Below are 71,302 nucleotides of genomic sequence, written 5' to 3' on the forward strand. Positions count from 1 at the left end.
GCCAAGCTTTCCAGCCTTCCCTTGGAAGACCCTTGTGCTGATCATCCCACCGTTGAGGTCCTCCTGATGCCCATTTCAGAACAAAACGGTCTCCCCTGAGCTTGAGTGGCCAAAACGATGAACGGACTGCAGACGAGATCTGACTGGTACCTGGTACCAGGGCAGAAATTACTCCTTTTTCCTGCAGAAATTCCTCTCCCCGGATCACATCAGCCTCGGTCGCTGCTGTGCCACATTTGTTCATGGATGTCACATGACCTACACCAAAAGCTTCCTCCTCCTTTGCCACTTCTGACGGAGGAAATCTCAGCTTAGGGCAGAAATTCCTGTTTTTCCCTAAGCAACCCGTGAGTCTTGATACACTCACACTCCTCTCGCTGCTGTTTTTCCTGTATAGCCTCCGAAAACCGATCTCTCAGAGAAGCCTTTCAATCTTAGCTTGCTCCTTCCCTTCCCTGAGGACTACTGCTACAAAGAGTTATTCACTCCCGGCCTCTGAAGGAATTCAGCTGCATTGTGCACTGACAGAGAGACCGAAACTCATGGACGGGACCACGTGCGCAAGCAGCGGTCTCGCTCAGTTACTTGCTGCCGGGGAGCGTCATCTCTCGGATGGAACAGACCGGGTCCTAGGGGACATTTCTTACCTCATGATCCAAGCGTGCCTCCTATGGAGAAAGAGGGCCCAGTTCCACGAGACACACAGTGTGCTGAACGAGAGTTGTGATCCACTGGAGGGGACACAATCTCTCAGACCGTTCGTGTAGTGAAAACAGACACTTGACTGCATCAGCTGCTAAAGCCGCCGTGGTAGCTGTTGGGTCTGTTACGCTAATGGCTCAACCAGGTTCTCACTGATTACGTTAGAGTTGCTGCCTACTAACTCAACGTGTCACCCAGAGAAGCGTTTTGATGCATGAGCAAGTGGTCCAGTTGGGGAGGCAGACTGGTTGAGTGGAGAAGACGTGTAGCATTTAAAAAAATGAGGTATGACAGCAAAGCACGGGCTCGTGACTCACCTGTTCTGATCTCAGCATGGACACCTGAGCGCTTCGTCCCCTTCAAGGTGTGTTTGGCTGGTCCCAGGGCCACAGGACAGCCCACGGGAGCCATGGCTGTCCTACACCACCACTGAGGCCCAGCTGTGATTTTGGTGCTGCCATGGCACCAAATCACTGGGGCTGTGACCCATCTCTGAAGGCCACAGGCTGTTGCATTGTGGAGTCAAACATCATGGAGACACCTTTCATACCAAAATCTTAGAGCTTCAAGCAACTGGAGGTGGAGGTGATGAGTAAGGAAGGAAGCAATAAAAGGGAGCTTTTGTCAGTTTATGGCCTAAAGAGCTTGAGACAAGCACGACCTACCTCCCTTGGCCAGAAACATGAAAGGACCCTTGAAATGAGCTACGCAAGTGAAACCCCTGGTGAAAAAACAGATAAATAGTTTTATTTGTCTTACAAAATCCAGTTACTGTAGACTGTATTTGCCATTGGTTGACATTTTCACCTCATCTATTAACTATTTATTGATGCTATTTGTGTTTAGGTAGCAGTTTGTATTTTTCACCAGGTTTTGCCTGTGTTTTGCATTCGTTCGTGATCACTGGTAATCAGTCAATAGCCATTGTGCCCACTTGTTCCATTGAGCCGTAACTCCAAGCACAAATGCCGTACGCAACGCAGGGGACTCCCATGGTTGTTCCCCTCCAGCAACCCGGCGCTTCCCTGGCCCCAGCCGAACCCGAGGAAGCCCTCAGTATTTAACCTGGGCAGAGCCAGCACCTGCTCAGGAACTTAAGTGCTGACAAATGAGCGTAAAACTAAGCATAAGATTTCCGTAGGTCAAGAGCACTCGTGCGTCAGGAAGCCACATCCTTTGCTCCATGGGATTTTTTTTTTCCGAGTGGTTCAAAATGACATGAAGAGTCTCTCCACTGAGTCCTGGAGACCCTTCTTCACCAAAGAGTGAGTGTGGGAACAAACGCTGGAGGGTTACAGGAGGTTTTTATGACTTTCCACCCAGTACTTCAGCTCAGGACGAAGTCAAGTTTGTCAAAATCTTGATAATTTTCTGGCCTTTCTTGAATTTAATACCTTTCATCTTTGAAGTTGTGGTGCTTTGGCCTTCAAGTGTGTTGACCACAGGAGACTGAGTGGAGATCAAGTGGAGCTGAGTACACAGCACGTGCTCTGAGGCCGAACAGCCCTGGCTTCGCTTTTCACAAAAATGACTGGGATGTTTCGCAAGAAAAGTGACTGGTTTCACTGGACTCTTGTTCAAGAGTTGGGGAGCTCCCACGAGCTGCGACCAATGGCCTAAAGGGGGGTCTTGGGTGACTGGGGGTGAGCAGGAATTGACCCCCAACTGAACAATTGCACAGAAAATTAATATTTGCAGCCGTTTTTCTTTTTTTTTTTTCGGTCTTTTTACCCTCAGATGTGCCCTCCAAATCTTTTCTATCCAGCAAGAAGGGAATGCCATGTTATTTCTATGAAATTTCACTGATATTTAGTGGAATTTGTCTTTCAGGGCAAGAAACCTCCTGGGAAGTCGTGGAGAGGTGTGTGGTGGGGGAGAACGGGGTTGGGAGGAAACACCAGACCCAGTCTGAGCAAATAAGTAAAATCTGTCCTGGGAGATGTGACATTTTGTGCATTTTAATTGGTGTATTTCCATCCTAAAATGCACTTGAAGAAATGTTGTAGCCATGGCGGTCTGGGGATATCCAAGAGGAAAGATATTTTGTGAGTCCGAGTGACGCAGTCGGAAAAAAAAAAAAATTAATTAAAAATAATAAAATTTAAAATGAATACAAATAAATTTCATAAAAATAAGTTAAATAAAAATAAAATAATAATTAAAAAACTAACACCTCCCCAGGCTTTCTTGCATGCAAACCTGCCTTCTGCTCTGAAGAAGCAGCCGCAAGCTTTAGACGCAGCGAAGGCAGCGCACGGGGTTTCGCTTGGTGAATCTGAGCAAAAACTTTGGCCAAAGCACGGAGCAAAAATACCTCGCGGCCACCCATCCCGGCTCCGGGGGTGATCACTGCCTTTTACCTCATTTTTGGGGGTAACACCTGCAGGTGACTGGGAGGGCCCCCGCCAGTGACAGATGTACAAAAATAAAGTAAGAAAGACAAAATAAAATTGAACAAAGTCAAACAAAATAAAGCAAACAAAAATAAAAAAAACCCCCAAGACATATAAATAAATAAATAAATACAAATATAAAAATATAACTATATAAATATAAATAAATAATAAACAAATAAATATTAAACAATAAAGAAAATAAAATAAACCAAAACAAAGTGAAATAAAACAAATTAAAACAAAACAAAATAAACCAAATAAAATGAAAATTAAACATGAAATAAAACAGGAAAAAAGTTTAATTTCTGCAGATTGCACTATCATCATCAATACTGAGATTCGCTAAAATAACGCGACTTTGTTGAATAACAAATAAACATAATGACCGGTGACCTTAACCCTCTCCACCCTCGGGCCGGTGCTGCTGACTGCGCAGCCGCGGAAGCCCCGCGGAACGGCTCCGCGCCCGCGCAAGGCTCGGCACCACCTGCCGTGATCGCTAAGGGACGGGGGGCGTGGCCGGCGGCGAGGGGGCGTGGCCGGCGGCGGCGGGGCGCGGAGCGGCGCGGCGGGGGCGCGGAGCCGGGGCGCAGGATGCGGGCGCGCCCCCCGCCGGCCGGCCCAGCGCCCCCGCGCCATGGAGGGCTTCGCCGCCCGCGGGTACGGCACGGGCGGGCCCGACAACCGCCCGCTCTTCGGGGAGACCTCGGCCAGGGTAAGGGCGGCGGGGGCGGGCGGGCGGTGCGCGGCTCTCACTCCCGGGGGGGAAGGGGAAAACGCTGCCTGGAACCCAAAGGGGGACCCCCAAAGCACCCCCCCTCCCTCAAAACAAACCCGGGCAACGGAAACGCAGCAGTAAGCCTTGCTCGCTGGCGTAAATGCCCCCCCAAGAACGAAAATCTCCCCCAAATAACGGACCCACCCCCCCCGCCGCCGTGGGCCGAGCGAGGCGGTGGTGAGCAACCCCCGGCAGCGAGCAACCTGCCCGAATCCTGCAAAGAAATACAAAATCCCGCGGGAAATAAGGAAGGAGATCCTCAGCCCCCCCCAAGCCAGCGTGAAAAATCAGTAAAGCCACAGCAAAGCTGCACCCCAGTGGAAAAATATAACAGGAGCCCCTCAAAATCAAAGAGAAAGAAACCCTTCCAATTAGGAAAATTACTTAAAAGAACAAAATAAAAGGAAAAGAAACCCCTCCTGATCAGTGCTCCGAAGCAAAATAAAAATAATCCATCAAAACTGCCCCAAAAAACCAAAAAGACCCCAGGTTTAAAAAAAAACCCAACACAAATCCCCAGAACAATCCACCAAAGTGAGAACCCCTCCCCAAATAAAAAGGATTCACCTCCCCAAGAAATAAACTTCCAAATAATCCCCCGCAAACCACCGCCCCTCCCCGAGCCCCTGGGTGCAGCGAGCCCCGGTGTTGGGGGGGGGACACCCCTCGGGCGCAGGCTGTGTGACCCTGCAGCCCCCAAACCAGGACCCAGGGCTGCAGCACCCCCTTCTGCACCTCACTAAAGTTTTTGGGTTTTTTTTTGGGGGGGTGGTCTTTGCTTTGCTGGGGATGGGGGGGCTGCTTTCGGTGCCCTCCTGGAAATTAATTTTTTTTTCCCTCGGCTGGGTGCGCGGCAGCGGCTGACGTGCGGCAGCGGCGACTCGTCAGGTGTCAATCCCCCGTAAGCCGCTCAGCCCAGCAGCTCTCAGAGCTGTTTCGGGGGGCTGCGCTGGGGAGGGGGCTCCCTGGAGTGCTGGCCGGCACCGAGATCCCTCGGGAATCGCCATACCCGGTGGTGCGTACCCGTTTCCAGCGGGGTGACGGCGGTTGGTGCTTTGGGGTTTGTCCCCTCTTAGGAGAGGTTACCCATCACCGTGCGGGTGGGTTTGGAGGGGCGCAGGCGGAAATTGCGCTGAGTTACTCACAAAAGTGCGTGAAGCGCATCATCTCCCTCCCCACAATGCTTGGAAATGCTGCTAAAATGATAATGTTCATGAAAAATCAAGTGATACCTGCCAAATTTTTTTTTTTTTTGGGAAAACCAGAATGATGTAGGATAGCAGGAGGACAGGCAGGATGTATTGAGGGGGGACTCGTCTCCCCTGCCAGTGGGTGCCGGCCCTGATGGGGAGCGCTGGAGGTGATAGGAAATCTGCTGGAGCGGTGCCTTGCGTTGGGGTTGTGCTGGCTGGTCCTTGCTTTGGGATTTTGGGAAGCTTCCAGGGCTGGGGACTTTTTTGGGGACTGGGATGTGCCGTTGGAGCCGGGCAGCCATCCCAGCAGGCAAACCCCGAACTTTCCAGCCCAGGTCAAGCCTTCGATCCCTGACCCCCCGTCTCTTTGTGGCTGTGGCTCCGCTCACAAAGGAGAGCGGTAAATAATAAACATGGGATGCTAATTCCAGTTCCTGGGGTTAAATGGGGATCCGGTGTCCTGTGTGTTACCTCCTCCCTGCCTGTCTCCTCTGGCTGTTTTTGGAACCCCTCGTATGGGAGTGGCGATGGCCGATGGCCGTTCGCTGCCTGGGAGTGGCGATGGCCGATGGCCGTTCCCTGCCGCAGCGGTGCTGGGCGGACAAGGGATCGCTGTGCTGGCCTGGAGCGGTTTCCTCTGTCGTTCACTGGGGTTGCCTGGAGACGGATGCTGGTGAAGTCCGCAGCTGGAAGTGTTCCGTCTTAGAAACGGTGAAGCTAAACTTTGCCTTAAAATGGGAGCAGGTTTGCTGGGAGGAGCGCGTGTGCCGGTGGCATGGCTCCGCTTTTGGGTCTCTGCAAGCGATACCCAGTGCCAGCAAACTGGGACCCTCTGCTTGGGCTGGGCACGAGGCCATGGGGAGGGGCAGGGGCAGTGCTTGTGCCCCAGGAAGCCCCGCACCCAGACTGGGGGTCTTGCACCCTTGCTCGCAGTTGGAGATGGATGTAGGGATGGGGATGCCCTCTTCTTGCCTTCTTACGCTCTCCTGGTCTCCAAGCTGGTGGCTTTGGAGCTAAAGCCACCCCATGGGGATGAGAGAGCTGAGCGGCAGCATCGGTCTCTTTCCCCAGCTGTGGTCCAGCTGCTCTTGCCAAGCTCGCTCTGCTGTGCCGGCTGCCGAGCAGAGGTTGGGGGCAAGCTGGGACCAAAGAGGTCTCTGGTGGGAAGAGGGGCGTGTAGCATGACGGGGCTGATGGACGCCAAGCGCTGTGGATTCAGCTGTGGTCGCTAGGGATGCAGCACTGGCAAGCGAGCGGGTATGAGACGACGCAAAGCAAAGGTGCGAGTGGGAAGGTGGCAAAGAGGAGAGCGAGCATCACGGGTGCAGGACTTCTTGGGAAAGAAGTTTAAAGTAGAAGGAGACTGAGCAGCTCAGGATGGGCATGAGGAGCCATCAAGGGGCCAGCAGCAGCGGGAGGGTGGCCAGCCCTGAGCCCAGCTCTTCTCACACGTGGCGTATACTGTCCGCTGCTCCAGGGAGTTCAGCCTGGCACTCGCTTACGGTGTCCCCTGTGGCTGCAGCGAGCTGACGTCTCGCTGCCGGTGCTGGTGACCGTCTGCACTTGCTGATGTGTGGCACCAAAATGGCTTTTCCGTCATGCCTGCAGAGATGCCAGCAGGTACCCACCCTCCAAGGGACCAGCCCATCCCCCGTCCTGGCCAAGCCTCTGCCGGGAGGTCGTTCCCCGTGGGCTCAGCCCGTAAGCCGTTAACTTGGAGGATGTGAGGTGCTGAGCTGGAACAGGGAGAAGAACAAAGCTGTGGCTCTGTCAAAGCCCATGCTGCGGGCGCAATGGTCTGGACACACTGTCAGTCCTGCCTCGCTTTCCCTCTTGCTCAAAGTAACCCTGACTCATATCCCGAAAGATCTTGGATTGTGCCCTCCTGCTTTGTCAGGACTTGATGCTTCCTGACCTCGTCTCCCTTTTGCCCAGAGGCAGATGGAGGGATCCCCATCAACACATCGCGCGCTGCCGGGCTGTATCCGTAGTTGGTGTCCGTGTGAGCACCCTGGACCCGTGCACGTGACCTCCAGCAGCCCACGTGCTCGCTGTTCTGGTTTGCACGCTGCTGTTCTTTTTTTTTTTTTTTTTGTCTTTTTACTCTAGCAGCTATCACAATACCTAGTGATGCTGGAGAAAAATCCTCCCTGAATCAGCTGTGCTGGTTGCAGGAGCTGGCTGTGCCAGCCGGGTGAGGCGGCTTGTAGGACACATGGCTCCTCACAGCCCGTTCCTGCGTGCCTGGGATCTGTGAGCGTCTGCCCAGCCTCGGACGCGGCGCGGAGGTGAAAGGCTCCGTCATCCCCAATCCCTTTAGCCGTCTCGGCCTCTGCTTGTGTATTTTTAACCTTTTTGCTGTGCTAAGCTGCCCGGGGCTGAAGTGTCAGCGGGCACCGGGGAATACAGCCTCTCGCCGCTTTGCCAAGCCTGGGATTTCAGGATCAGTGGTTGTAATCCCCAGCTCCTGAAATACCTTCTTCTGCCTGCGGCGCATTTGGAAAATTTTAGCGACTGCAGGGAAGGGGATGTCCGGACCTGCAGGGACTGGCTGCCACACGGCAAAGCCGCTGCACTGCTGGCATCCGTACCCGATCCAGCGGTCACCGCGGTGCCCATCACTGGGCGGTGTGAGGCGAGAGATCCCTGCACCACGTAAAACTGGCAGAGAGAAACGCTCTGCAGTCTCCGCTGAGTCCGACTCCGTTGTTTTCTCCTGGCAGATCAGTCTCTTGGCCTGGCAAAATGGGTGAATTCTCCCTGTCGTAAAATTGCCACCAAGTCTCCAGTTAATTAGGAGAAACCTAATCACGGCTGAGTTTCTGGATGGTGCATCCTGTCCGCAGCCATGACCGTGTGTCCATCCCGGCTGGGCTGTCGGTGCGGAGCAGGCTGTGTCCCAGCTCACTGGGTTCACTCTACGGGATGGCTCAGCTTTCCCTCCCCTTCCTCTGCTGTTCAAACCCCTTCTCCCCACGGCACAAAGGGAGAAGGCATCCAGCTGCTCACCTCCTGCTACCCCCTTCGTCCCTGGGGAGCTGAGCCCAAATGCAAACTCCGGTCTCCCTCTGTAAAACCGCCTCGGTGGGCTCAGATGGGTCTGCAGGGCAAGGCAGAGCAAAACCGCCGTCCTCTCCTGGGAGGGCCCGATAGTGGAGTTGCTTTTGGGGCAGGGACCCCTCCACATATGGTCTGGTTTAAATAAACTGAAGAACTCAAAGCTAACTTTATTTTAGCTTAAGTGGAGGCGCCCAGAGCTCTCATGGAGGTAGTGCGCTTGCATTTCACCCAGTTGCTTCTGTTACTTGCCTGGGTTTATTTCTCTTAGCTCATTTTTGGGGTGGGTGGTGGGTACCTCGTGGATGGCTCCCAGAGGCTTCTGTTGTATCGCTGACACCGCGTGCGGAAACGGCGGTGAGGAGAAGGGGTTCGTGCCTGCCTGCCATGGAGTTGGGTCCCTTCCCACTGCTGCAGCCACTGCCGTGCCCCCACGGCTTGGGGCCTCTGAGCTGTAGGAGCATGAATGGCCTGGTTTTACGCAGAGGAGCTGGGGGCTAATAGAAGAAGTTTTTAAAACTCAGCTTGCTGTGGCCATTACCCTCGGGGCTTGGAGGGATTGAACAGCCACCGAGCAGGGCACAGCTGTTACTGGGCCGCAAGCTCGGGGACCTGAGCTCCACCGAGCCTCAGGCCAGGGCTGGTGGGCTCCTGAGAGCAAGAGCACGCTTGGCGCTCTGCCTCCTCCTCTTTGCTCTCTGCTTTCTCCTCCTGCCCCACTGCTGCCACACTTTACTTCTTCACTTTACTTCATTCAGCTTCCTGAATGTAATGCCAGGAGGGGAAGAAGGGCATGCGACCAGGTGCAGGGAAGCCTGGGTTGCCCTGCCCGCTGGCTAGGATGTCTTTGGACATCTTCCGAGCAGCAGCATGAAGAAAGCGGAGAGGCAGGGGTGGGAATGCTCCCCTTTCACATCAAGTCGTTTCTTGCTCCAGTGAGTGCGTTAGTACGGGGTCCTGCCCTGCATGCTGCTCCGAGCCTGCGGTCACGCAGTCCGGTGTCACTGCTGGTCCCTGCCCTGATGCTATCTGAGGTGGGATTGCGATGGTGACACCAAGGGATGTCTCTTCCCAGGTGCAAAAAGGTTGTCTCCTCCTGGCCAGATGTTTTATACTGCTGGGAAGCAGCAGAAAGAAGTGGGTGGAGTTATCTGTGCGTCCAAGCAGGGCCACTCTGAGACGTGTTTGGGTCTGCTGGTGTTAGAAAAGAACATTTGAGCTGTGGGGAACACTTTGCCTCCTTACCAGCAGCCCACAAATTCCCACCTAAGACACCATCAAGCTATTCCTTCTCAGGCACTGAGGCTAAAATAAGCTTTTTGTGATAACCTCCGTCTACGACTCCCACTTTAAAAATATTTTTTTAAAAGGATTTGCACAACTGCATTCAATTTGGATGCAGTGAAGAAGCCAATTGCAAATGACCAAACCTGCTGCACAAGGACTTGTCCAGTACAACCTTCCTGAGGTCCACAGAGTCAAGGGAAACCTTCCTGAGTGCCAGAGCTGACCAGGGCGCCTCAATGATGTTACCGGGGATAACGTGGGTCCTGGCTGATGCGATGCTCTCGGCATTGTCCGTTACTGTTCTGTGTGGTGGTTTTTTTTTGTTTTTTTTTTTTTGTTTGTTTGTTTTATTGGCAAGGCATGCATGTAACTGTCCTTTCTCTTCTTCAGGACAGAGTCATCAATCTAGTTGTTGGCGGCTTAACATCCTTGCTGCTTGTAGTAAGTATCTCCCATGTTTTGTGCCTCCCTTAGGAAACGGGGTGAAAACCAGAGCTCCTCCCCAAAACAGGCAGCGAAACTTCACTGAGCGAACAGGCTGTAGTTTGGGGCCCAGGTAGTTACTTTGGGGTGCATCTGTGTTTTGAAACTCTTTGACAGCAGGGGAAGGAGAATATCTTTCTTCAGGCCATGTTTTAAGATCTGGCTGTGCCGTAAAAAGCCCCAAGTCTGTGGGCAGATTGTCCATCCCGGCTGAATGTGAAGCTGGGTGAGATGGCAAAGTGCTTATGACACAGGAGAACTGGTTTGCTTCTCTTGATTTCTCTCTATTTATGGCTTATTTCCCTCTATTTACGGATTATAGGAGTTTTTCCAAAGTTTGTCACTTTGTCTCGAGCTATGCTTTCCCCAGGCTTTAAAGACAAACCCAATGCCGTTGTGACTGGAGAACATCAGTTGTGTGGTCCATGACGGCAGCGTTGTCTGTGAGCCGAGGTGCAGAGAGGCGTTAGGAAGAGCCAGGGTGCCAGCTGGTAGAAAGCTTGGCTGAAGGGATGCTCCTTCATGGGCATCATGCACCCCCGTGCCTGCTGGCTCACTGGGTATTTGGAGGACAGTGTCCAGCAACGAGCCAGAGTAGCAAAGTTTTCTTTTTTTTTTTTTTTTTTCTGCACCCCCTAAGTCTGCAGTTGTGTCAAAGCAATTTTCCTCCAGAATTTTAAATTTCCCTCCAGCTCTTCACATGGTGGGAGTTAAAGAGCAGGGAGGAGTGTGCCATGCTGGATGTGAGCACTGCGGTACGTCAGCCGTCGCAGTGAGCCTCTTCCCGTAGCAGCTGTGAAGAGAGCTAAATCTTCATTTTTTGTTTTCTTCCATACAGGTCACTCTGATCAGTGCTTTTGTCTTCCCGCAACTACCTCCAAAACCCGTGAATGTATTTTTCGCTTTCTGCATCTCCTTGTGTTGCATTTCTGCTGGCATACTTGTAAGTACCGCCGTGTTTGCTGTGCAGGCTTTTGAGTGTGAGTGAGGATGAAAGCTGAATAGAATCTGCTTTACGTGGTGCCACCTTCTTTTTCACACTCTCCTAGAAACTTTCCTGCCTCCGTAAAACAAGTTGATAATGAAAGAGGGGTGAGCAGTTTCCTATTTACTGCAGAGTAAGCGTGTGAACTAACCTGACTTCTGCAGACCATCTGTGGTGCAAGGCTTGTCACCTCTGTGACAGTGCCACCCGTAGCTTGCAGTGGAGATACAAAGTAGGAAACTGGGGAGCAGAGCAGTGAGATGGGAATGCAGAGATGGATTGCACTGCAGAAGACAAGGAGTGGAGCAAAACACTGGAAGTGGTGGGGGCAGCCAGGCACTTGCAGATGTCACTAACCTTGCAGAGGCACAGGGGATGAGTTACAGTGGCAGGAAGCTACAGAAGGTGGCCTTTCATCTAGGTAGTAGCAGGGGTTCTTCTACTCAGCAGTTGTGACATCCTAGAAGAGTTGGTCCCAAGCATTAGCAAAGGGAACTGGCAGGTCAGAGTTCATAGAATGGTTTGGGTTGACAGGGGCCTTCAAAGACCATCTGTAGTCCAACCCCCCTGCTGTGGGCAGGGACATGAGTGGCTCCTTCCTCTGCTGTAGCTTTTCATACATGGAACATTCTCCCTCCTCCAGCTGTGACCTGGAACAGTTGTGGCCCTGAGCTCATGCCCCGCACTGCTGGGTAAGCTGGGAAGTCACTCTGCATTGCCTCGTCAGTACCAGTTTCTGGTTCTACAGCTGGTAGCCATGACTCTGCCCAAGACAGATTGTGCAGTGCAAAACCTGACATTTGTCCTCATCAACCAGTGTGTAGCCGGTTTTGAATGTTTAAAAAACAAAACCAACCAACTCATCTATCCTTTACAACAAAACTGACAAGGTAACCCATGTCTTTGTAGCTAACCTGGCACCCTGGTTTCACAGCCAGCCTTGTTTTGGGGAGAAACACCATGCGGAATTCTCGTTTGTGTATTCCACAAGCATGCTAAGAAAGCAGAGGTGGTATTTCTTAATTGTTAAGAAAATGAGCTGGACTCCACACCTTGTCTTCTTTAGTCAGATGAAGCTGGGCTGTTTTACAGGAGAAAAAAAAAAAAAAAAAACCAACAACAAAACAACCCAAACCAACAAATGAACTTCTAGAAGTTGTCAGTTCAGTTACTATAGAAAGTCTACTCAGAAAAAGTACCTGGCCTTTTAATACAAACTCCTCCTCTCTTCTAGATCTATTGGTATCGACAAGGAGACCTGGAACCTAAATTTAGGAACTTAATTTACTATATACTATTTTCTATTGTCATGTTATGTATATGTGCCAACCTGTACTTCCATGAAGTGGGTAAATGATGGACACGGAATACCCAGCGATGATGCTGCTGTGTCAGACGGCTTTCAGCTCGGCTCTCAGCTCTACTCGAGACATTTAAGTGAGGACAGTCAGCCTGAGAGGAAAGAAGTGGGTTGTGCAAGGATAAATCAGTACATGATTTTCATGTAAATGTATATGTAATGTCCCTCTTGTTGGGGAGAATTATTGCCATAAGATGTGACATTCTGCTTTTTTTTGAAGAGCTACTGTTGCACTCAATGAACATTCCAGTTGTACTGATGTTTCAGAATGGCACAAGCTTTTTCATTTTGGAAAAAACTGCATTTTTTTATTACTGTACAAATAAACTGCAACATTGCAAGGATCTGTAGCAGTATAAATAAATGGCATCTTACAGTTACGTAAGACAAATACTCTTTATTTCGTTTAAACTGAATATACAATTATTTCTGTTCCCTAGGCAACCATTTGAAACTACAAGTTATTTTTCACATTAACAAAACCACAGACTGAAAAAGACCAACTCTTGATTATGAAGAGCTAATTACAGAAATAAATAAAATAATTTATACATGAGTCTTTAGTTTCTATAGCTTTTTCTCTCAACCCCTAGCTAACAGGCTGCTGCTCAGCCTAGTGTCTGTTTCAACCCTTGAATGTAGGAATTAATTGGCTTCCTTTGCCTCCACGCCCTATTCTCATAGAGCCGTTTCTCCAAGACTTTGCCACCTCCATACCACCTCCCATCTCCTCACTTGCTGCATAAATCACCTCCGGAGAGGTGGCTGGTAGTGTTGTGTAAACAGCGAGAGAGATAAGTGTTCCAGCCTACTCACAACAATCTTCAAAGAAGTTACAAGCTTGTGGGGGGGAGGCTGGTGGATCCCAGTAGCTTCCCTTTCTCATAGCCCTTCCCTTTTTATTCAGCTTGCTGTAGTGACGAAAGAAAAGAAAATAAAAAATAAAATAAAAAAAACCGAATTCCACAAGTGATCTTTCTGAGCTCTACCCGTTGCCAGCAACGGACTCCTCAGGAACAAGCAGACCAGGCAAGTCCCATAAGCATCTGTGTCTTCTTCCTATGCCGTAGACGTACTCCCAAGCCAGATAAGATGGGAATACAGACCATTTCTTCCCGATGCTGCCCATGCTCCCTGAAGTCTTTGATGGAATATATTTCTTCCTGAAATGTAACAGTCTCTTACTCCATGTATTACAAGAGTCAGTAAGTGCAGAAATCCTCACCCATTCATCATGAAACATGTGCAAACTAATTCTTGCTGTGGCACAAGAGGCTACGGTCCACAATCCTTGGCTTCTGTCCAGTTTTTCCGATGTGCTGTTCAGCACACCGGTAACAAGTCAGATCAGAATTGACCACGTGGATCCTAGCAGTGAGTACTGCCACAGATTCTTTAAAACACTGAAAACACCCTGGCTGAGACGTAGCACATCAGGCTCCGGGTGGCTGCTCTGTAACCCTTTACAAATGAGGTAAATAGCCTGAGCAGAGAAAGTGCACTGTAGTCATTTCAAACTGGAAGTCTCTTTTCAAAGACGCGGACTGACTACTTTCTTTGGAAATGTGGCACAGGGTTGTAACTAATGTCACAATGCAAACACGGTCAGTAGAAAATGGACACGATTGCTGCTTCTCAGTGACAGCTCACTAGATCTTCAACATCCTTTGAATCTTCTGAGTCAGGACTGCCCAAGGCTGAGCCGATGATGTGTGACCCATGTTCGTGATGCTGTAGGATAGGATCTGTCAGGAGACATAGTGCAGCAGAACTGTTATTTACCGTGCCATTACAACAGGATAGAAAATACACACTTAGGAGACAGAAAATGCAGTCTGGAATTTTAATCAATTTTAAGTAATGTTGCTCAAACTAGTCCTCAATTTCTAGTTTCAACGTAAGCTACAACTAATATGGATGCAACCAGTATGACTCACATTTGGATCCATGAGGTATTACTGTGCTGACCCTCTGACGGCTCTGCAAGGAGAACCCTTCCTCTGGAAGGTGCAGCAGTGGGAGAATACATCTGTGCTGCTTCCAAGTCCGAGATGGCTCTTGGCATTGGGAAGCATGGCACAAGCTAGCGAGCCCTTCCAAGCGAGTGCTGTGCAAACACACCCCCACACAGCCCAGCCCCTCACGGTGAGAGGCATCAAGTGCATTTCTGATGCCTCTGGTCTTCTCAGACAAATTTAATTCAAGCACCAGGCATGACGAAATGCGCACTAAAGAAAGAGTTACTCATTACCCTGTGTGTACTAATTCAAGGCTCAAGGGCAACGGAAACAGCTCAGCAGTGATGAAGCAGCTGCTGTTCTAATGCTTTTCCCACAAGGTTATGTGGGACTTTCTTCCACTTCTACTGATGTAAGTGGGGGTAACCAATTTGCTTAAAGTTTCATAGCAACGACATGGAAAATTATTTAAGAGCAAAGCATTGCTTACAGGAACTCAGAAGTGCCATACTGCTTTAATATATCCTAGCTGCTGCATCAACCACGTGAAGGACTAGCGTACCTGTTAGAGTTGTCAGGGGCAAGACTGATTCGCTGTCTATATCATCTGTTGTCTGGATAAAACCATGAGAAGAAGGAACAATAAGCACAGTCTCATCATCTATTGTAGGCTGATCAACTTGTTCTTCTATCGTTGGAGAACCTAGGTCCTGCACAACACAGAACAACAGGAGATGAGAGTGTATTCTTGGTAGCACAAACAGAAAAACCTTTGGTCAGCCATGCTCCATAATAAGCAATAGACTCCCTGGATGAATTTTATCTCATTAAATGGAAATGTCAGCATCTGAGCTCGTTTGCTTCAGCATTTATAGGGCATGTTTCATCCTAGTGCAGGCATCTAAAAACAAGATGAGAAGAGTTCTACTCTGTGAGCAGTGTGAGGGCAGGGGGACAGGAAAAGAGAGACGGCAAGGCAGTGATGAAGTGTTCCCTTGTACGCCAAACGTTTTGTCTATAAAAAGGAATAATTAAGCTTTTCCACTACTTGGTGTCTAGATGTTCTGAGATACTGAACCAGTACTTTTATAGTACTTACCAGCTCCACAAACACAATAGCTTTACCTGAACTTAATACTTGGTTGCACAATCCCTGCTTCTGTGTCGAATTTTAAATACTGGCACACAGCTCAAAAGACCCATTTTAATTGCTGTGCCTTGCCTGCCCTGTAACTTGCTGACTTAAGGTGGCTACAAACTTTATTAGCTGAGCCTCATGATATCAAGAAATTGGCAACACACTGATTCCTTCCAGGTACAAATTGTCAATACCTCGACCCTCTTTCAGTTCCATAATAGCTGCTGGCTCTGGCGGTGCTAACGCTGAAATGGCAGTACTACATCTGGCTTACTCAGTGTCACAGCCCACTCTGGCAGACTGGGTGTTCTGCAAATGCACTGAAAAGACATCCAGATAGTACTGCTAGAATAAGCAGAGATATTTGGATTCCAGTTTTTGTGGGTACCATGCGTAAGGTTCATTCAAGCTTCAGGAATCACTGATGCAGAATGCTAGCAAATGTTGCTGGCAGAATGGAAGGTACTTGGATTTATCCCTGTTTTCAGAGGGAACGGGAAATGTTTGGGAAAAATTACAGTGCGCTCTGTTAAAAAAATCCTGAAGTTCCCCCACCTAGTTTTTTTAGGAAAACTTGTTTCCTTACATAGTTTCACAATGTTTTTGCAAAGGCAACTGCCTGAAAACCCCTTCCCTGGTGCTGCTGAAGAGGAGTTGACTACCTGTGCTGCAGCTCAGCGAATGAGACTTGGTCGCATCATGCAATTCATGCAAGGCACAATAAGCCTGACAAAGGCATGCTGCAAAAGCAGCTTTCTGCAGAGAGCACAGCTGAACCTGCCCACGATAAGCAGTATGTCACAAGGCCTGAAACTGGGAAAAGGAGGCGTGAAAAACTAAAGATGCCATTGTGGCAAATGGGCACCTTTCCCAGCCAGAAATAATAAAAACTCTGTAGCATGACTGCCTGCTTCCCACTACCCACACCCACAGTGACAATACAGTACTGGCAAGTGCATAAAAGTAACACTGACTTAAAGAAAACAAAATTTAGTCATGTTTTTCTAGAGTAACTTTTCACTTATCATCACTCACAGACTGTTCACTATTTCCCAGAATTTAAATACACATGTCAAACTTGAATCTGCCTAGCAGCGTAAGGCAAATTAGAATTACAAACTGGGTTTGTTTTTCTGTATAGAAAAAAAAGCTTAGCCCCTCTTTATATCCTGCTAGCTGTAAAGTGATTTCTACAAAGTTTAGTTAGGAACTAGATTTGTAGGAAAGGTTTACTAATTCTACCATGAGAAGCTGAAATTTTAAACTGAGAGTAGAAAGCTCAAGGGCTGCCTAAGCTGTTGAGAATCTTATCACAGCTATGTTAACCACGAGACAAGCAAGAAGAAAATGGAAGAATAAACCCCAGCTTCAGATGTGTTCAGGATCCAAATACTTAAGATGTACAAAGATCCTTCTCTTTGTAAGAGCATAATGGATATGCAGTGTCTATTAACTTTTCAGAGACACAGCCTAACAAAGTCCAAGCATATCAACACTGGATTTTAAGACTAATTGATAAAGCAGAATTACAGCAACTGTAGAGTACAGTGTTTTAGAGAACAGGATGGGGTATCTGAATCTAACTCGCATCTTTCCACTGTCTAACCTAATGAAGCTTCTCAAGAAACAGGTATTTTCTACCCACTGAAGAGAATTACCTTTTTTTTTAGTATCTCTGTTTTCTTTGACTTACTCATTCTGATAGTTCCAGCAACGGAAAGATGGATGAACTTATAAAAACAATCCAAATGCCTGAAAATAGTTTGGATAAACTCATTTCTGTATCTAAGGTGTCGGAGCTGAATAAAACTGAGGCCAGAGAGATGGCGTAAATGCTTCAAATTCCAATTTAACAGATACTTAACTGGAGTACTATGTTTAAGAGAAGTCCTAATAAACTGAAATTGTGGTGCACCTAGAAATATGCTATTAGATTCATAGAGCAAAAGCTGAATACTCTACCTCACCTCCCTTACTCAGCATGTATGTGTGAGTTGGACAACTGACAACCTAGTTTAAAGCAACAACATCAAATAGTAACGAGACGGCAACTGTTTGGTGCCTCTAATATTCCTGCTTTACGCAGTCATTACACAAAAGTACTCTGAGTAGTGAAGCACTACTTCAGCTAGTACCCCAGCTAGTGAGGTATTCAATGCTCCAAAGTCAAATATAAACCTTAGTTCCAAGTTAAATCCTATCACTTTCACACCCATAACCTCATGGATAGAGGATCTGAACAAAATGCTCTTAGAACTATGATATATATGCGATCACTGGCATGTTCATACGAGTAGCTTAACCTAAAGCTCAAAGACGCAATGAAATCATTCTCCTTGCAGCAATGGGGAAAATATCAAGTATCAGGCACTCACTTACCTCAGTAACATAAGCGCTGGGTAAATCAGAGTGAGAATCCTCTTCCTGTTTCAGGTCGGCATCTGAAATCTCCCCCACAGTTCTTACAATAATTCCATCTATCAGTTCACTACTACTCCTGCTGCTGAATTTGGAGGCATCATCTTCACTGTAGGCTGACTGCTCTTCCTCACTCAGCTTGGTCTGATGGATATGATCTGGGAAAGTATTTGTTTCTAGGGTATCGTGAGGATCGGTTAGGTGAGCCGACTGAATGTCTGAATCAACAGTAAGTTCTGCCTGAGTGACAGTGGAGGAGATATCTTCAGTAGCAACGGTGCGGATTATGACACTTGGCGTGTGGCACTGCACTGTGACATTGTCACTTGTATTTAACAAGTGCTCTGGCTGTAAGCAGTATTTGGAAAAAGACACAAACAAAAAACATCAGAGACTTTCCTCCAAGTATCTTCAAATCTTTCAGCAAAGAAAAGCAAAAGGACTCAAAGAACTCATTAGTAAGTGTAATTTAGAGTTTTACGTATATAGTACGTCAGCCCAGATCATCTGTTGACCTTTACTGGCCTTAAATAATGAATTCGTAGACTGAATTTGGTGGCAATAGTTCTCTAATTCACAAGTAAATATGTACTATGAAACAGAAGCAACTGTTCAGGTGAGGATCTCTGTAGGTTCCAAAGATCAGAGCTTTTTTTCCTGAATTTTGCACTTCCGTTATTCAGTCTCAAGTTTGCTTCCCCTTCCCTCTCTCTAATAAAAAGTGATACCGTCACTACTACACAAGTTCTGTGAACTTTGGTTTGTGAAAGTAACATCAGGAAACCCAGTGTTTTGTTCTGGTAGGACAAGCCACTAGATGGAGACATCATGTTCAGCCACATTAAGAATGAAGTTGCTTACTAAGATGTTTTCAACCACCTTGAAGTTGCTTTTTAAAAACAGTACAGAAAACTAAATTCTTGCTCTCAGTATTGTAAGCAAAGTAACACTGTTATAACTTAAGAACTGCTTTACAAATTTAACATGTACATATAGGGGTCTGCATTATTATGTTCCTCTCCTCCCACTGCCCAAACTCCAGTCTTTCACTGCTCAAAATACATACCGATAAGGCATGAACTATGATCTGCTCTGGGGAGGCTGGAGCAGCAGCAGCTGTCAGGGTCATGGTAGGACTAGTTGTCAGTGTTAAAGGAAGGCCTTGGCTTGAGCTTGTCTGTAGTAAGTACGTCCCTGGTGTTCCAGTTGGCTGGAGATGGAAAGACTACAAAAGACAACACAAGTTTAATACCCAAACGCACTGCCTGCCTGGGACACAGCAAGCACTCAGAGCATGCTTATTTACATGTAACCTGTAACTCCCCTGGAAAACAAACAAACAAATCCAATCTCTGCTGCGTTGATTGCTGTACTACACTCAGGAAGTAGAAAGAAACTCATCGATAGCCTTAGGCTACCAAGACAAGTGTTCAGGCTGAGTCAAGCAGGACTGTATTATGCTGTACAACAGTAGGTAAGAAAAAAAAATTCAACTCAGTCTTACACTGAGATGAAAGAGAAATTGTGCTATAAATTACAGCAGAATGGAACTGAGAAAATCTTTACTTGCTGGCAGCTTCCTCTGGCTCTGTTATGTCAGATTTCAACCAAAAAACTACACATACAGGAAAACTTCATAGCACTAACACATTAAGACAGATTTAAAGCATTTAACTGTAATTCACCTTTTACTCCACAGCCCTTTAATTACACCTTTAGAAATACATTTTGCTTTGAACTTTCAAGTTTTAGATCTCAACTTCCTCTTTCCACTTGAGAACTGTTTTTCTGGGAAATTCACAAATCCCTAATCTAAGAAGTAGCTGTGCTTAGAAAAAACACAGTAACAAATATCAGTTCTCTGTTACTTACTGGAAGAATCTCAAAAGTCTGTAGTGTTCCACTGTTTAGTGTTATTGTCTCAGAGTCAACAGTAGCAGCAGGGGAATCAGCTGAGGCTGCAAAAGGAAGAAAAAAAAGAAAAATAAAGTATGTAAACCCAAATGTTTCAGCCCTGCAGAGAGTATAACATACTGTAATTACTACATAGCAGGGTACTGTTAATTCCAGTAATAAGAAAACTGGCTGCAATCCTAATGACAAGGTTCTCTAATTGGTACCCAAGATACCATACTATTTAAAGAGGGCATTCTACAGCCCAAAAGAACAAAAGAAAGAAAGTATGGTTTTAGTGCACAGGGATAAAAGCAAAAAACAAAGTTATGTGACGTGCTCTAATTACTTTTTGTAATGAGATCTGTAAGAGGTTCTAGTGTAACAATATCCATTGGATAATGTATTACTTGCTTTCAACTCGTGTCACATTTAATATTGCTATATTTCTCATGGAAAAAAATATATTTTTAACCTTTTCTGCCCTCCACACTATGTCCACCACGGATGAAACATCAGAAGCTCCCCAAGATATTTGCCTACCCTGTGTGTTATGATTGCAGTCTATAAAAGCTGTAAGTATTCTTACAAGTGTGTAATTATTTATGCAATTACCTCCATTAATTCTAAAAGTCAATAAGAAAAGCACTGAAAACAGTTTAGGTATCAGACACTTCAAGATCACCACATCTGAACAGCTCATACCCAAAACTTTGTAAGACTTCAAAAAACCTAGTCATAAGCATAATTATGATTTTTACTTATTCTTAAAAAACTCACAAGTTCCAGGAAGCTGGAGGCAAATTAATACTTTGCCTGGGGTTAGCCAGTAATTCCAGAAATATCGAAAAGGCAAAAGACCTACATGACAACAGCAGTGCTCGGAGCACTGGAAACGTGGCCATCTCAGACTCTGGCTTCAAAGTAGATTAATTTTGGTCTCTTGAGAAGATACAAGTTCTGATTTTCAAAGCTTTTATTACGATAGTGGCATGTTCAGGGTTTCCTGGTGCAGATTTCCTGGTATCCAGTAGCAGGCAGCTGTAAAGCGTGGCCTCTCTGTTACCTAGCCAGTTACGTTCATAAAGCTTACAGGGATTACCCCTTTGAAACCTTGAGGCTTCTACCAAATGCACCTGGAAGTGGCTAACAGCTTCAGCTCTCATGGGACCGGGAAACAGAGAGAAAAGATGTAATACAAAACTCACTTGGATTACACAAACAGAAATTCTTCAGGAAAGCAGACTAAAATGGGGGACAAGGCTTGTTAGGCAAACAGGGGCAAGCGGCATCACAAAATAACCGTTACAGGATTCAATTCAGAAAAGAGTAATGGTTACAGGACAGGAGCACATCTCGCCTGCTCATCAAAACCCAGTAGCTTTGACCAGGCTTGGTTCAAAGTATGAGACCACTGATGTGTTACTACAGATAAAAAAGTTCTTGGCTTGGTGTTGTGTGACATTTTAATTAAGAAATAAACCAAATAAAGTGAAGATGGCACTTAAGTAGATTAACATGGGCTAATATAATGAAATTACAAACAAAAAACTGTCTACCAAACACCTATCTAGTCATAGTCTGAATAATCAGTTCTTAGCCTAATTACCTAGTTTTGTAATCGGCAAGACTGAAGCTCTACATCTTCCTAATAAAATTCACAAATGACAAACACTGCAAAAGAGTAGACAATGGAGATGAAAAGCTGCATATGAGGTGGCTGGATTGGAGTGACTGGAGTTACTTAGTAAGATTAGTTACAAAACCAAACAGCCCTACCATCAAAGTAGACCTGGTAATAAATTTTTGATAATAAGCAAAGTTCATCCCTAAGAGAATGGGAAGCACCAACTTAAAAAAAAACAAATACAGTGGGTTAGAGCAGATCATCAGCTGAACATCAGGGTGACTCAGCAACTAATACTTTCCAGAGTGTTTGTGCTTAGAAATAACTGCATAATACAGAGCAGGACTAGAAAAAACTTTATATACCTTCCAGCTTCAGTGTCCTTCATCAGAACGTAGGCACAGCAGTGTATATATTATACAAAAGGAGATCTTGTACATAATGTCAATTGCTCTAGACAAGAGCGACCAGAAGAAATTTAAGGAATAAACACACATTCTATATCGCCATTGAGAAGCCTGTGCATTGAAGCCTCTTCAAGGAACACATTGTACGACAAACTCTTGTGTGCATGCACAAAGACAGACACCTCATGCTGGTTTTGGCTGGGATACTTAATTTTATCCATAGAGGCTAGTATGAGGCTATGTTTTGCATTTGTGCTGTGTTGATAATGCAGTGATGTTTTAGTTACTGCTGAGCAGTGCTTACAGAGTCAAGGCCTTTTCTGCCTCCCACACCACCCCACCAGCGAGTGGGCTGGGGGTCTGAAGAAGTTGGGAGGGGACACAGCTGGGACAGCTGACCCCAACTGACCAAAGGGACATTCCACACCATATGGCATCACACTCAGCATATAAAGCTGCAGGAAGACGAAGGATGGGGGCGAGGGGCATTCAGAGTTACGGCGTTTGTCTTCCCAAGTAACCATTACGTGTGATGGAGCCCTGCTTTACTGGAGATGACTGAACACCTGCCTGCTGATGGGAAGCAGTGAATGAATTCCTTGCTTTGCTTTGCTTACACGCATGGCTTTTGCTTTACCTGTTAAACCGTCTTTATCCCAACCCATGAGTTTTCTCACTTACACTTTTCCAATCCTCTCCCTGATCCTAGCAGTAGAAGACTGAGCGAGCGGCTGTGTGGTGCTTGGTTGCTGGCTGGGGTTAAACCACAACACACCTACAACCCCTACGTTCAGGTGCTCCAATTGCAGCTTCTTGGTATTATTGTCACAGTAGTATCTACATTTTCCTAACCAAGTCAGAAACGGGCAAATGGAATCCAGAAATCCTTAATCTGAAGTTACGGCAAGACCAAAGCAGAAGTAATAAAATTCTTTAAGATGTGCCCACTCCTTCATCATCATAACATAAGAAAGCTTTAGGTTTTGTTAGAGGATAGAGAGTTGTTCATTTCAGCTACTTACAGACATGCGTAATCTGGACTGGAATCTGCAAAGCTGCCACAGGGCTTGGTGTGTTGCTTGCGCTCTCCTCTAAGCGAGCCACTCGAATCTGCACGTGCTGAACTCCTGAACTGGAATTAGTGTTTGATAATCCACTTCCAGATTTGTCCTCCAAAAGCTGGTGCCCTGGATTGTTTTTTTGGTTCTCATGGAGTTGTTTAAGACCCTTTATCAGCACTGAGAGAAAGAATAATCATGCTGAAGCATGTTGAAGAAGCACATTTGAAATGCTGCACTTGAGATTTATCCAAGATGAAAAAAGTAATCAAAATCCTTCTGAATCTGGAACCTAAACAATTTATAGAGATATATCAACTAGAAATTTAGCACATACATAAAACACATTTATAGTCAACTACTGGAGTGCACTTCATTTTCTAAAGGAACCTAGACATTTTAGGATGCTCGGAGAGGGAAAAAACGCAAAAGCTCATAAAATTTTGGATCTCTGTAAAAACATGTACAGTATACCCCCAAGCTACGATCAAGTGCCAGTATCGCTAGTTGTGTAATGCAGTTATCAGAAACAAATCCTCCAATCTTACAAAACGTGGAAGCGGATTTGTTCAAGAGGCTGACAGAAGTGTCACAGGAAATAGGGAGCAAGAGAGAATTAATCCCGCAGTGGCTTTACTGCAATTCTTTGTCTGTGCACGAAGTGGCCCACTGCTACAATAAAACTGCCCACCTTTCTTGCCTATGATCACTTTGGTTCCACTGAGGGAGTGGCTGACACATGAGGTTACAAAAGCTGAGGCCTCTGCTTTTCTAGCATTCAATACAGTGAACTGCTTAAACATCTCCCACTCGTGACAGCATGGCATTTTGTTTGGGGAAAGAGAGTCGATCTTGTTGATTCAGTGATGTATTTATATTATGAATTATTTGATGCAATAATTGTCTATTAACATATGATTTATACCATATTAAAGATAACAGGGCTACCCTCTCAATTGCAGCCTCCAGGCATGACTAATTTATAAATACAGTGACGACTACAGAAAAAGCGTCCATTAAATTACACCCTTCCTTATGATGTGACTAATCTCTCTGATTTTTTTTTTTCCTCTCCTCAAGACAGAGAAAAAGAGGACTGAATGAAAGGTCAGAGAGACTGAAAAACCCTTTGGCTGAGGTGCTGGTTTCTCCGATCAAGAATGAGAGCTATGAGAGACATACTTGAGGAGTTTTATACTCCCGATTCCTTCCCTCCTCCTCACTGCGTAGCTAGTAGTAGATCTACCTTCTTTCTACAGCTAAGGTTCAGCACCTCACACAGATTACATTTTAACATTTTAAAGGGAACAGATCTAACCTGAAGGAATACTGTTAGGCTGCAGATGCAGATCCTCTTCCACCTGAAGAGGTCACTGCCCTCCACACCAAAGATCATCATCAGCTGAGATCTGCCAGCTGAGCTGCTTATACACATGCTCTCAGTTTAGCCAAAGCGAGGGGAGTTGGCAAAATCTACTGTTTAGTTGTACACATCAGCTTGGCTTGTTTTGACTGAAACACTTTAGGATGGCTTGTAGGAGCAATTCAGCCAGCAGATCCAAAAGGCCAGTAACTTCCAGCAAAGGAGCAATGTGCTCTTTGGGCAGCAATGCTGTAAGCAGACAACAAAATGCAGCCTTATTCCTTTGACATTTGTGAAAGGAGCTTTTAGAAGAGAAGTGTGCAAGCAGTACATTACCAGGGAATGAAACATCTTTGTGGTTTGCAATCTGCCTTTTAATGGTCCACCATTTACTCCGAAGCCACTGTGGTGAGCGGACACTACTCCATCCTTCAGCTAGTAAATCCCAATTGATGTCATTTTCATCAGAAACTTCAAGTTCCGCTATCCTGGCAGGATACAGAAAATATTTACCTGTTAGAAACTACCTCCAGACTCGAAGGGGTGTTGCACATCTCTGGTCTTGTCACATGTAACAGCGGCAAAATGGCATGCTAGTGAATAGTCCATCAGAGCTCATGAATTGACACAGGCTTCCAAGGCTCCACACTGCCAGAGGTCAAGCAGAATCATAAACAGAAGATGGACTAGACCTGTTAGATGATCCAGTCCATCTCCTTGCCATGCAGGATTATTCTCCTTATTTACATATACATTAAGAGTTTGATCAGATTATTGTGAAGCATTCCAAATGATGGCACTTGCATCTTTTCTCTTTGGAAAAACATTCCCCAAACACATCTCCAAGGCAGGAAGTATTTCCTGAAATTCACTCTGAACTTTCACTTAATTAATTTCATGTTATGATATTTACTTCTGTTTTCTCTGAAATAACACTCATCCATCCTTAACACAGATTTTTGCCTCCTCTCAGATGCTTCTTAGCCAAAGCAGATGAAGTTAACTACAGTATTAAACAGTTCCTCATAAATCAATCCCATCAGGCTCTCCAGGTAAGAGACAGTTTTCGCTGTCTTCATCTTTGTCAGATGTTACGCACACACTAAATTCTACCAGAATCTGTTTGAATACTGTAAATATATCTGAATTGCTACTAGCTCATCTGTACCTGGAGCATATGAAAGAAAGGTGAACAGTGAGAGAGAAAATATTTTTGTGAAAGTTAAGAAAAGTTCTCTTCACAAAGCAAGGAACAGCAATGAATACTCTTGCTAGCTAAAAAAAGAAAAACCCCAAAAACAAAAACAAAAAAAACCCTCCAAAAAAAAAAAAAACAAACAGAAAGGGAAAAAGCTACCAAAACCAACCAAAGGACCCTGTAGGATGAGTTAGGGATATCTGGACAGATCAAAACAGATACCACCTCTACAGAAATATTAAGAATTATAACCAGATAACCAGCACATTCTGAAATGTGGAATCGGGTTCCTCATTTTAAGTTCAAGTCAAACAGTTTCAGCAAATTAGTGAATATTGCTCTTGTAAATAATGTTTAGATTCCATTTCTGTCTTCGCTTTTTATTCCCACCCAGAACTATCAACCCATAAAAATCCACTGGCTAAAAAGCCTGAGTTAAAGGCATTCAAAATGGGAGGAGGACTGGAGAGATCAAAAAACTTCCAAAGTTACTACCACTACAAAGGCTGACAGTTCAAATGTAGTCAAAGATGCTGATAACCAATCAGTTTGGTGGCCTACATGAAATTAATTGGCAGTCTCGGTTTAGTGCTTTGTAGACAAGACGTCCACATCACAGAAACCACCACCACACTTGACCCTTGTTGGTCATCTCAGCAGAGAGGTCAAGGACTGAAGGGGCAGGGAGACTGAACTACCCTCCAGTTAAGGGTTAAAGCGCATTGGTGGGGCAACGTGTGGGAAGCTTGCACGGTCGCTGCCTGTGCTGTACCTTTTCTGTGGAATAAAGAAGACTTCAATCCCCAGGGTTTTCAATCTGACACCTTTTCACGAACACTAACATTCACTAAAAAAACAAAAAACAAAAAGTATGTTCAATAATAAATCTCTGGGAACTGTAAACACAGCAGTGATTTCTGGAGGGTTCTAGAGTTTTTAGTGTCTAAGAAACTAGCAAAAGGGACCCCAATGGAATCCTGCTAATGTCATGTATTATGAACTGTTAAAAGTAACTAAAATAACAAACCTCAAGATTAGATTTATCTCATCTTCCTTGGTCCACTCAGTGCCCCCACTTTGTTTCCAGTTGAGATAGTTGAGCCATTTAGAGCGGCATTGCTTTTCAGAGCGTGTCCCGACCCGTTCTGCTACGGCAGCCCACGATACACCTTGTGTGACAATGACACCTGGTTCTGTGCTAGTTAGTTCATGCACTACTTCTGCTAGTCTTCTTTCCTCCTTCTCTGTCCACTTTCCTGAAAGAGAGAAAAGCCCTCCAACTTAACTAAGAGCAGATGCCCTCTGTTCTGATCTGTAATATGTCAACAGACATTTATCTTCAGTGCCTAACACCTTATTCCAGATGTAGATATTGACTCGTGAAGAAGATAGAACTGTTCTTACTTAGTAACAATTTATATTATAGCCATGCTTAATTAACAAATGCGTAATTCCATTGTTTTGCTTGCCAGGTTTCTTTCTCTTCTCTTCCTCTCATCGATAAATGAAGCCACACAGAACTTAATCAAAATACTGACCCAAAGCAAATTGGTCCAAGCTATCCGAATGGTATTAGTTGAAGTAAATTAACCATGCAACAATTCACTATACAGTAATTACATGAGGTTTAACTAAATTTTCCTTCAATTTGAATATATACATTACAAAATAAAAAATACTTTACTCCTAAAGTGCATCTGTCTGTTAACTGGCACCAAATATACAGTGCATGTTTATAAACACTAAACACGTACATACACATACAAAAGTACTCTTAAATCCACCTCAATAAAATCTGCTCCAGTGGCATAAATGTATGATGGATAATGGACTGCAAAAACAAACTCAGTGTGTTCTGATCTTTAAGAAGTGAAACTGGAGAAACCTATACCAAATATATTCTAAAAATGTCCCCAGATTTCACATCGTAAGTTCCTCAGTTCAGAATCACACATCTCTGAAAATTTCATCGACAAAGGCAAAGTTTTAACTAGAATATCCATTACTGGCACCACCATTTACCTCACCTGTGTTGCAGGTATCCTTCATCAACCTACATCGATCTTTTACAGACGAAGCACTTCTCCCCAGTGCAGCTCCTATTGTGGCCCAATCATTACCATGCTTTGTTCTTAACCTAAAGAGAAACATGCTCATTAGCGCTGTATCTTAACGCTACATTAGCATTAAGAGATTATTGAATATCAAATATGCTCTAACAAAACCAGGCTTAAAGACAGAACAGGGAGTCACTTTGATACTCCAGCATTAACATATTTTCTGTTATCACTGCTAGTTTTCCTGTGTGTTTCTACAAGCCTTTTGGGCCAGCTAAACTACAGGATACTCACTTATAAAATACTTAATATCTAACTGTCTTGCAGGAATGCTGTGAGGGTTAATTACAGTGTTAAATACAATATGAATGTTTAGATAAAGAACCAACATCCATTCTATACAAGTTTGTCCAAGATTTTCAGGTTGTATAGAGATCACTTGAGAAATCTAAATAATGCTCGATGAAAATCCAGGCGTCCTACAATTTAAATGAGGCAAACCACTGCACAATCATGTTCATAATTTTTACTCTTATTTTCTTCCTACACATGACAACAGGTTGCTTAACATGTTGAGCCATGACTACTTTCGACATATCTGGAATCACAAGCACCTTGTGAATGACACAAACCAGCTAAATTGATCCAAACATATCCATCAACACAACAAAATCCACTCCCTTCCTTCAGCCAATATGGTTTCTTCAAATTGCTCAAGCTTGGAAAGCTGCAAGAGGAGATAAAGTCTGTAGCCCCTCCTCCTTGATATATCAGGTTCATAATCAAAACCAAAGAGCCTTACTGACAATTCACGTATCTCTCTAACACTTCATAGAGGAGATCCTACCCTTGACCTGCTACTTTCTTTAGAAATAACCTTTGCTCAGGTTTCCTAAAGAAAGGGAATTTCTCTTTTTCACAAACATAACTGCAAATGTTGACCGTGCTTATAAAAATCTGAAACATTACTAGTTTCAACAGAAGGCTTGCTTTAGAATTTTGTTGCATATTGCTTATGTCCTGAATACACATTAAAAAAAAATTTAACAAAAAGTAGTTTCATTTCTCTTCAGATTAATTTAGTGACCGCTATTTTCTGATAGAGTCAGAGCAGTCAAACTTACAGTGATTTCCTATAACAAAATCCATAAAAACTACTCAAGATACTAAATATAAACAAAGTACCGTGATGTTGTTAATAGAAAGACTTACTCTTTAAGCTTTTCAATTTCCTCAGGAGTATACCTAAGTAAGAGGTAAATAAAAATGTATTATTTTAATCAGAAAGCATATAGCACAGATGTTTTTGTTTTACTAACCACACAGTACACATACAATTAAAACAAGAGATTAAGGAATTTCAGCTGTAAGAAACAATCTGACTGAACACTTTGAAAGAATGGGAAGAACAAATGCCATTTTCCACATTAGTACATTTCTAAGGTTATCTCGTCTCTCTCATTTGCCACTAAAATTCCTCATTCTTGGCGATCTTACTACTAAGAACAGAATTAGAATTTTGTGTATTACATAAACAGCAAACAAACAGCTATTTTTTGCTTCCTGTCTCAGTTCACAAACACCATAAGACTGACTTTCCATTAAAAAAAAGGAAATTATCATTGAGATGGTATTTTTGATTTTCAACTGCCTTTAAAAACTAAAATCTAACATCCTTTTCAGCACTTCTGGATGGTGCCACATCCGCTGCTCTACAGATGGGCAAACTAAGGGCCCAGGGATGAAGATCAATTAGCTCAAAGTCACCGTTCTAGAAAGAAAGTACATCTCAGCAGTGCTGAGACACAAGCAGTGCTTGTGTCAAAGTCTTCTAGTCATATCAGAATCCTGTCCGCACCATCATTTTGATTTGTTTCGTTTTTTTTTTAAAGTTGTGGACACCATCAATTTAGCACAACTACTGTCAAGGCTGATCTACCAGAATTCAGCGGAAGTGACTTATGATCAGGAAGAGCTAGGTCTGTTTGACTAGAATCTCCTGTTTCACATCTAAAATGTCAAACATTAAACACATGACCCTACTCATACCAATAAAACCATGCAGCATTAGAGGTTTTCATACTTTCCAACATGGTTTCTGTCATCATACATGCGCAGAACTCTTCTATAGACAGCAAAGAGAGGCCGATTCAGACCCCAAGCTATTGTTCTGTAGAAATCTTTTCTTTCATCTTTTGACATTTCAAATATAATTTCAGTGGCATCTTTTATTCCACGGGCCTAGAAGAAAGCATTTAAAAAAAAAACAAAACAAAACAAAACCACAAACAAAACACCTTAGATAAAGTCCCCTAAAAATCAAGAAGTAGAACACTTAAGAACTGAAGCCGAGTATACTGTTATGCAACTTTCTATGTATCTCAAATTGTACAGTCCAGAAGTTAAACTGTGCATTTATGAATTAGCTACCTCAAGTAGAAACCCCTGAACACTAGTTTTTGGTTTGTTTTTTTTTTTTCTTCACACTGGAATCCACATAGACACAGAAGTTTTAACTTTCATCTACATTTTCAAAACTCTGTCCAATGTATATTTAAGATCAAAAATTGAAGCATCATTTAGAACATAATGGAAAATATACTATGGTGGAATTATCCTAGAGTTATAATCTGGAAGGTTGTAAAAAAGTGCTATATCAATTTATTACATAATTTTAGATACTCTTTATCTGAAAGCAATTTTTTTCAATTAAACTACTCTTCTTGTTCTGATGGAAACCAAAAGCAAATTTGATACAAAAACACTGGACTTAAGTATAAGAAGAAAGCTTCAGTTTAACTTCAGCTTAAACTAAAAATCACTGCATTGCAATTATTTGAAGCACTATGAGAAAGCAGATAAACTGGAAAACAATGAATCAAATTAATTTTTAGTAACTCAAAAAAAGTTATTTAGCTAGCTTCTCTAGATTTAAACTAATAATATCCATGAACAATTTTATGGCATGAATTCTAATACACGCGTGTGGGCAGGCACACTTTCTACAAGTAATACTGAGGATTTTTATACCAATGAAGACTAAATTCAGGGCTTTTTTTTTCATTCACAAATGAAGGCTAGTGAACCTGTCATATCCAGGTTATACATTCTCAGCTGTAAGCGCTCAGCTCAAACATTCTCAGCTGTAAGCCTACCACAAATATGACTTACAGGCAATTATCACTGTCAGCGTGTTAACTGCGTGCCTATTTTTACACTGAACTCTGACAACAATATATTAAGGGGAAGAAAGCCAATACAGGCATCCTGTTAGAGTAGTAAACAAATACAGATACGGCATCAAAGAAGTCTGGAAATTATACTGAATGCTTTGTAAGCAAAATTAGCTCTACTCCTAGTGCAATTTTTTCCCTGTCTTCACCAAAGATTTCATGAGTGATGTGTATTCAGAGAAAGAGATTAAGCCACTTGAACATGTTCAGTACACAAATTAAAAGCAATGTTACATTCAGTAGTCATAAATCCTGTGTATGGATAAAATCATCTTACGTATTTCAAATGGGTAATGACCATTTTGACTATGAACTGATCAGAATCACTTCTTGCACATTCTGGGAAGTACTAGAGAAAGCTGGTTTCTAGCAGGGGCTGCATCACCATGTCAACTAGCAGATAACCTACTCTAACACGTACCTTTAAATAACGCTCAATGTTACTCATCAAAATGTCAATTTCTTCCTTTGACCACATCCCTTGCTTCCACTTATGGCCTGAAAACACAAATGACAAACTAATTATTGAAGTGAAAGTCAGCAAAACAACAACAAAAATATCAGAAAAACATGACCCTCAGTATTGCAATAAACAAAGGAAAGAAAGTAGTAATTTTAGCTACTCAAAGTAACTAGAATTAATTTTAAACAGATGTTATTTCAGAACTGATAAACAATCCTTAGTAAATGTCAACTAATGTTTAAATAATGAGCAGGACTCCTCCTCAAAAACATCATTTTTTTTTTTCAAAAACAGAACATGCATGCCTCTACGTGCTGTCAAGTCACATTTTCAGGCGTTTTCTTCAGCCCCAACTAAAAAATTTCTGTCTTTAAACTGACAGATGAAATTTCCATGCACTCAAATGATTCCAGAAGCTGAGATTTAAAACGTGACGCAGAATATTAATTGACGAATTGCCAACAACGTGGGGTTCTCTTATATGCCTTATCACTTCCCAACATGTGAGTAGTGCTACCTACTGTGAGGGCTTTTCACAGACATAAATGCTCTACCTAGTCAGCTCTGACAAGCTGGTCCCTATCTCTCTCTTTTTTTTTGCATTGGGAATAACACCCAGTGGTCACAGTAAAGATAAAGACTCACGCTGAGTGTTTTATTTCCCAAATAAAATGTCAAACCAGTAGAAACAAACATTATGTTTCCTCTCTGTCTAGCCCTTAGTAACTACAATGCCAGCTACGCTTTAAAAGCAAAACCAAGAAGCTTTATTCAGAGAGAAAATTTCAAGCCTGAGGTCTATCAATAAAACATCACAACATTCGTACTCTGAATTTATATACATATTCTTCTTTTTTCCCCTCATGTTCATACCATACTTAATATTAACGATCACTTATAATTAAGATTATGCTGGTGACCCAGTTTACCTACTGGTGTGTGCTGGCTACCTGCCCATCTCTGCTTAGGAAAATCAGGGTACTTCCTTCTCAGCCTGCTAATTACCAGAGCTGAAAGGCAGAACACACCAAAGAGACTGTTTACTTAAATCCAATTATAATGAAAAGTATAGGCATTACTATTAATTCCATTGATACTAATGAGAGAAAAACTCTCCCCTTGTGCCTGATGGCATCAGTCTTCTTCCAAAGCTAGAGAGAGAACATTTACCTACTACTGCAGCTGTGATTCACACCTCTCTCCAAGCATCTGAATCGACTTAAATGGACACTCCTACTCTTTACGTAGAATAACCTTTAATACCCAACTATTTTAGGAAAGGAATTATATTCTGGACTTCTCATGTTTGCATACTCAGTGCCAAGATTACTATAACCTGCCCACAGGTCTTGAAAGAAAGCATTATCAGGTGGAGCCTGCTATAAAATGATAAGCTCAGGCAACACATCTCAAACTCCTGGCTACTGTTAAAGGAGACGCACAGTGGGATTCTTTTACAGCTGATCTCTGTCACAGCACATAGAGACTTCAAAAAAGGTTCTGCCCCAGTCCTTGGACTGAACACTGAATATTTTGAAGGCCTATAAATCTAATAAATAAGAAGGATAGACAAAAAGAGGAGAAATTACTGGCTGTTAGAAGCAAATGTTAAGAGCACACTTGGGATCAGTGACTGAAACAGTCATCGACCGAGTCGCTCAGCTCCCTTCCTTAGAACTTTCCTGATCCAACACCCAGGTTCTCCGTGCCTCACCCACATTTCTTCACTGACTCAGCAGTACACTCGGGTCTCTGGAGTACAACTCACTGGGTAAGAGATTGTTTGCTTCTCTGATCATGAGAGAAAAACATTACTTTTTTCCCCCCCTAAAGTTTGATAATAAAGAAGAGAGTTGCTTTGCACTGATTGAAAAAGATGTAAATTTTTTTTTCCCCTAAAAAGAGGTAAAGTCAGGGTAAAAAAAATAGTAAAGAGACTGAGGAAACTGGAGAGATAACATCTTCATTTGCCACTAAGTTGTTTCTCTAAATTTAGAAAGGCACTTTCCCCAGAGGAGAGGAGGGGAAAAAAGCTCTAAAGTTCAGCAACTGCTACATGATTGCGTAGACACATTTTTAAAGGGAGGAATGCCAATGGGGTGGCAGTTTAAGGAGGAGTGATTATTTCAGTAGATCCTGGTCTGCATAATCTCTCTTATTCTAAAGCAACTCCATTACAGAAACTGTTTAATATGAATCACGACACAGTAGCCAGACTAATAAGCCCTATTTGGAGGAAGATGTATTAACCTGAGCACAGATTAATTTTTTTTCCAGGTGTTTCTTCCCCTCTGACTGCAGCTTCCCATCTCCCAGCCAGGTAGAAATGCAAATGGAGGAAACACAACAGTCTGCCCCATCTGTGCCGACACATATTATCTACAGCAGTTCTCTACCATGGCCACAAGAATCACTGTCACCTCCGCAAGCATGGCCCCTCTTCCTCTCCAAGTGTATCTGGAGGTCCAACTTTCTTGAGGCACATAAAGTCTAAGAGGGATGATGAAGACTTAATGCATTAGATGTCTCAGCTTTTTGACAATCAGTCTTCTCAAATATCTTCACTGAAAAAGCCAGACCAGAGATTACTTTATGCAACCTGCAAAAAGGTTCTGAGACGTCTGGAAGAGCTTACCTTTTTACAGCTTAGGAGAACTGCATTTGAAATATCCTACCTTTATTTGTTAGAGAATCCTTATCCTCTTTGGTTGTGAACCAGGCTTGACTAACAGCTGACACTTCCTCATTGCCCATTGGGGAGATCTCATCCAGCTGTTCATTCTGAAGAATCTTGAAAAGACCAATATGAAATAATCTGGTAAGATCTTCAGTTCTTTCTATCACCTTGCATTTAACATGGAGGCATAACTTGAAAGAAAATGAAACCAGCACATCCAGTTACCTTGCTGACTGCTCAGAAAGTGCCACCTTTTAGATATGGCATTAAAAGTATATTCACCCTTCTTGAAACATGAGTAAGATTTAGTATCTTAACATATAGATGTTGTGAGAATTAATTAGATAACATTCTTCATCCTGTTTAATGTATAGGGAATAGGAAGAGTGTCACTGGCTCTGGTGCAAAGAGGACCATGTCCAGCACCTCCACTTTTAAACACGGTACACACACAAGAAGTACTGTGTGTAGCTGTTAGGACAAGACCAACCATATTTAGGCCTGTTATAAAGCCTAATTTATAATGAAAGAAACACAGAAGTAACAGATAAACTCATCTGCTATGCAGATCACCACACAGCAAGTAATTACCAGTGGAGGGTTACATCTATTACTGTTGACTGTACTGCTCTTTGGGGAGTTAAGTTACACTACAAATGGCCTCTTTCATATATAAAATTATTCAATCGCATTTTTATAAAACAACATTTACAAACAGATCCATGCTCAAATACCTCAGTTTCACACTAAAAATAATATTATTAATCTAATAAGCCCTTTCTGCTATTTGTTTCTCCTTTCATCTAAATTTAAATAAAAACGTGCATCAAATACGTAAATTTTGAAGTTTTACTGTACCTGAATCTGAGTAACAGTTCCTTCATTAATCTCATCTTCAGCTACCTCAGTAGTGGCAGTCATGGTCACCTCAAAGCTCTGATCATTTTCTGAAACTTCAGAATGGATAAGTTAGTGTATACCTTACTCCTGTAACATTTTTTTAATGCACGCTATATAGGTTTTATAAATCGCTACTTTTGCATTGAAGATTTTAAAGAGGCCTTATTCAGGATTTATTTGTGGACACAGTAAAATCATCAAGATAATTATCAACTGTTCCTCTTCTTAAAATCTGAGTTTTGAAACCTTCAGTTTAACACTTGACTATAACAAGACTTAATGTGAAACATACAAATAAGAGAGTTCGATTTGGTGCAAACATTTTGGTACTGTATTAATGCTTCCTTTCCAGCTTTATTTTCTGTATTTTCCAATTACTAAAGGACAATCTTCAAGTTTTTCAGCTGCATTCTTTTCCCCCAGTTTTCCAACTTCAACATGATAATGCCTTTACTTCTAAGGAGTTTTTACTAAAAAAAAAACCAAAAAAAAACCTAATCATCCTTTGCAGGAGGAGAACATCTAGTTTGTTGATCATTCATTTATCCCTCAATTTATTCAATGCACCTGTGCCTGCAGTCCTCCATCTGTAAGGCAGGTTTATTTTGCCAGTACTGTATAGGTAACAATTGCTGTAAAACCAGCCAAGGTTTAAATTTTCCACAAGAGTATGTAAGTTTAAAAAACTTACTTGGAACTGCAACAACAGAAATGCAGGGAGTGGAATCATCAAGGCTTTGATCATCCTCTGATAAGCAAAGCCTCTTGTGTGGAGGTTCAGTGCTGTCTTCAGAATCTACTTCATCAGTTTCTAACAACAAAAACATAGGCAAGATACTTTCTGTTAACAAAGTGAAGCTCTGGACCGAGTTCTGTTAACAAAGTGGACTGAAACAATTAAGATAGAAGCAAACGTGATAGGTTGGTTTGGTGCCCAAACTTGGTTTGAGTTATGGCCACAACAGTTCACACGGTTTCATCAACACACATTTTCTGTGATATTTTCTTTGTAATTCCCTCCACAGTCCACTACATCCTTAAGCCTACAGAAATCTGGGTACGTGCTTGGTTCTAAGAACCTATTTCCACTGAAATAAATTAGAACAGCTATATCCTTGTTGGGCACATACATACATACATAATTTTGCGATTTACACATAATTTGACACCTTACCCTTCTTTAAATTGAAGCAGAACAAATTGCAGCACAGTAAGTAGAATCCAAGTAGCTCACACAATTTGAGGGCAGGGAAGTATGAGGGTTGGATCAATGAAAAAATAAGAAAAAAATACTATGCAATACAATTCTATACCATTTTGAGGGCAGTGAAGTATGAGGTTCCCTTCAGTGTCCTGAGTCAACGTCACAGAGTTCACGGTTTCTATTGTCACTGTGTCAGACTCTTCTTTAACTGTGCTCATACTCAAACCTGAAAGAGCAACACACAGATTACTTTTCTGCAGACTGCCTCTTTGACCATAATGCTGCTCGCTTCATCTCAAAAACCAGTGTAAACTCCTGTAGAGAAGGACGAATGTCTGTCTATTCTTTCCCATAAACAATTCCACAGTTCAAGACATTCACCTGCCTTTATTTTTCTTACATACTTAGACATTGCACAGGGTAACAGCAGATAGTTTCAAAGGTACTTTTCAAATTAAAAATAGTACGTAACTCCCCATTCAGGAGCATTTGCAATCTACTACTATTTTTTTTTTTTTTAAACACAAACCTAGGTATTACTTTTCCACATCTGAGATTTTGTGTCTGGCTAATATTTGTTCCACTGCTCCTTTAATAATTTTACTATTACGTAACCTAAAGCTAGACAGGACTGAGAAATATTTTTGTAGTGTCATACTACTCACAGCGGTGCTATTTACAGATTGCTAAACTGCAAAGTTTTATTCCCCCTCTATGCATATAAATAACTTGTGAAGACAGTATTTTTCTTTACCATTGAAACAACAAGAGCAACAGAAAAATTTGGTCCAAGGAATCACTAGTATAAAAAATTACTCAGAAAAGAAGTTATCAACAATAAGCAGTACACACAAAAGCCAGTGAACTAGGGCGATACAAAGTGCTTCTGATAATCTCATTTCCACTGTAAAAGTACTAAGAAGAAACCCAAAGCTTGTAAGAATTTCAGTGTAAACTAGGACTGTTTCTAATTTTGAAATAAAATAAAACCCCACAAAAAAGTTCTAAACCATCAAATACAAAGTAACGTGACCTTTTCAGATGCAGAAGCTAAATGAAATCACATCTAAAACATCCAGAAACTTTGCAATGACCTCATCAGTTCTGAGCACCTGGGTTTGGTGACTGTTTTGGGCAGAGCTTTGTAAAAAGAAAATATCATCTATTTCTCCAGGAAATGCTCCATCCTTTTAATCTGTTTTCTTACAGGAAAAAAAAATTACTCGTAACTTTTATTTTCAAGCCAAAATACCATTATCAACAATTTTAACTTGAGTTGTTAAAAAATCATTGACTATAGCTTTAAAAAAAAAATAAATCACAATTACATTACAAAGCTTCCACGTACCAGGCAGGGATACCTATATACCCGCATATAAGCGGAATTTACAATTTGGATTTTACGTCCCTTGTATAATGTTAACAATATTGCTTCAGCAGGAAATCATTTAACTTTTAATCAGAAAATACCTTCTCCAGTATTGAAGATTCCCAAAAGCAGTGTCTTCTTGGAAGAATAAGACTACTGCCAATCTTTCAATAAAATTACTTATCACCTCTCAAGCTCGATGAGGATTTGGCACATCTTTAAGCGTATGTAGTGACTGATTCCTAGAATGAAGTGATATTACCCTTCTGAACACGTCAAAAATTTCAGATACCGTTGACATTTTAAATCAGAGGGTTCTCAAATTTACTTTCCTATCTACCATCACCAATAGCTCCTTGCCACATGCAAGTGTAGGAGGCAAGAACTTCCTTGGGATTCATTTCCTTCTGAGTCTTACAGCTTCTGCCCTATCCTTTACTAGAAGTGACGTTTGCTGCACAGCTATAGTACTGATTTTTATGAACCAAAAGAGGCATACTTCACTCTAAAACACGAAGAAAGAAATTCAAAGTGTCATAACTGAATTAGCATACCATAACTTCTTCAATCGAGTTCTGAGTTACTCATTTAGCTTTTTGAGGGTGAGTAAACTGGATAATTCTGGAGGGCCAAAAGAAACAGATTCTCTTTTTCATGTTTATATGTACTTTCTGAATAACTTTTACTACAAGGAATGCTGTAGTAAAAATTCCCAAAGTTACCGGAAACGCCATAGAGCATCCTTCTTTAATTGTACATTAACAGACTGTGAAAACGTTTATTTTTCTAATATCAGCTGAAAGCACCTATTTTTCTTCTCACCACTATAAAGGCTTGAAAGACATGAGATTTATTTTTATAGAGCATGTTATGTGAATCACATACTTCACCTAAAGCTGATCTAGAAGCAGTGGAAACTATAGCATCATTCAGAGCAGAAGATGCAGAAGACCATTCCTTCTTTTTATTAGAAGAATTCTGAAAACCAAGTACAGAGATAGCAAAGCTAGGCCACTCTTTTCTCAGTTACTACGGACTTGTTGAGAATCAAAGAATATGTTTATAGGATTAGGCTCCTAAGTCAAAAGCAGAGTAATTAGGGCTGTCCATTCGCATTTTCTCCCTCGCTGGTTTGCCATGTTGAAGAGAAAACGATACAGCATAAAGGAGTCCATCCAAATCTGGCACTTCCAGAGGAAGATACACCACGATCAATCGCTGCTACCCTGACACTTCCATACAGAGCTATAACACGACTAAATAGACCACAACTGAGGCACCACGTCTAACAGCAGCACCGATTCTTCTGAGCAAGTTCGACATCTACAGTTGTCTGCCTGAGCTCCCAGGTACTCTTTACAAAGCACCAAAAGCTGCGCATAGCACATCGTTCAAGGAACTGTCGTTTCCTCAGAAGCACTCCTGAATGTAATTCCTGGACGGAGCAGGGTTTTCTAACTTTTTGTCAGTCTCCCAAGAATGGTTTATCCTAACAGTAAGTGCAGGTTCTCCAGAAAAAAAACCAATAATATTCTGTGTCAGATACCTAAGATTTAGCATATCTCAACTTTTCTGAGTAAAAGTACTAATCATAACCAAGCTTTGATAAAAACTTAGGAAGAGCCAAATCCTTCATTTGATTGAAAAAAAATCCCGTCAACTTTAATAGATATGACCTTGGATCTCAACTGAAAACTGACCAAAAAGAACATGAGGAGTCAAGTCAAAGTCAAATCAGTATTTTGACATTACTTTTTATTCATCAGACTACACAAATACAAGAAAACCAAAGGAAACAAACAAACTTGGTCTTTCAAGGTACATTTACAGGACAGGAACACTAATCTATAAAGACATGAATTAGTTACTGAAAGGTGAGAAAAAAAAATCTCAAGTAACTGTGGTGGTTCTTCTGTGTGAACAGGAAACAATCTCCAGATTTTATAACAATCACTGCCTTGTACTTAAATAACAACAGAACCACCATGTATGCTGACGATACATCAAACATGACATAGGACAGGACCACTTGGAGTTTACGGTGAGCTCAGTGGAAAAAGCACAGTGCTGCTGCAGGAGCCAACGCCCTCTGATGCAGGATGCTTTGATAGTGGCTGCAGGGACACTGTACTCACCCAATGTCCTTGATTTATCACGGGATGACAGCCGAAGCCATTCTAAACAATGCCGTACCACCACAGAGGTCTTTTAGGATATACCATGCAAATTCTGTTTAGTACAGACACCTGCAAATCCACTACATGCCCACCCTCGAAAAAGTTAAATACAAAGTTAATGGCAGCCAGTGTTTCTTAATTACTGAGAATTACAACATGAGTAGTCTCGTCACCTTCAAAATACCACCTTATTTTCATAACTTTATCAAGTATGCTTTTGAAAATGCATTTCTTTCTATTTAAAACAAAAAGCTTGCTTCAATTTTAAATGTGTGTCCCAAGACTTTTAAATCCTTGATTCAAACACCGTCTTTATAGAGATACCAATCCACCACTAATACTTTATGTTCTAGATTTTTGGGTGTATTTACCCAACTCAACATTTTTAAGAGCTGCATTACAGTTTTAAACAACTTTCAACATGCAACCAAACAGGTAGGAAAATACTTTGCCTACAAGAACAATTTTATATAGAATTTCAAGATACATTTTCCAATAAAGCTACATAATACAGCAGTTCTTATTTATTTGGAAAATGTGGAGCAGATTTAGGCAGAAAAAAATGCACAAAGCTGATTTTATACCAAGTTACAAAAGAATTTAACATTTTTACACAAAATTCCTGTAATTCTAAATCACTTTCATCAGGCAGATGGGCTCAATTATTCTGTGGGCTGTAAAAATTAAGCACTTCTAAGAAACAGTATTTTTACCCTTGCAGACAGAATTCTGTCATGATGCCTAGTCACTAACTGAATGTTATGCCTAGTCTTCTGTGGACTGCTGTAAATCTTTTAAAATTTCTACAGGAAATTGTATTAAAGGCTGTGTTCTGTGCACTGGGCAAAAAGGAAAAGTGTATTTCATTAAATCCTGTAAGAAGCAAAAACTGGAGTTTATTAAGGGAGGCTTCCAGCTATTGAGGCATTTAACTGGAACAATCACATGGGACGCACTGGGATTTCAAGGCATTCATTCAAGAATCACAAAAAGGAAACAAAGTCATTACAGGACCCCATATACCTCAGATTCAAGGAAGCCTGAATGTTTGGAGTATTCAACACCGTGGCTCTTACACAGTCAATACCTACAATACATAAGCAGGAGTTTTTACTATTCAACTAGGGCCACTCTTACACCATTATTCAACAATAAAAAAAATCTTCTCTCCACACCAAATGGGTTCCACTCAAATCTAAAAATCCACCACACAGAAGTTGTCTTTCACAGCTGCAACAATGGACATAAGAGGGGACCAAACCAGTCAGGTATCAAACAGAAGGATCCAAAGACCTGAGCTCAAGACACACAAAGATTTATTAAACTGTATCAGCATGAGATTATAGTTACATTCTACTCATCAGTGGTATTTAGAGAAGTGTGCCATCACAGAAATGGATTATACGGGAGACACAATGGGACAAACTGTTCTCATTTGCATCGATCCAGATTTGGCAGAACTCCATGAGTTCTAGCCTATCCATTGATATTTTAATGAAAAACACTGAGCATGCTTTAAGTGTCACACAGGGAAAAAAAAAAAAAAGCCAAGTTGTAGCTCTTTCAAAAGAAAAAACACAAAGTTCTAAGTTTTCCTTTTCAGTAATAGAAAATGGCTCCCGATCATAAGGTTATGACTATGGATAAAAATCTTGATAAGACTGATACGTACTAAAATAAATATTACTTTCCTTTCATGTAAACCCAGTTTCATTCTAAGCATGCCAGTAACTTCCTCACCTTTAGAAACAACAGGCAGAAATTTCACATGCAATAAAATATGAAAAGTTGATTGTTATCCGAATTGTACAAGGCGTAAGACTGATAAAGTCACAGCTCTGCTGCTTTCTGATGGACAGACGAGCACAGAAGTAACGCCTATAAATAAGGGACTATTAGAAAATATAAAATACAGTACGGACACGTCGGTTTTTGTCTCTCATGCACCCATCTTTAGAATTTTGAGTGGTTAAGGCAAAATCAGTATTTTTAGGTATTCAATTTAAGGAGCTTTAATTAGTGTTCACTCTTTTCAGTAAGTCATCAAACACCATCCAGAAAGGTTCAGTAACTGTCCAGAAACCAAGCACGAAGTTGCTCCCATTATTATATTCATGCAGATTGATGGAAATCAGGTGGACACATCTCATTCAAATTCTAATTGCAAAGTCTACAACCTACACCTCCTGGTTTTGCGAAGGCATTTTAACTATGCCGTCAAGAATGCAACTTACATCTATGGCCACAGCAGCGCTGGCAAACAAAAAGCATTTTCTAGAGTACTTCAGCACATAACTTACAATGGCCAGGTGGGGCTGAACAATAGTAACTCTTTGTGAATAAATACATATAAATATTATCTGTCAGCTAAAGAGGAAGCTAGAAGTGTAATATGCTTCACCGTGCCCAAGTTTAAAACCTCAAAAAGAAAAAAAAAAAAAAAAAAAAGAGGAAGGAAAAAAAGGCTTGTCCGACTGGAATCCTTTATTTTGACAGAAGGTGTAACTAGTGCAGAAAAGCTCAGTACTGCTTTTAGACGACACCCCGATCTTGGCAGTTACGCATTTCAGACTCTGTTTAAAAATAAAGCTTCAAGCAACGTCAAATCACAACTCTTGCTGAAAAAAAAAAAAAAAAAAGAAATAAAACAGATAAAAGCCGCAAGCTTAGGATACCCCTGCCGCAGACACAGCGAGGACATATCGGGATATTTAAACATAATGGTGCAGGTGGCCTTTTATTACAAACATCAAGGTGAAGTGAAGGAAGTTTTAAACAGAAATAACAAACAGAGGGAAAAAAAAAAAACCCAACAACCCCGCACACCGCCCTCCCCTTCCCCTGTCCTCCGAAGAGAACCGCGGTTTGGTAATTTCCAGCTTTTCCCCTGTTTTGCCGTCGCTCCCCGTTCCCAAATTTCTCGCTGCGCAGCGCTCCCGACGCCCGGCAGCGCCCCGGGAAGGCAGGGAACCACGGCCCAGGGGAGAAAACCGGCGGGAGGCGGCGGCCCTGCCCCGGGGCGGGGGCAGCGCCCCGCAGACGGCGGCTCCTCGCCTCCGGGCCCGCCTCAGCCCCCCGCTGCCCCCCGGCCGCCAGCGCCGCCATTTGGTCCCGGGCCGCCGCCGCCGCCATTTTCCCGTCTTCTCGGCGGGTGGCGGCGCTGGCCGAGACCGCTGCCAGCTCCGCCACCAGACCGACCCGACCCGGCCCGGCCCAGCTCGGCCCAGCCCAGTCCGGCCGCGGCTGAGGCGTGGGGCCGGACATGGCCGCCTCCCTATGCCGATCCCGATCCCCTCAGCCTGCCCCGCTCCGCCGCTGCCCGGCCGCTCCCGGCCCTGTCAGCCCGCAGGCCCCCGCGCACTTACTTCCTGTTTTGGGTCCGGGCACTTGAGAAACCAGGATGGAGACTCCCAAGTACCAGGATGGAGGCGCCGAGCGGCAGCGAGCGGCGAGGGGGGGGGAGGCGGAGGCGGCGGCGGGGCGAGGCGCGGCGCAGGCAGCCCGCGAGCCCGCCGGAAGGGCCCGCCGCCCGCCCCACCGCCGCTTCCGCCCTGCCGGGGCGCCAGAAAGCGCACGGCGCGGGGTCCGCTGCTGCGGTGGTGCCAGAAAGCGCACGGCGCCTTCACCCCCTCCTCTCTGGCGCGGAGGCGGGAAAGGCCCGCGGTGGCCGGCCCTGAGGAAAAGCCCCTGTTTGCATCCACGCTTCCTTCATGGCTCGCTCTTCCTTTCCCTGCTGCCTCATGAAAAAAAAAAAAAAAAGTGTGTTATCAAAAATGAGCCTTAAAATGAGAATAAACAAGTGTCTAGCGGTGTGTGGCTGGTGGTGCTCGCTGCTTCATGGAGTGGGTGCCTGTGGGCCCCCTGACCCTTGGCAGAAAAAATGTCACCTGCTCGCAGGCAAACCGGGTAGATGGAGGCAAGAGGGTAAGCAGAATCCCCTGCCTGCATTTTTATGTATAAAAACCTCATTATGCTTCTACCACAAAGCCCCTTTTTGGCACCTTCCCTTATGTGGTGGACTTCCAGCTGCGTCCTCCCCTGAACCTCTCAGTAGCTTTAAAATGGGCCCTTCTCCCCTGTAACAGATTTTCTGCAAACCTTCCTCACAGGCCATTGGGAGAGGCTGGCAGAGTCTGTTGGCCAGGCAAGATTCCGTTATCCTAAACATCTGTTGCCTTTTAATACCTTAAAACCCCAAAAGCGTTGAAGATGCCTGCAGGGCACTGGTCAGCATGACCAGGGGAGCTCCTGAAGCAGCAACTGGAGGGAGGCAAGGCAGGAGAGATGCCCTGTCTAGTCTAGGGTATCTCAGATGGGGTTAGATGACTCATCTTACCCCTAAGGTTTCGGGTCACTCTGTTTGCCCCGAGCATGCTACAGCTTTGAGATCCTGGGGCGAACAGGGTCCTTCTTGTATGGCTCTTCTCAGGGCGCTTCTATGGGTGCGGCAAAGCTTGGTTTCACTGTCTCTCACTCTAGATTAAAACTGAGTCGTGAAGAAAAGGTGGGGATTTGGACCTGTAAAACAAGGGCTTGTAGCTGGGAGAAGGAAAGAGAGGAGCTAAGACTCAGAATTGTAATGGGGAGACAGGACAGGGTAGGGAGGAGACATTGCACATAAAATTAGGGTGGTGAAAGAGTGGAGATGAAATGCATGGCTGGGACAAGAAGGTAGCTGGGATAAGAGCTGAAAGCAGGACTTATGGCATTTGTTTTGTTCAAAGCACACTTAAATTAACTCTAGTGTCTATATACCTAGTATTTCTGGACATCCAACTTCAGGGTTCTCAAATTCCACGTCCAGTAGCTGACTTCCAGGGAAAAGTTTGATTTAAGTGCCCAGTGCCCTTAGGCGCTCCTTGGCCAAAGCAGAGGTACAGTTCACTTTTCCAGGGTTACATACAGCTGTTGGACTCACCAGCACATGATCTCTTGTAGGTCCCTGATTTTTTTTTCCCGATTTTTGCAGCAAATGAAACAAATGCCTTTTTTTTGAGGTACATTTCTGTTTTGCCCCCCCCTTTTTTTTTTTCATGGTGGCTGTGGTCTTTCTTTAAAAATAACAGGATACCATTTAGTTGAACTGTATCAAAACGCATAAGCAGGAGGCTGAGTTCAGACTGTAGGGTGAGCAATAATTTTGACATTTCATGTATGTCTTCAGCATGTGAAAGTTTCTAGAAAGACCTCTCATGTAGCAAGCAGCAAACATGAAGAGTACTCCTTCCACACCATGCTTATTTTCCCCATATGTTATCCTCTCAGTTATGAGCATTTTTTCGTGCTGGATGTAAAGTCTTTCTCCTTATTCTATTTTTATTTTATTTATCTGGATGTACTTTGTAGAAAACAGTGTTTTAACAGCAAAATCTGTACCTAGTGTTGTTCTAGGATGTGTTGTAGTGAGATAGGATGATGATAAACCACTGCTGTCAGGTCACACGGCAGCACTTTGTGGACTGGAGCACCGGGAACTCTATGCCACCATCCTGTGTCTTGGTCATAGATCTGCAAGACTTTTTGCATAATTTTGGGTTTATGACCCCTGTATGTGCCCCGTTCCCTGTTTGTGCAATGGAAATAATATAACTTTCCTCACAGTTACGCAATATAACCACACTCAGGAACATTTACTTTATATCAAGTTCAAGTTATACATAGAAAATGTGGTGACTGGGGTTCTCTAGTGTTTCAAGAACGGGATAAAATCTTACTCTGTAACGGACTCTTGTTCTGTGGAGCAAATGAGATTTATTCATCCTGAGTTGTCTCACTTTAAGGGAAAAAATACATGCGTATGTATGTACTTAAATTGATGAAAGAATCAAACATAGAGTTTGCTATGGACCTGACTATCCCTTTTTTAAGGTAGCAGTTAGTTTTTTAGCCATCCAGCCAGTTGTTTTCCAGAGGACCTATGTTCCTGGTAGCCACCAGGTGTCTCTGCTGCAATGTGCTCTGGACCCACCAGCTTTGGATGGAATTTTTCTCCACTTGCTTTGATGAAGTTAAAGCTAAATTACTATTGCACTGTGGGTACAGTATGCTCACTCCTCATCAAGCATTAGGCGAAAAGTGACACTGTGGCACTGCTTGATAAGAAGAAGATGTGAGATGGAGGATCATCAACATGCTGATGACTGACCGTAAATCCTGAAGGCAAAGCATAAATTTTATAATCCTAAATCTGATTATATGGATAGTAACAGAAAGTATCAAAGACTGAAAGCTTGGTATAGATCATTTTTCTTAATAAAAGAAAAAAAAATTATGCAAGATTCAAGAGAAGTGCAAAAAGTAGAAGTTAGAGAAGGCCTTGAATAACATGTATTAAGTACTGGGAGGTGGGCAGAGTAAATGGTGTACAAGATGACAAGGAGCGTGGCTGGCCTTAGCAGCTTGCTTGTGAACTGAGCCGTAAGAGTGTGTATGGTGTAAATAAGAAGTAGGTGACAGAGGGGAGTAGTAATCAATATAGGAAGCCCCGGAGCAGATTTTGATGTAGCTGGAAGTGACAATTGTAAATCTGGATTATATTTTCAAATCCATGGGTTGGGGTATGAGCACATTGCTTACTGCCTTCTGTCTCTCAGGTCAGGGACTCTGGCATCCCAGGTGACATGCAGCTAAGGGCCTGGGGGTAGGAAAGGTTGGGGGAGCAGTTGCAGGGATGGGTGGGTAGCACGGATGAACTGACACAGGGATCTCCCTGGGGTCAAGAGAGAGCAATTAGCAGAGGTGCAGGAGATATTCTGTACAACTTTTTATTCCTGTCTTTCTCTCTCATGTTAACTGGCTGGGATCAGCATGCCTAAAGCCTTTGTAAATTGTTTTAAACATTGAAGAGCTGCAGATCCTAGCAGGCAGTCCAAGCTGCTAATGCTTCACATCAACCTCACCACTTAGGGCACCCTGTCTGGGAAGTCCTTTCGGCTCCTGACTTCAGTTTCCCAGGGTTATGTGAAGTGTTTTTGTTCTGAGATGAGCAGCTGCCTCCCATCCTCAACTCCACTGAGATGCACTTTCAGACCAACATCTGGGGTGAAGCTGCTCCTTTCCTCTGGTGTAGAGAACACCCACATCCCAATGGGTGAGCCATCTCCTGGAGGAGACAGGTACAGGACCACCCCCTGGATCTTCAGAGGACCTAGTTGTTGTGGGAAAAAAGTCTCAAATTTGGAGGAGTTTTTACTTTATTTAATTTAATACCAGATTCTAAAATTTGGAGGAGTATTTATTACCAGTTAGCACCAACTTCTGATCACTGATTTGGGTATCAAAAAAGAACATAAACAGTCAAACAAACAATTAAATAAACATATTTTCTCCTTCTGCAGGCTGAACTTAGGTGCCCTATGGGTTATGTCCAGGTCACCGCAGTACCTTTGGTAAGGTGAAAATGCTTCTGAAGCAAGATGGCTTTCCACTCCCTGTGCTGCAGGAAGGATGGGGATCTCAAGGGTTTTGGCTTCTGGAAGTTCACATTATACATGCAATGATTAAATGCAGAAAGAACTACTAATTTCAGTGGACTGGATCTCACCGGGGAGGTCTTTAGTTGTGTATCTCTGCACTGGTGCACTGGTCCCTGTTCAGACGCTGGCCTGGTTTACTATTCTTGTCTGTGGTCTCACAGAAGGATGCTGTCAAAAATCGTGCCTTTTTTTTCCCCAGCTCCTTACAATCCACAGCTCCAGAGGTTCTATGCTTTCTCTGTTGCTTTGGGCTGGCAGAGCTGAACCACTAATTTGACTTGACTCACCAAATGTCTCTAACTCCATCCATTCCCAATTGCACTGACAGACGTCGAGGTACTGAGCAGCGGTTTGGGATTCACATTCCAAAAATGCATCTTCATGTCAGTCATAAAAATTTTACTCCAAGCAAAAGGCAAGTCCACAGAGGAGAGCTGGACTATCTCTTGCAGATTATCCCCTCACTAAGCCTTTGTACGTGGGTTTTTCTATCCTTTCCCAGGGATCTATATCTAGCTGTTGCAGACATGGAGATGTTACTCTTTAGAGCAGGGAGTTTCTGAGTGGAGGTAGTAGTTGGCACAAGCTGGAGGGAACAAACGCGGAGGGAAAGACATCTCTCCTCACTGCACCATCCTGCAGTCTGATTCCTGTTTCTTTATGAGATTATTCATATTTACACAGATTTCTATCTGTATATATATGTATCTAATTAAATATGAGTATAGCAAATATATTAATTACTTATTTTTAGAAAGAAAAACATTTTTCTATCTGAACAATCTAGTGTTTATATAACACATGTTTATTTCTGTGCTCACAGTGTGGTTGGCTATGGAGGATTGCTCAGGCTCTGAAGAGCTGCCATAAAAGACAGAGCTGCCAGAGAAAGAGTAACAAAGCGTGGTGTGAGCTTGTGTGGCTGCAGAGTGAATCTCCTGTAAGAAAAGTTACGACCTTGGGACCCGGCCTAGAAAGAATCCTGTAGAGAGCCATCACTCATTTTGAGACCTTGTCTTTGGTGATGGTCTTGGGTATTTCCTCACTTGCACCTTAGTGAGGTTGTAATGGACTGACCCACCTTGAAAGCCCCTGGTGATACGCTTTGAATGCCTGCTATGTCCCTTACCCTCTGTCAGAATCTCCCAAAATATTAGAGAATGTTAATGTATAATATACACAATCTGTGGAGCTGGGAAGAAGGGTATTTTCCTTTCTTTTTTTTTTTTACCTGAAACCCCTACTATGGCACCTAAATTAGGGTCACAGTCAGCTTAGGCTGCATGGGTAAGCACGGTTACCACCTGGATGCCCAGCTCCGCCCACAGACTGGGGCCATAGCAATAGCGATTCCATTGAACCTAATCTGAGACTAGCAATGTTTGTGTTCTCTAGCTAAATATGAAGAAGAAAAAGGAACAGAGTCCCAGAGACAGTGAGAAGAGGGCAAGCTGCCATTAAGGTCTGCATGGGTCTGAGCTGCCAGTGGCATCGGGATGATGCTAGTGAGTATAGCAGAAAGGGAGCTGTGCAATTCACAGTGTCCATAAAGGATTTAGTGGCTGGAGAGGATATCTAGGAGAACAGGATGGAGGAACTGGTTTCTGTAGGATGGGTGTATGGGCAGTGGAAGAGAAGGAACAAGGCTTCACAGAATCACAGGCGGAAGTGAAGGGAGAGAAAAGGACAGAGCAGATGGGAGGAGCAGATGGATCCCAGTTGGGAAGCGACTTACTGCGTGCCACCGAAATCAAAGGCGCTGATGGCAGGGGGAGGCATGAGGAGAGGTTGGCGAAATTTAGTTCTTGCTGTAGGAGGGACAGACAAAAGTGGACAGGTGCCTTCTGCATGGCATCACACACAGGTTGTGTGCTGGGGCTATGGGTGGGCAGGGGACTGGAAGCTGTGTAGGGAGGGAGGGAGAACATGAGGGACAAGAGTTGGTTCCTTGGCCTATGTCACCCATAAATTTCCAGTAATTGGGGCTGTATGGTCATGGTCTTGAACTCACCGAGGATTTGTGGGAAGACAGTGATGTATTCCACACTGGAAAGATGTCTCCTGTTTTGGAGCTGCAGGTTGATTTCACTTTCATGTAGGTTCAGCTTTTTGGCAGTGTTTGCCAAATGCTAGTTACCGTGAAAGCAATGACGGAGCTCCCAAGCATTGGAAGGAGATTTTGCATTCCAGCAGGATGTACCACTGATGATGTAATTCTGCTCTCTGCTGGCAGATGGTGCTGCGATACAGCCAGGAGCTGGGAACCAGCTGCTCCAACTCAGAGGGGATGTGAGCAAGCGGCACATTGTATTTTCATTTGGGTTTGTTCCTAAATTTGTTTTACTATGAAATTAAATTCTTCTCCTCTTTGTTGTTCTGCTTCCAACTGTGACTATTGAAGCTGGTCGGCAGTTTTATTTTTGTCTCTCTGGATTAGCATAGAGCTGGCAGGCAGAACTCAACTCCAACCCCAAATCTTTCAGTTGGAAGAAAAGCTATTTGTGGCATTATTCCTCTCAATGTAGGATTTTCTTGTGTTTACAAAACCTACCTTTTGAGCCCCTGATAGTCTTGCAACCTCCCTTTAATAGAAGTCTGGAGTTTCTTTCAGGAGATACACCAGAAACACAACCTAAACAACCTGAGGGTCGCTTCTGCCCCAGTTTTTCATGTTTCTTCTTATCTCGCTTGCTTGATACTGTGGCCCATTGCTGATTGTTGTTCTTGTAACACACAGTGTAGTAAAAGGTTTCTCTCCGTGGTGTCGTTCTGGGAAACAACAACCCCCCTGGCCACCCCAAACCGTTTTCTATTGAAAAAAAAAAATATTTGGAGGAATTTGTGAAGAGTGGGATCAGCCTATTTAATCTCTAAATTTAAAGGTCTAAAAAGCTGCTGAAGAATCATTGATAGACCTCATCTGCTTTCTAGAACTACTGTCGAAGAGGTGCTTAAACTCTTCACATGTCTCCTTGCTTTGCTTGAGTGGTCCCTGGAGCCCTGCACCCACATTCTTGGAGAGCAACTGAAAATAGTAGAGCTGAAGACCAGAAGCACCAAGAAAATAAAAGATCCTATTCTGGCAGCCAGCACACTTGGAGCCAAACAGGGATTTCTGTCACTAGCCTTAGATTTCTCCACTGAGGGTGTAATGTAAAGCCTTACACACTCTAGGGAGCTGGATCTGAGACCCCTGTTTTGTCCTGCCCATCAAGCTTTCTACCCTGGCTTCATCACCTGGCTCCATGTCAGGACCGAGGGAGCAGCCTCCACTACCTTCACTGTCCCTGCCAGAATGCAACATGATTGAAATGGTCTGTGTTAAGGAAAATGTCCAAAATTGTTTTTTTTTTTTTGTTTGTTTTTCTGCTTTGCCCTGGATCTTTTCAGTCACCCAGTTTTCAGCACAAACCCACAAAGCTGTTACAAAGCCACAGAAGAGTGCTGCAGGACATGTCAGCAGAAGTGGTTGCAGGAGGAGTGCCTTAGAAACCTCTTTAGATGTCTTCACTGTTGAGGAGAACATACTCAAGGACCCATGCCCCATGTTGAGGAGGAGCCTGGACGCAAGCTTGTCAGCTTCTGGGACAGGGATTGTGCCAGCAGCTCTCATGCAAAAACAAGTGAGCACTGGTGCTCCTCTCATGTTCTTCCCTTTTAATAAGAAACCAGTCCATTAGAGACCTGTTCTGAGGTGATGGCCAGGTGGATGGGTCCTCTTAGGTGCCTAACACTTCCTGTCGATGCCTCACACTCAAGAAGAAGAGACGGAAGCTAATTTAGGCAGACAAGATCATCTTCCAGAAGTGTCCAGAGGCACTTTCTTCTCTTTTCTGACATCTCGAGAAACATCTGCATTTACATCAGAAGGACCAAGGAGAGGCCTCTGAAGTATAAGCATATCTGGGCCTCAGGCAGTAGTATTCAAAGTCAACAGTTCATAAATAACATCAATAACATCAGTCCAATCCTACATGGCCAAGTTCTTCAGATACATTTCTCTTGCTGATTGCAATTCCACCTGAAGTCACAAAGAATGGAAGATTCTGAGTGCAAGAGTGTACCCAGTGCCAGTGTCCAATTTCAGTCGTGACTCAAAGTGCCGGTGTCCCTCGTCTTGGGTTCTCTCATATGTTCAGAGCAAGGCTCAGACATGCCGAGTGCTCTATAGAGTGGACTTCTGTGCCCGTATGCTGAGGCGCTGATGTTGGGGAGGTTGAGTACGAGTGCAAGAAGTTCGTCTCTTGGAAAATTCATCGCAGGCTAGGGCTTGAAACCCAAGCCACAATCAATCTATTTTTTTCCTATCAGAGATGTGCAAAAGTTGGTGAGAATCATCTTCAGAAGCGACCAAAACAGTAAATCAAATTTGGCAATTTGCTGGGCAGTGGCCAGGATAACACTATCCATTTCCAGAAGTGACAGAGTGATTTGTTTCTAGGCCTTAAACAGGCCTGTACTTCCATGCAATTTAGCAGAAATATATTTCACGTTCTAATCTGATTTCCTAGGCCTGAGAAAAAGGTGACTAAATGAGCTGATAATACTACCTGGCAGCTGTCAAATGACTTTTTACCATCTAGAGAGAAAACGGAAGAACATATGTTCTGAACTCCTGCTACTTAAGAGGATGAAAGAAATGGAAAGGGTTTAAGTTGGAAATGAGATCATGCGTCATGCCCTTTGGACAACGTGTCATCTGGCTAATGACATCAAGGAGCTATATAAATAACTTCATTAAAATGAACTTGTTTCAAATGAGCTAAATAAATCAGACTCATTTGTCAAAGAGCTGGGATGAAATAATCAAGTTAATTTAAAGCTGCTTGCTAGGGGCACGTTTCCTGAATTTGTCCCACCAGTGAAACTGCCACCAATAGCTTCGGTCAGCAGTGGGAGCCCTCAGCTCAACAGGAAAGTGCAGACTGGGCTTCCACATCTGCATTTTCAGGAGCCGCTCTCTTGAGTCTAGCACAGTCTCCAGAATCCCACAGCTGAAAGTCTGCGTTCCAGGGCATTTAAAGGGATGGTTCAAGACCCACCTTCAAGATCTAAATCTGGTGGTTGTGAGCTGTTCAACCCCTTAGTCTGCACTCTGCTGTCTGCTCTCTGAGTTAATGGTGAAATGAATTTTCTGGAAAACTAACTGCTTTTGGTCCCTATCCCTACCTTGGTGGGAGGGACTACATGATGCAACAGGTCTTTTCCCCACACTTGCTTCAATGCTTTTTGTCTGTATTTTCCCTTTTTTTTTTTTTCATTAAGCTCTTTGCTTTAGCAGTTTCTGCAGAAGTCAGAAAGATAAATTCAGTTCTTCAGGATACAGATGGACTTGCTCCTCCATGGTCCCAACAACCCTTACCTTTCTAGAGATGAATAATTACCTGCTGTAAGCCCACTCCACTGCAGTGGAGTCATTTGAGCTGTGCAGATTTAGACCAGCTCAGGATGTGACTCTGTAGAGAGCAAATGAGTAGGAAGATTGTCTCGTCCAGATGCAGGCTATCTCTCTGTCTGTCTTTTCTGGTTTACTGCAAACCTAAGTTCCAAGTTGCTAGGATTGTGCTCCAATGGAGCAGGAACTGCCCATATTGGGCATTGTACGTCCTGTACCGTATAACCAGTTTTCCCCACTGTTGCATTTTGGATACCTTTCTTCTACATAGTGGAGGGAAAGGATGAGGACATGGATCTTATGGAAAATGAGATTACAATCAGCATTTACATACAGCCACATTTCAAACAAAGGAGCGAGAAATTGATTTTTCACATTTATATCTGCCAAGATCAGAGTTGAGGGTATGGCACGTTGTGCTGTTATGCAACACATCTGCCCTGAAGTGTCTGTAGCTGACAGCTATGGATTTATCAAATGAGAAACTGGACCGTGAATGCAGCTCTCAGCAACACAAAGCCTTTCAGCTCTTTAATACATCTCGGTCCTGCCCTTTTGTTGAGCTCCAGCAATGATCCCCCAGCTCAGGTAAAAGGTTGTGTGAATGGCTTCAGGCTGCAGAAGTTCCTTGTTCCCGGAGTGCTGATTTGTCCAGCTTCGCTGCTGGACACTGTGGGGGTGTTCAAGGAGCGTGTAGACGTGGCACTTGAGGATATGGTTTAGTAGGCATGGTGATGTTGAGTTGATGGTTGGACTTGATGATCTTGAAGGTCTTTTCCAACCTTAAAGATTCTATAATTCTATGTTAGCAACCTCTGGATTACTCTCGCCCTGCGAGATGAACAACTTCAGGAATGTCCTGGTTTCGGCTGTTCACCGAAAGGATGGTGGATTCTCCAACCTCACTCCTGCCCACTCTCTTGCTCAGTTGGTGGCATACTGCCAGAGGACTGTCCTAATCATGGCTTTTCCTCTAGTTCCCAGCCTGGTCTGTACCTGTAGATACATAGCTGTGCTTCCCTGTGGAACACTCTGACCCCATAGGGTTTGGAATCTTGTTTTTTAAGCTCAATGATGTATGTTTTCAGCAATTTGGGAACTCGTGTGGTTACAGTGAAAGGTGTGCAGTCACCACCAACCTCTCAGTGGGACCAGCTCAGGAGTAAGTAAGGTTACAGTGAAAGGTGTGCAGTCACCACCTACCTCTCAGTGGGACCAGCTCAGGAGTAAGCACTGGGCAGAAGCTAAAATGTCTTCCCAGAGTCCGGGATACAGGGGAGGATGGCAAAGAGATCTCCCACTAAGAGCTGCAGGACTTAGCTCACAACCAGCTCAAAAAGAGACCGAACTAATAAATCCCAGACTTTATTATCAGGATTTTTCCATTGGCTGAGATTCCCTTCCCCTCCAACCTCAAGTCCGAGTTACAGGGCAGCTTTCTCCTCTGGCAGGCGTTAACAAATGTGTCAGCTCACCAAGGGCTGACACAGCCGCAGCGTTCACGCTCGTCACTTTGGTATCAAATAGCAGCCATGTGTGCGGGGCCAGAGGTTATACTGCTGCAGTAGATCTGATGTGATGCAGAATGATGTGCTAATCCGTTAGTAAATGTCAACATACCATCTCTGGTGGAAACTGAATCACATCCAAGGAGAAAACTTTGCTTCAAGTATGAAAATGATTTGTGTTATTATGAATTTGTTCATTATGATAATTTTGATAGTGGCAGTTTCTCTCTATAGGACTGAAACACATTCTTCTTGTACTTTCATGAGCGGAAAGGAGTGATCCTCTTAGGAATTTGAATGCATCTGGAAGATCTTTTCATTATGTGCTTTTTTTTTTTTCATGCCAAGTGGGTCATATCCTCCTGATTTATACAGCTGTAAATCGGGATTTATCCCACCTGGCTGACTCTTGTCAGAATCTGTCCAGTGTTTTTCAACAGATTTTCTGTTTAAACTGATGGACTTAGCCAGAAGGAGCACTCATACTAGTGAAGTGAGCAGGACTTATGTTTCAGATATTGGACTCATTCCTTCAACACATTTGTAAAAGCTTTATAACCATCTTGAACCAAATAGAATTGAAATAAAGCACAAAATACTACACTCGTGAACATATGGCTCGTTTCCTGTGTTGTAGTCATGACTGCTATACTGCAACCTGCATCCTGGTTCCCATTATAATTTCTCTTTTCATCTACTCACTTGTTTTTTGAGATGAATTTGTTCTCAAATTAGATAAGCACAAAACTTCATGGTGTGTGGTTGCTGGCAGGGCAACTTTCAGTGCAACTTGTCATCTAGAAGGAGTGGGAGACAGGAGAAGAGGTCACTTGGTGACACCAAGAAATTTAGAAGGGACATTTCGGCTAGAAGCAGAATTGGTATTTCCATCTCCTTCTCTCACTAAATTCAGAATGTTTCTGAAACTCAGAAACACAGCCTTTTCAAACAGTGGTGACAAGGCAGAGCTAGTGGCAGAAAATGAGGCTTTATATCATTGGAAAAACAGTTTTAGCCATCAATGTAGTAACCAGTGAGAGGACACCTGGCCTGCCTCTGACAGGTGATTCTGAGTTATCTGTGTAGTAAATTCATTTTTATCTCTGCAGCTAATGAGACATGTCACTGGAGATCAGAAAAATCTATGTTCAGTAAAAAAAGGGCATCTTTACTTACAGGACTGGCAAGAAGAAAAAGGAACTACAAAATCATTTTTTTCCCCCCTCAAATGAACAATATGCCAATTAAAATATTCTGTCATCAATCAGCTGGTTTGGAAAGAACGTCAAAAGTCATCTACGTTAAGATCATAGTCTTGAGATCCACTTCTTGCATGCTCTTCCATTTAAGACCATGTGAGCATCCTGCATGTGGGTTGGGGTAATCTCAGACATGGATACAGGCTGGGCAATGAGTGGGTTGAGAGCAGCGCTGCGGAGAAGGACTTGGGGTTATTGGTGGATGAAAAACTGAATTTGAGCCAGCAATTTGCGCTTGGAGCACAGAAAGCCAACCGCATCCTGGGCTGCATCAAAAGAAGCGTGGCTAGCAGGTCGAGGGAGGTGATTCTGCCCCTCTACTCCACTCTGGTGAGACCCCACCTGCAGTACTGCATCCAGCTCTGGAGCTCCCAACATAAGAAGGACGTGGACCAGTTGGAGAGAGTCCAGAGGAGGGCCACAAAGGTGATCAGAGGGCTGGAGCACCTCTCCTTTGAAAAGGGGCTGAGAGAGTTGGGGCTGTTCAGCCTGGAGAATAGAAGGCTCCAGGGAGATCTTATAATGGCCTTCCAGTACCTCAAGGGGGCCTACAGGAAAGACGAGGAGAAACTCTTTAGCAGGGCCTGTTGTGAAAGGATGAGGGATAATGGTTCTAAACTCATAGAGAGTAGATTTAGATTAGATATTAGGAAGAAGTTTTTTATGATGAGGGTGGCGAGATACTGGGACAGGTTGCCCAGAGAAGCTGTGGATGCCCCATCCCTGAAAGCGTTCAAGGCCAGATTGGATGGGGCTTTGAGTAACCTGGTCTGGTGGAAGATGTCCCTGCCCAGGGCAGGGGGGTTGGAACTAGATGGTCTTTAAGGTCCTTTCCAACCCAAACCAGTCTAAGATACTGTGATTCTGTGGTTTTATGAGCAGGAGGAAATGTGCATTCAGCATCTGCAGGATCTTCACCTTTTCCAGAGCAGTTCTACTGAGGAAAATATCAGCCTTCAGGATTCCTGGTGTGTAAATACTTCAATATATTCTCAACTTCTGTCATGACTGGTTCTGTGAATTTACATCAGGAACATACATATTGGGAGCCAATGCTATACTTTTTTTTTTTTTAACAGATATATGGGTATTTAGGACCCTTTTCAGAGTGGCTGAAATCCGTAAGTATTACAAACCAGTTTTAGAATTTTCTTTGCGAATTCCTGTAGAGACATATTGTCTCTTGTGTCTCAGACACCTATGGCAAACAGCCCTGTGATTATAAAGCCTAGCAACTCTTAATTCTTTCAGAAAAATTCAGTTCCGGTTACATATATGAAAACATCTAGAAAAAATCCCAGACTGAATGTCTGGTTGAAAGAATGTCAGTTGTAACATTGTCCTTTTCAGGTATTTCATAGCACCTCAACCCTCCTGAAAAAAGCTTTTAATAATTCACATATCCCTGTAGTGCCTATTAGACGTCACACGCAGTTGTGAAGAGTAAATGGAAAAATACGGAGATGAAGCAGAGAGAAATACATTTCAATTGACAGTAAATATTGAAGTTTTTAATTCAATAGAAGAACAAATACATATTGTTGATCTATATGCAATGATGTGGCTGAAATCAGTGATCTAATTGTTTTTTTGGTTGTTTTTTTTTCGGTTTTCTGTACTGTGCCTTTAATCTCAGAGCTGTTTGCTGTCTGCCGCGGCGGCAGCTGTGAGTCAGGCCAGTTAGTCTTTTAGGTCTGATGCAGGATGCTGCACACTGCATCCTGGCTTTTTCCTCTGTCTTTCCGTTTCTAATGCTGATTTGGCCATAGAAGCCCTTCTAATTGACATTAGAGAGGATCTAGCCTCTTATATCCTGCTCTTTCAGGCTGATGGCATTGCCTTAGCTCTGTAACACCGTCCCTTGGTAGCAAGAAAGTCAGACTCCAGCATTAGAAAGTAGATTTCAGGTGCAGATTTCTGATGTGTTCCAAACTTGGTTCTGAACATTTCCTAAATTTGAAGCTGCTCGTACTTGAAATCAAGGCTGAGAGGCAGCAAAGGCCACTTGTAGAGAGTATATCTGCATCCAGCCTTCTCCCAGTTTTGGTAGCATTCAGATGAAGGGATTTGGATATGAACCTCTGTCAAAATTCAGGAGGATAAGATGTTTGCCCTGAGTACTGTGTGAAATTCTGTGAAGTCCCTCTGGCTCGGTGACCTTCATGGAGTCTGCCAGTCAAGTTCAGTTTGTTCTATGCAGCTATTTTTTAACCTCACAGTGTGTAATAGCTCCATTATGTGCCTGAAGAGCTGAGAGAGATGTGAATATAGCACTGAAGAGGTGACAAAAACATGATGTATTTTCCCAGAAATTATTTCTATGCAACTTCCTTACATTGGTTTGTCTCAAAAAAAAATAGCAAAGAGAATTAACTTCTTAATAAATTAACGAAAAAAAAAATTGTTTTTACTTTGACAATAGGAAAAAGGTGAGTCAAGTGTATCACAAGGAGAAAAAAACCCAGAAAAAACATTTCACCAGTAGCCCAGCATCATCTCTGAGAGACAGACAGATTTATTTAGAAATTTCTCTGTTTTCTATTTGCTCATTGCAGGTAATCATTATGTTTTGATTTTGTAAATTCATTTTGTCCTGCATCTATATATAGGAAATCCCTGACTACTGTGAATATCTGGAAAGAAGCGTGGTGGAGTGATAGGGCCACACACACAGCAGGGACCCAGGAGTTCTGTCTCCTCACTTCACTTCTGCGTTGGTGCTTAACCTTGCATGGAGTACTTATGCCTTGTCCTGACTGACAATCAGAACTATTCAGTTTTCAATTCACCTTTTTTAAAAAAAATGAGGCCTTTCTCCAAAAAAAGTTGTTGATAAAACTGTTATTGGTAACAATATTTGGATTTGATCACCAAAAAAACCAAAAGAGTTTTAAGGTCTATTTTCAGTAACAAAACCCTAAACAAAAATATGCTTTTCTGTAAGAAGGCAAAGTCTGAGCTGTCCTTTTAAAACACATTAACCTCTGGGGCATCACCTGTAACACAGCTCTTCTCATGGTGTGACGTATCCCTGCCTGGGCTCCTGTAGAGGTTTTCACAGTTTCATGACATGGTTGTAGCTCAGTTTAGTTCCACTCCAAGGTGCAAGACCAATTTTAGATGCCAGTCCAAGCATGTCATATTCTAGTGTGTTTTAGCACCTCTTTCCCTCTCTCTCATCATTGTGAACCTGGCAGGTTTTCCATTTTTGAGATAAGGAGAGCATTATTTACTGTCCATAAATGCCACCAAGTTTGATTAACATTGATGCAATATCCCGGAACCACATAATTAGCAAACAGTTTTATTGATTTCTTTACTGAATTTGAAATTGCCTCTTTAATTTTGCCATCTAACATGGACAACGAGATAGCCATTACCAGTTTGAAATAATTTTTGGGGCTGAATGACGTGGTTTACTGTGCAGAGGTTGTATTGCTGTTCAGCCGTTCATCCATCACAATTTGGGAACCACAATCCTCAGTAGAGCCCAGGAAGCTGGAGAAGAGCTTATTTACCTCTGGCTATCTTTGCCTCTGAGTTTCAAAAGTAAAATTTCCCTGTGGCAGAGACAAGACAAAAACAATAGATGAAGGAGTAGGTGTATGCGACAACACTCGGCTTGAATCCTGACCCAGGGCGGTGACCCGGACCTCAGCCTACATCCCGAATACCCCTGGCACCGCTGCTGTTGGCTCCCTGGCGTGATTCTTGGTTTGTCCTGTGAGATCTTTTACAACTTGTTTAATCAATTCAATAATCCTTGGGTGAGTCAGAGATTTCTCTGCCTTGGAAGTAGCCAGTTTCAAGATGGTTTGGACTCAGAGGTACATTCCCCCAGCCCAAGTGAATGCATTTAATACGACATTCTTTGGTTCTTTGCCATCTATAGTCAGGTTACTGCACTGGCAAAGAAAGAAATAAATAATGGGATAAATTGTTTATGGAGCTATTAGGACAATTATGGGAATTTTCTCGTGATAAGCATGAAATCTGATTATTATTACTTACAGGTGTCTGAGGGCTAGTGCTTCTCATAAGAGCTGAGAGTCTGAATCAGTATCGACATTGGTGTGGCTCAGCATCCTGCCCCCGGCATGTCTGCACAGCTGCATCCGAAATCTCACACGAGCAGATGGGGAAGAAGCCAGCTCCAGCAATGACCTCACCAGGACTGACCTGCCCCGCGTTTTGACCTACTATGAATTAATATCCTCGGTATCTGTGTAACTGCTGAATCCTTTCCCTGAACATCAGTGTTTGGATACCAGTGTGAGTTCTGTTTATTTCCGGGGGCTCTGCACACGTTAATGATTAAGGATGAAATATTTTCTGTCACTGTTACAACTGCTTCCATAGATCCAAAGTGTCAAAGTCAAGACCAGAACCCCCTTGTGTGACCCACAACACAAAGAAAGAATAAAAAGATGGTTTTGCTCCAAACAGTTTACAATCTGTTTATCAGAGAAGAGATGGCAGGTGGATGTGAATCAACAGATTGAGGGACGCTACGAAACAGGGAATTTGATCAGCAGGATCGGCAGCAGCAATTTCGGTCTCCTAGGTGCCTTTTCATTGCTAGTTTGTTTGGAGGCACCACTCCTGTATATGGGTTATTTGTGGACCAAGCTTTCATTTTATTTGTTATTTTGAACCAAACCATGCTGTTAAAAAGCAAGATTTGACCTTTGCTCTCACTTTATTAGCATCCACGGTTCCAGCCTGTTGTTTATGACCGTTACCTGAAATTCAGACTTGTTGAGCCAGCTGCTGTTTGCTTTGGCTCTTGGTTGCTCTTTTTCTGTCATAGTTGCAATGGAGGTTTTATCAACTTCCCCTTTCCACAGACAGACAGAGAGAAAGGATTTCTCAGCTTACAAAGTGGATATAGGCAAACAGTCACCATAACATACAGGATCCAGTGTGCTGAAAACAATCTTTGTTGGCAGGTTTCTTGTTCTCCCTGTCAAGCCTTTTGCTCCTGGAGGGGTGAATGCTGTGCTGTGTATCATCTTCTGCTCGATTAGTAATTTCTGCATGGACTGAGAAATTCTGTTTCAGCTGTAGCAGACCTTTCAGAATAATATATGGCCATGATTTAAAGATTTCTGGCAACGTACAACCCACACAACCCTACACATGTTGTTCCATGACTCACCTTTCCTGTCACCTTTTTATGTGTTATCTCATTTTTAATGTGAAATTATTTAGCATCAGCTTCCAGCTGGAGCTGATTCTTATTATGTCTTTTTTTTTTTTTTTGTGGGAAGGAACCACCTAGAATCCAAAATACGTTTCTCCTACAGGCTGTGGACAAGGCACCTATGAGGAAATCACCTTTTAACCTTCTTTGAATTAACAGAGGAAAAAGGATATATTTTCCCTCTTGTTGTGAGACATGCTTTCCAAATTTATTTACATTAATTACGTGTCTAATTTTTTTTCAGTTGCAGATAGGATTGAAGTTCTTAGGTGCCTGCACTTGATTCCACCATTTCACAACCTCAGAAAATATCTGTCTATGGCTGAGCTGACAGCCTCACCCTATAAATATTCTGTGGAAAGGTACAAACCGTTACACATACATCTTTTATAGCCATGAAGAATTGGGGACACCTAGCACTTCAGCTCCTATGCACTGAATGAAACAGTTATCATCTTGGTTAAAGAAGTAATCTCCATGCTGAACCAGAATCAACTTGAAGAGCTGTGATTTCAGGAGCTGTAGAAAGCCACTTCTTTTTTATTAGAGTTCTGTTAATTGTATATGGAGAAATCAACCTCATAAGGAGTATCCTTGCTAGAATGCAATTGCACATTTCCATTTTTTTTTTTGACAGATTTGAAGAGACCCACAGGATCTTTTTTTTGCTCCAAGCAGCCCATGGTTTGACTTAGAACCATAAAAGAGCTTCCACCAAAATGTAGATTTTCTAGAACATGTTAAGTTCATCAATTTGTCAAGTGAATAAATAGCTGAACGGTTCAATGTGCTGCAAAATTAGGCTTTCAGAAAACATTAAATAGTCAAGAAAAAGAAATAGAAAACAAGGAGTTGCAAAGCCTCTTTAGTGCTTTGTCTATACCCTGATAATTTCTGCCCTGACAATCTTTCTTGCACGGTTGCCTCTGTTTCCTTTACCAGTCACAGGCAATGCTGACCCAGTCCTACTTGCTGGCTGAAGGACAGAGATTTGGTTTCCATTTCCAGGGACTTGACTCGACTCGACTCCTCTCTGCTCCGCTCCTCTTTTTTCTCATCAGTAATGCTGAAGCAATGTGATGTGGCCTGCGCTTACTTTGGCTGAGCCGTGCTGTGGCTGCAGGCTGGGTTGAGCAAAGCTGTGAGAGCAGCAGAGTTGGGTTCAGAGGGAGGAAGACGGGGTCAGTCCATAGGAGCAGTACAAATTTTTGCAAAAAATGGCTGTATTGTCACTCTATTGCCAGGAGACAGAATAGATTAGTTCTCTGGCAAATCCTGGAGTGAACACTCACTATAGTCCAGACGTTTATATCCTATTTAGAGTATTAGTGATTTAGAAGGAAATAAAGAGACGAAGGATGGGGAGGGAATGAATGGGAAAGAAAAAGGAGTGTGTTTGAACCTGACCTTTGAGTAGGAGCCATCTGAATCCTGCAAGAGCCCTGACATACCCAAAGGGACCATACTGGATAAAAACAAACAAACTCACTGACTACTTGTGTTTAAATTTCATGGGTGTATTAATTCAATTGGGATGTTTTACAGGCTCAAAATAGTAATAAAACCTCGATATCTAGCCTTCAGAAAGTTGTAGAGAACCTGAGCTGACATGAAAAGCCCTGTGATACTTCAGCTCTGCAAAGGGAGATCTGAGATTTAAAAATCAGCCCCAAATAAAAGCACATGTGCTTGTTTTACCATTGCATTATTTTAATTTTTAATGAGGAAATTTCCCATATAATAAATGTAATTGCATTTAAATAAGACTATGTAAGAACAAGATGGGAACAGGTGAGGTTCTTCAGGACAGTTGCACCAGAGGGTCACTTTCAGCGTTGTGCATCTCCACTAACTTCAGTAGGATCGCAGCAGAACTGGCCTTGAGGAGCGGTAGGTTGTGTGTAGAGCCAGCACCCCACCGCACACCTCATCTGCAAAGGACTGAGTCACCCACCTCACATCGTCAGTACTCCAATGAGCAGAGGTGGGCACAATCGCTTTTTGAACAGATGCTCCCTCGACACAAATTAGCTTTCATACCAAAGAGAAATTTCATGCCTGGTCTGCAGCTATTTCAAGCCTGGTGTTCAGCTTTGTGCTTTATTCCCAGAGGAGAAAATGGCTCAGGCTTTGTTTTGCCAAATGGGGGAAAGCTTGCGCAGCCGGGAGTGCCAGAATGACACACGAAAAGGCCAGAGATGACAATGCAGCTCTGCCTGCTTCCACACTTCGTTTGTGTTGATTTTTGTGGACATCCAAAAGGAAAGATGAAAAGAAATGAGGACCTGAAGAGGGAGTTCCCCTTTAACTTTTCTCTCTCTCCTATCAAAGCTTTCATCTGTGTCTTTCTCAGCAATACGCTCTGCATACTTTGGGTTTCGGTACTTGACAGTACTCTTCTGAACTCCCGTAGGCCGTTTCAGCAAGTGTGATAATTGAAATTAAAAAGGAACTGGTTATTTCTGTGCAAATTTTTCCAGAAATTTAGCATCCTACAAATCATAATTGCAAAGCATCACCATGAATATTCATCTTTTTTTTTTTTTAAAAAAAAAAAGGTGATGTGAATGATTTATTAGATTCTAGGCAGATTTGAAAGGAATTCTGCAGCTGGCGCAAATGAAAATAGTGAGTTTGTCTTCATGAGGCTGCAGTCTTTTACAGACTGAAATAACCTCAGCTTTTGCTGTTTGTTCCCTGAGGCTTTTTTAGGAAGGCATTCGGTGTATTGGGAAACTCAAAGGTATATTTCACAGGAATTAAAGATGACATTCTTAAAACTTTCCTCGTGATTACATCTGATCAGCTTATTTATCTTGGCAAGGGTACCAGGTGCCTCTGTTCGCTGATATGCACACCTCATGTAATTTTTCCTGTACAAACTACCTGCAAAGTGGGCAATACTGGGAGAGTGCCAAATGTACAAACTAAATGGGAAAGACAGAAATAATTGGAATAAGCCTAGTCTGGTCTGATCTGCAATATTTTGATATCCGAGTACTAAATGCTGTAGCAGCTGATGGTTCAGAGAAGGGTTTTTTTTTTGGCTTTTGCAAGCTTATAAGCATCACTTTAATGACTATGACTGAAAATTCCTGTATTTGGGGTGGAAATGGTACTGGAGATGAGATTTGAAGGCTGGACATCTCATTTCTGTTGTAATCTAAAAAATCAGCCTTTTCTTCCTCGTCATGCACATCATGCACAGGCAAAGGGGCAGGATTGCTGGTATCTTCCAAGATTTAAAATGTACTCGTATCCACATGCTTTTAAAATAACATAGCCTGAATAATCTAAAAGTCATCTGATTTCAATTACCACTTAATATAGGTTAACAAATCCTAGGGAAAACCATATGGCATTTGCTCTTCTCTGTAAGTCATCTCCAAAATGAATTTAATTTAGCTTTTCCTTAACTGGGTAAAGGGAATAAATTGTATTAAGTGCTCTTTTCCTTTAAAAGGTTTATTCATCCCAGAGTTGGATAGGGCACAAATGTTTGATTTTAACCCCTTATTCTCCAGACAACTACAGAAAAATATATGAAATCTGAATATTAGCTTTTAGGGAACCTGGGATTTTAGTAATTCAGAGTATATTTTCTGAAGTATTTTTGAATCAAATAATAAAGACTGATACAACCAGAATTTACATAGCTTACTGAAGAAAAAAGTGTTTTCAACAATAATAGAGAGGAAGTAATTGTTTTTACCAAGAGGTACAAGGATGTTGCCAGCTTCTACAGTTTTGGGCATGTTAGTATATATACAGGGAGACACATGAACACACACAAACCTTGCACTTTTCAGTCGGTGTTTTTAAGGGCACATACGTGTCTCACCAGTAGATTTGAGATAAACAGGGTCACCAGGAATGTGTGCCATGGCTTGCTCTGGAATACTTTTTGATATTTTGTGATTTTGTTAGCTTTTTGGTCCATTGCTCTCTTTTTTTTGGGGTACAAGTAATGGATTTTGTCACTGTTCTATCTTTCATTTCCTTATAAATCCTAAGGAACAGAAAACATTTCTTCCATAATGCAGACCCTAAGTCAAATCCATCCATATTATCAGGAAAAAGCTAGTGAAACCAACAGTCCCAGATGCAGTGGGCTCTCCAGGATCCCCCACGCTCTCAGAGTTTTTGATGCTCTCTCCTGGATTCCTCACCATCCCTGCCCAGGTAAGAACAGCCATTGACTGCTCTCATCTACCTAACCCAGCCCATGTTTCTCAAGCTTTGACTCAGCTTTCTGAGTTAATCCTGAGGATGTCTACTGTCCTGACCCAGCCTAAAGCAATACCAGTTTTTGTTCTCCATTCCCCTGGCCATGTCCTACCATGGTTGAAATCCCTGCAAGGTCACAGTGGTGCCTCTGCAGTCAGCCATAGCCATTTATTTTGAAACACATGAAATTGTATCTGAGGTTTCTAATCTTTTTTTTTGGGGGGGGATAGAGAGGTATCTTTCTGCCATTTTAACTTTCTACTCAATCTTCATTTTGTGGGGTATTAATTTTGCAATCTTACTATGTTTGGATATTAAATTCCCATTTACAGTCTATAGGAAGAGACTTAAATGCTCCTTAAGTCGATGAGTCAGTGTAAGAGCCATTTTACTCGGTCTGACCCAAATCTGGTGTTTATAACTGTGTACACTCTGAGTACATGTCAGGGTTTTCTTCTGTTCTTATAAAAAACTCATCAAATTTGTGGGGAAGTCTTTTTTTATTGTTCTCAGAAAATGAAATATTGTTTTATTCTTTCTCGGTCGTAATGGGAAAGAGCTGAGAAGCAATTTTAGAGCTGACAACTTTTTGCAAGGCTGATCTGGAATACGAATTCAAAACTCTTAAAGTCACATTAAACATCTGATCAAAGTGTTTTGGGTTCCATTATCCTGGATTTCTTAAATAGAAGCAGATGGTATTTTACTGTGTGAAAGCACTGAGATTTCTTTCCTTTCAGTTTTATCTAGGGGGAATATTATTCATATGAATTCTTATGTAATTCTTAAAAAAATACCCAAAGAAATGAAAAACTAGCTTGATTCACAGAACTCTTCCTAATGAGGTAACTTATCCATCTCTGTACCACTCTTTATTGCATCTTCCAAAACAGAACTTGGAAGCCCCTGATTCCCTGTGATTAAAAACTAACACGTAAACAGGTTTCATGTGATTTATATCTTTTGGTTCCTCAATATTCCCCTTACAATAAAATTAGAACAGGAGATCATGGCTGTCCTTAAGCATCACTATAGACAGGGCTTAGCTAGGAAGCAAATCCCAGTTAGCGGGGTCACACTGAAGAACTATTTCTTATAATTTTAATAATAATCTGAAATTATCTATAAGATGATTTCTCCCTGAAAATAACAGTGGGGCTGCACCCAAAATTAAAGCTCTGCCCCTGTAATCAGTTGGCTGGGAAGGGACCTGAGATCAATGTTTCTGTATTTTTCCCCTGAAAAACATTATTTTCCCAAACAAACACAGGTGGGACGTTGCTCCCTCCCCATCAGCTTTGCTTTTGCTTTATTTATTCTTGGTAAGTCTGTGGGTTTGGCTCTACTTTATTTTATTGAGAAATGTTGTTATTATGCTCCAGGGCTACAGTGAAGGCTCAGAGAGCAGTTGATGCTATTGGTGTCCAAAGCTGCTCTCTGAGGCAATCCAGGGCAGCTCTGCGCTACAGCAGATCTGAGAGGTGATGCTCCTAATGACATGATTAAAGGCAGAACTTCTTTGACTGACAAAAGTAGATCCTCAGGGAATGATTTTACAAATTAAGCAGACAGGATTGGTTCTGTAAGCCAGGATTTGTCTTATCTGGTCTAAATCACAATGAAAACGGAATATATATCTTTTTCTTTCCTGTATGGAATAATAAGGATTTCAGCAGTGTCAGACTATTACCATGACTGATATAAAGTGAATCCTGGCTCTCAGCACTCTCCATTTCTATGAATTTTGCATAGAGGTTAAGAAAGATAATGATCTTCATAAAAGCAGCTCCCAGTGGCTGCACGGGGCTGGGAGTTTCAGTGCCTGGAATGTGGATGAGGTATCCACTGCCCTGGAGATTGCTTCCAGACCTGCGTTTCTAAGATTAGCGAGGGCTCTGCTTTCGGTTATCCTGCATAATGGTGTCACGTTAATGGGGCATGTTAGTTTAATCAAAATTGTACATGATAGCTTTGCAGTTCTGTTCAAAAAAGGGACCCTTTTTCCTGGCCAAAAATCAAAGCACTGTTAAAACTTGTAAAGCATTTAAAATTCGGTTTTATTGTGAGGAAAAATGCAGATTTTCACAGTTTGGGAGAATGAGGAATTACACCTGGAGTTGGACCCAGGGCAGTTCATCTTCTCCAACATCACCCTGCTGTGATTTGTGGACCCTGGCTTGGAGAAATAACCTCATGCTTGGACACAATCTTAGTAAAAACAACAGTCTTGATATGGACTCAGTCATATAAATACTCTGTAGGAGCATTGTAGGGTCACATTTAATCTTTATTGTAACAAGTGAAAATATTCCTAGCAATGTCAGTGATTTTTAATTATCTTCTGAAACTAGCACTAGTTCGGGATGCCCCTGAGCAAGTGTCTGTCTGCAGCACAGACACCTGCATTTCAACGAACTGCCTAGACCATTCTAGCCAGCGGAGAGAAACAGGTATCTATTGGACATCGTTCATCCTATTTTAGGGCACATGTCTGAAATAAGCCATGCAAATCCAAATATGCAGCAGATGACTCTGAAATGTTTGATATTCTGGCTGCTCCACCTTAAAAAGCAGAGATTGCTTTAGCCCAATTTTAGCAAATCAGTGTAACAGGACAAAATCCTTCGCTAACTCAATGTGTAACAATCATCCCACAATCTTTTTCAATCAAAGCTGTGGTTGGTACAAAACGTTCATATTCTTAGCTCACTTACTAAATATGTGTTATAAACTCAACGCTACCATTGTGTGGACACCCCACGATCTCTCCCCTCACAGCCTTACTGAATATTACAGCAGCTTTGGTTAACGCTCGCTGGTGAGACTCCCTCCTCCATAAACTCAGTCACACGCTTTGCAGCAGCTCCACAGTTGCCAGCTTTGGGGACTCCTGACTCCGCTTCGGGATGTTTGGCACGGCAAGCTGGCTTTGCTTTAATATTGCTCTTCCTTGGGTGACACTCTGCCAAGAATTTTTTTAATCTCTGAAATTATTAAGGAAGCTTTAAGGTAAAACGAGCATCACTTAACAAAATGCAAAATAAGAAATCAGTTATTAGATTTAGAGTGATGTATCAAAAAATAAATGATAATATACCTTATAGCTACCTCTGCACTGGCAATGGGATGTGTAAAAACTAGACGGTAAATGTATTACAGATGGAGAAGGTCCTGGTCAGCTGGCCTGATCCAGCCTCGCAGCCCATTAGCACAACACCCAAAAGTCTGTTGGGTGGCAAAAAGTGGAATCAGACTTCACAGTGACTGTGAGTTCTCTTTGTGCTATGTTAAACCTTCAGGATTTCAGGGATTTTTGACCTGATTGTACCTCTGCTGCCTCCAGGTGACTGGCTTTTGGTTATTTGTGAAGTCCCAGTCACCTGTGTTTGCTGGAGACGTGAAAAGGGGTACCCACAGAGAGTAGCATTTTGGGAAGCTAGATCTTCGTGTAGGTGCCCACGTAGAGAGGACAGCTTAAAATAGCTCAGCTGCAACTGGAGCAGGATGAAGCACCCAATTCATCTTGCACAAGTGCCAACAAAATGTCTATATTTTGCCTCAGCATCAGGAACACAAGCATGTGGTTGGTTTTCCTTGTTGTCTTCCAAATGGAGGTTGAATGTTTTCCTGTGATTTCCTCTGGAGAAGAAAAGGAAAGTACTTGGCAGTATAAGCCAGCTGCATTGACTAGACAGGGAAGTGTTGTATTTGGAACAAAATTATCATTTACTCATTCGATATTTTTGACATAGGACTTCTTTGCGGTTTGGTTTCCCAAGTTTTTCCCTTCTCCATTTGTATTGTGCTCAGCAAATTAAAGACCTATTGTCATCGGCCCCAGGCATTAATGGATTACCTCTACAACAGCAGCCAGCTCACTGCCTGTGCCCGTGCGCGCAGAGGTGACGTCTGTCTCTGTTCAGCCGCTTGTGACACAGCGGGAGGAGGGCTGAGTCACCTCTGTTATCCCTGCTGCTTAAAGCATCTTTGCCTGCTGGGTCGTCTGGAGCATTTGGGGGTCAGCTGGGTTACTTCTGTCACTAGGAATATATAGATATATGTTACATATTACATATATATACTTTATTTTAAAATAAATATAAAGTAAAAAAATATATGTATATTTAATTAACACTGAAATTTAGGAGAAATATGATCGGAAATAAGAATAATCAGTCTGCAAGATTTGTCCTTGCATGTGGGAAAGTGATGGAGACATGAGTTGTCCAGCTACGGTAAAAACACCTGGTTATTACGATGGGTGAGCTGAGTACAACCTCTCATCAGCTTTTGAAAAGGCCGGGTAATATCATTACCTTGATAAATATCAAGGGTCACTCTGAGTCTTAAAACAGAGATTGCTTCAACAAAGCTTTTAACTTCAGACAGACATTTTCCCATACCTCCATGCTAAAACACGTTTTTAGAGATTAATTCAAACACACTGTTCACTTTTCAAGGTTAATTTCAAATTCAGTCGGGCTGATCTCTTGCATGTCTGTGGGTTTCTAATGACATTAATGTTTGTATTTTCTAAAGCCAGAGGTACTAAAGATTCACCTTGCCCTCACCTTCACTATTTCTCGGTAATATCTTGGGATGAATTAATACATAGCCTCACAAGGGGTTTAAAAAAGTCTTTCCAGCCCTCGGCGGGTAGTGAAATGCAGGTAAAACAGAGACAAAGTTCTGCCATCTTTTCGAAATGGGATAGCGATATGTTGGCTGTTTTGGTCCCATCCTGAAATGCCCGGTCCTCCTCTGGAGCCCCATGGAGCTTATGCCAGGACCCTTGTGGGTTGTCCTCTGTCTTTCCTTGGGCAGGTTTAAGCTGGAATGAGCATGCACATACCAAGGACATGCAGACAAGTGCTCCAGCATGAGCATCCATGGCCCTGTAGAAGCTTGGATCAAGGAGCTTGCACTCCAGCTTCACTTGCTAGATACTGCACTTTTTTGTCCATAATCTGCTGGCGGACAAAACCCTTCTGTCCTGCCCTAAGTCCTTCTCATCCAAGCATCTTAAAGGCTGACAGAGAAAGAAACTGAAATAAAGAAGTATAAAGTGGCTTCCCTGAGAGAGCAGAAGCTACAGTTCAGTCTGGGGAGGAAGACCCGTAAAAGCATAATTCATCTCTGCAATCTATTGAAATCCCACCTTGAGCCTTTAACTAGGGCCCAAAAAAGGTGTAAGTTTTGGATTGATGTTCTGCAAAAGAATAAATTTTACCCAGACTGAGTCAGTGGCAGTGATGCGAATGGGAAACATGTCCCTGGAGCTTGTTTTACCCACCAGACACAGCTCTCTTGCAGGGACTCGTCCTCGCCGTGCTGCTCTACATCTTGGTAACCAGTGGGGCTGGCAGAAGAGCTGAATCTCTATTCAGAAAACGAGGTTTAAAACAAACTGGAATGTCTCAAAGACTTTTAATTTAAAAAATTGTTTCAGGTGAGTTTGTAGGGAAAAGGGAGCATTGGGAAAGACGTTGGGGGAAAATGTTTCTTTGGGTAAGGTAGTAAGTTAAGCAGCCGTTCAAAGAGGGGGAAAAAATCAAGCACCAAGAAAAGCAGTAAAGAGGAAAGAAAATCCATGAGGGAACAATTAATAAAGCATCAAAATTACATTTACAAGTATTCTACTTAGCTTAGTGCCACTTGAGCACTACTATGTTAATGTGGTAGGCTATTTATAGTGCAATAAATCACTTCACCCCTTAAATTGTGAATTTACGTTAGTGTATTTTGAAGGCTGTGATGTGTTACCAAATTTAAAGGTGCTGACAGAGCAATCTGTATTTTGTGGAGCAAATCAAACTGAGTCTCTGTGTCAAAACAACATCACCCTGAGGGAGCTGGAGAAGTAAACACGTGCAGCCAAAGGTATATTCCCTGTTCAAGCACTGCCATATTCCCTGTGAGTGAAACAGCTTATACTACTAAAGACAACATAATACTCTTTAATCTACAGGACTCAGAGCATCTGCTTAAGAGACAATTCACCCTGAAACCACCTGTGGAGCAGCCAGGACTGACTCCGAGGCATCTCCTGAAGTTGGGGAGAGGGCTGCTGTGGTATGTACATATCTACTCCCTCCTCCTGCGGAAAACCACGCAAAGCCCAGCCGTCCTCCAGACCTGTGCATTCTTTTCCCCAGATGAAAGATCCTCCCTCTTGGAAAGGCGTAAAAACCCCCAAGCTGGGGGGCTGCTCCTCAGCTGGGTTTGGCCCCAAATCTCCCTCTTTCCCTGAAGATCAATAGGGAGAGCTGTGTTTAATGAATGAAAAAGCGTGGGAGTTTCAGGAGAGGAAGGCTGGAAACTCAGCGAGATAGGCGAAGAATCTGTGCAATCTTTATTTTTGAGCACGCAGGCATCTGCCTACAGCACCTGAACGGCTGCAGAAACTGTTTTCAGAAATTAAACGTAACTGGGCTCAGTGTGCTGGGTAAATACTCTGTGACTCATACAGAGCTGAACTACAGAAAATCAGAATGGCGACTGTCTCAGTGTTAGGACAAAATAACTTCTCAAATACATGATGCATGTGACAGTTAGATGTGCTCATCTAATTGCAATAACCGACAGAGAGAAGAGGAGGTCGTTACGAAGGTTGTGCATTAGCACACGCGTTTGGTGGTATTTATCACTGGGACTGGCGACGATGGAGGCGAAAGCCTCCCAGATACCGAGAGAGGTGATAACAGCACTGTGCATTTTAAGCTTTCCCTGTCACAGCTGCAAAATCGTCTAACACCACAAGCTCTGCTCTGACTTGTGTGGATCCTCACGCCCAGGAGCACACTTTCGCGGCATTAGGAGTTAGGTGTGACGTGCGTGGCTACGGCCGCCTTACA

General features: G+C 43.0%; 2 protein-coding genes across 5 annotated transcripts; one reads left to right on the top strand and one right to left on the bottom strand.

The window, feature by feature from the left end:
• Positions 1-3,691: 3,691 nt before the first annotated feature.
• On the top strand, positions 3,692-12,797 carry TMEM243 (transmembrane protein 243). Of its 3 annotated transcripts, XR_015258244.1 has the most exons (5): positions 3,692-3,813; positions 9,804-9,854; positions 10,735-10,839; positions 12,116-12,347; positions 12,682-12,797. XR_015258244.1 is itself a non-coding variant. In XM_086745451.1 (4 exons), the coding sequence occupies exons 1-4, from the start codon at positions 3,736-3,738 to the stop codon at positions 12,691-12,693; spliced, it is 246 nt and encodes an 81-aa protein (XP_086601577.1). In that variant the 5' UTR covers positions 3,692-3,735; the 3' UTR covers positions 12,694-12,797. The 3 variants fall into 3 exon arrangements, 2 of the variants coding, with proteins under 2 accessions (XP_086601577.1, XP_086601564.1); XM_086745451.1 differs by lacking the exon at positions 12,116-12,347; XM_086745438.1 differs by lacking the exon at positions 12,682-12,797 and having other exon boundaries at positions 12,116-12,621.
• DMTF1 (cyclin D binding myb like transcription factor 1) lies at positions 12,624-43,032 on the bottom strand. Of its 2 annotated transcripts, XM_086745420.1 has the most exons (18): positions 42,747-43,032; positions 39,555-39,616; positions 35,945-36,061; positions 35,323-35,442; positions 34,590-34,684; positions 33,730-33,844; positions 31,013-31,089; positions 29,442-29,599; positions 28,571-28,603; positions 27,329-27,438; positions 26,329-26,557; positions 24,440-24,591; positions 22,705-22,920; positions 19,628-19,713; positions 18,822-18,980; positions 17,717-18,103; positions 14,762-14,909; positions 12,624-13,986 (listed from the first exon to the last, which is right to left on the bottom strand). In XM_086745420.1, exons 2-18 carry the CDS (start codon positions 39,577-39,579, stop codon positions 13,877-13,879), a joined length of 2,337 nt encoding a protein of 778 aa, XP_086601546.1. In that variant the 5' UTR covers positions 39,580-39,616; positions 42,747-43,032; the 3' UTR covers positions 12,624-13,876. The 2 variants fall into 2 exon arrangements, with proteins under 2 accessions (XP_086601546.1, XP_086601555.1); XM_086745429.1 differs by lacking the exon at positions 39,555-39,616.
• Positions 43,033-71,302: the final 28,270 nt, after the last annotated feature.

This window comes from Chlamydotis macqueenii, chromosome 1 (assembly GCF_036417535.1).
Source record: "Chlamydotis macqueenii isolate bChlMac1 chromosome 1, bChlMac1.mat, whole genome shotgun sequence".
Taxonomy (NCBI): Eukaryota; Metazoa; Chordata; class Aves; order Otidiformes; family Otididae; genus Chlamydotis; species Chlamydotis macqueenii.

Bases quoted from the DNA above. Each gene is read 5' to 3' on its own strand.
- TMEM243 (XM_086745438.1), top strand. From the start codon at position 3,736: ATGGAGGGCTTCGCCGCCCGCGGGTACGGCACGGGCGGGCCCGACAAC. The intron at 9,855-10,734 runs GTAAGTATCTCC...TCTTCCATACAG, and splicing joins TAACATCCTTGCTGCTTGTA to GTCACTCTGATCAGTGCTTT. The intron at 10,840-12,115 runs GTAAGTACCGCC...CCTCTCTTCTAG, and splicing joins GCATTTCTGCTGGCATACTT to ATCTATTGGTATCGACAAGG.
- DMTF1 (XM_086745420.1), bottom strand. From the start codon at position 39,579: ATGAAAATAAGGTGGTATTTTGAAG. The intron at 34,685-35,322 runs GTAAGTTTTTTA...TCCATTCTGAAG, and splicing joins TTCTGTTGTTGCAGTTCCAA to TTTCAGAAAATGATCAGAGC. The intron at 29,600-31,012 runs GTACGTGTTAGA...GCTTTCTTCTAG, and splicing joins ACATTGAGCGTTATTTAAAG to GCCCGTGGAATAAAAGATGC.